Here is a 71470-nt window from a genome sequence, read left to right on the forward strand (position 1 = left end):
AAAAAATTAAGTATCAGTATTAAGTACTGATGTATGAAAATTGCATTCAATCTGCTTGAAGTATTTTTTCATAATGGATTAAACAGGTATATTTTTGTATTTTCCTGTAACTGTTTTCCTGTGAAAACAACATTTACTTCATTTGTAATGCTTATTTTGAGCTTCTAGAAGGCTTCAAGAGAATGTGACCTTATATAAGTTTATAGAAAAAAGTCATGAAAGATATATTAGGTTTTGCAGAAAATGGAGAGCTATTCAATATATTGTACAAATATAAGCAAAGACCTCTGAAATAAAATGGCGCAGTTTTTGAATTCCTGATTTTGTTTTTAATAGTTCAATTAATTACCCATAGTGTCTTCATGAAAATGACATCAAGCTACAGAATCTGTTGATAAATGATTAATTCAGATCCATTCTCTCTTTTAGCAGAAAGCAAAAGTGTGGTCCAGCATTAATGCAACACCTGTCAAAACAAAGCTGAATTTTGATTCCTGTTCATTATGGTAGTTTGAAAATGTCAAAGCAAGCTCCTAAAAATATTTGCTGACTCTTTGAATCAACTGCCTTGAGGTCAGATTGGTTGGAATTGAAACTGGAATAAATATTCTAGTGTTCTCTGCTTACATTGTGTCTGACTGTATTTTAATTGACCAAAATATTGTTACACCTGCTAAATGACACCTTACTGATGAGACTGCTAAAATGCAATGATAAGCTTTCGGAGCACTGACTGTGTTAAGCATTACCAGTGATCTGGGACAGACAGGAATCATTGTAAAAATTTCAGTGAGGATATTATACTCAAAACAGAATGAGCAAGTATTCTCAGAAGGGAACTTTCTCCATGCTAAGACAGTCAGGTAGTAGAACTAAAGATCACTGCAACCAGTGCTATCCTAAAGAAAAACAGAAAGCAATGCAAACATAAATCTGAAGAGAATCACTGCTGTGCATGTCATAACCACAAAGTTATTTAACCTGACAATTATCTTGCCCTAAACTTAAAGCCTCATTTAGTTTTCCATCTTTTAAAAGTCTAACGTTATTATTTTAAGTTACCTACATGTGATGGCATCCTGAATAGTATTCTGGAGAAGATCAGTGCCCACAAAAAGGCAGTGCAGTATAATTAAGTGCTTGGATTTCTAGGGGAGGAAGAACAAAACCCATCACTACTTACTTACTGACTGGACATGCTTATTATCTGTGCTTCCAAAGCAACAGATTACAGGAATAATGAATGCAAAGTAAACTAGATGCACCTGGAATACTTTGTATTCTCAGCTGACAGTGGAAAAATGTTTCATCTTAGAAAGGACTAACAGTATTTTGCCCGCAAAAACCATCTTTAGGAGGATCTCTGCAGACCTGAGTCAGGAATTAAAACGTCTTCTGAAAGTCTAAGCACTCTTTCTGGAGTAGGTAGAACAAAACACAGGTAATCAAGCAAAAACTGAGGCAGTGTCAAGTTGCTTGGGTTTTTTCGAGGCAACAAACAAGATGTTTGTGCTGTCAGAGTAACAGCTGCTTTTGAGTAAAGATCTACTCTTATTCTCTCAGAAGCATGACTGTTTTCAAAACTTTCAAAACTTTCAAAACTTTCACTACTGAGTGAAGTAGAAATCAAGTGCATACAACTGGACAACTGGAACAAAACCAAAATATTATTCAACTATAGCCCAACACAGTAGTTCTGATCTGACTAGAAATCTTTGAAGTATTCTCATTTCTTGTGAAAAGACTCAACTTATTTCTAGGAAAGTGCTTGAGGCAAACACCCACAGATGATGCTTCAATCAAATCTAAGTTTTAAAAAAAAGTATCTTTTTTTAATGCATGTATTAAAAAAAGCTGGAGGAAGAAATGGAGACAGAAAGGAAAAAACCAAACACATTCAGGGAGTAATGGTATAGCTTGCTAGGACACAATCCAAACACAGATCACTTATTCAGAACACGTGAGCCAGAAGCGACACTCTCCCTGTGAGAGAGGAGGGACTCCCTCTCCCTTTTAACAGGCTACAGCAAGAGATTGTCACTGCTTTGTGAGATCACACCAGCTAGCAAAAGGCAGCTTTTCTGTTGGATTAAGGCAAAAAGATCTAGTAGAGCAGCTTCCCTGCAGAATCTTGCTCTTGAGCCCCCTTCTTCAACTCTTCTCACTTCTGGTCATGGGAAGAAAAAGCACATCCTGTCCACATGAGCCCATGCTGCATCCACCTTGTCTACAGTGACAGCAGGCACCTGTGATTCCTCTCCAAAGACATTTACATATAGAAGCCAGCTGAGAGGTGTACTATGGAAGCATAAGCTACACTGAGAGGCATGGCATCATAACAAAACAGCAATTACTTACAAAAGTTATCCTAAAATAGTAGCTTGCAATATCTGTACACTTTTATATCACAGGAGAACAGATGGAGAAACAAGACTCCTGTTTACTCTAAAATAAGTGTTCCAAACTACTCAAGCAGCCACAGGCATCTCCCACTCTCAGTATACATGGCATCATTGAGTGGTGAAAGCAGAGTCACCACTGACACCAGTGAGAAGTTTTAACACCAGCCTTGGGGATTTTTAACCCCACAACATGAAGCTCGTCGAGTTTGTCTGTTCTCACTTGCCAAATATCATTGCAGGGCCTCTGCTGTAAGGAAGGATATCAGCTGACAAAATGGTCCACAAGAGCTGAACCTCAAGGCCAGCAGAACCAAAGGCTGCTGACAATGGCCACGTGTCCTTGGAAATGGGGAGTCCCATGTGCCAGGCTGGCCGGGATGTCACTGAGGAGCAGGACACGACACAGTGGGGACAGAGGGATTTCACAATGGGCACAGGTAGGGAATGCCCTGCCCTGTCCCATCACTGACTCGGCTCATTTCCAAGTGCAGAAAGGGGCACCCCACCAACCCCAGTAGCTGCAGCTGCGTAAAACAAGGCCTGAGGGAGCACTCTGGTTTTCCTTAAGTAACCATTTGGCATTCCTAGAAAAAAAGATATGGTGCTAAAGACAGCTACTGCCTTGAACCCTGCTGTGTTCCTCAATCCTTCTCTAAGGAATCAGCATCTCCAATCAAACAGGGACAGCTTTGGGAACATCAAGTTTCCTGCTAAAGTAGCAATAATGCACTGCAAAGCTCAACAGTTCACACAAGCCCAGGAGACTGATGAGCAGACAAAACTGCTGGAGAGAAGGCAGAACAAAGCATCTTGCTGGCAATTCTTTCCAAAGTTGGGAACCTTTCCAAATCACACACAGAACACCATGATAGAAACATTCCGCAAAATCCTTAAATGTCTAATTTGGTCCTGAAGGGTGGTAGGTATCATGAAATCAACAAGTTACAGTTCCTCAAGCAATAATGACACAAACTGGAGAAGACAAACATAAAGAAACCCATTGGGGTATTGAAGGTACAGTAGACAGTTTGCTAAGGCAGCTACTTAGTGTTAGGTTGACAGGGACTGTGACAACTGAAATTTAAAATCTGCTTACAGATCAATGCACAGTTTTACAAAAGACTGCCTTTTTGGATCCCAAACCAGGGATATTAGTACCAGATATTAATGACAAGGACATTTTTCTGAGTTAAGAAGAAGTAAATATAAATACTTATTGGGTTTAATGGACACATTTTCTGCATGGCCAGAGGCTTTTCCTTGTCACACCAACAAAGCTAGAGAAATACTTCCAGTTAAAAATAAAAAATACTACTAAGATTAAGGATTCCTTCTGGTATGCCAGCAGATAGTGATTCTCATTTCATAGCTGACACTGTACAAAATTTATTTAAAAAGTCCCAGTTAACTGAAACTTATTTAGCCCATGGAGATCTTACCCTAGCAGCAAGATTGAAAGAGCAAATCAGAGCCTACAAAGACAAATGAGTAACATTTTCCAGGAAACCTCACTAAAGTGGCCAAAAGTGCTTTCCCTGCCACTGTTGAGAATCAGAACTCCAGTGGCTTTTAAAGAAAAGTCATGCCACATGAAATGCTCTATGGAAGACAATACCAAATTATAATCCTTTCTAGAGAAAGTTATGTGATAGGAAATAAGCAATTAGGTCCCTTTTTACCTTCTTTGCAAAAAGTACTCTCATCTCTGCAGAAATTTTGGGTATGAGCATCCCTGAGAACTTTGGATGCTCAGGTATATTCCAATCAACCTGGGGACTGTGTCTTATGTCATAAAGCACAGTAACAAGCCACTTAAAGAAAAGTAGAAAGGACCATTTCAAGTACTCCTAAACACTTCCTTTCCAGAAGTAAAAGGGGATGGGACCAGTGCATTCATACATCTTCCCCAAAGGGCAGCCTGCCCCAACACACAAGAAACTGGAAGGGAAAATAGAGTCAGCCGGGAATATGAAGATTAGACTTGTAAAAGCATGGAAATATAACTTCTTTATGCAGTGTAAAATTAGTTAGAAGAAATTCCATAAAAAGCGAGATAGGTCATGAAGGGGTAACTATGAAAAATCCTCACTCTCAGCCCACCCTCACCACCAGCATTCCTGCATGCTCTGTCAACCAGCAGCAGCCACCAGGCCAAGGGGAGGCTCCCCAGCACAATTCACCCCATGTCCCCACAGCAGCGTTCCTGGGGCTGCTGCACTGCAGAGCTGCAGCAGCAACCCCTGACCCAGGCAAAAATGGACCCAAATTTCAGGGCTTAAGAGGTGACATTTTAATGAACTTCCCTTGAAGGAGAACAGAAGGGCAACGATGGCTCAGGTGTTCAATCAGAAAACACTCGAAAATCTCTCACGTAGGGAATTAACATCATTGCATGGAGACAATTGAGAATTTGTAGAATCCTCTCTAAGGAAGAAAGGGGCATTCAAAGCCCCCGGTGACTGTTCCCAAACATTTTCCTGCCTCAGACAATTTCATATTCTTCCCCAAAAGAAGGTTCAGGTTTTTCTGGTAACAAGTCTACCGTTTAAGCTAATAAAGAAATGGCAGAAAACTTAGGAAAAGGTCTTTATTCCAAGTTCCCAGAGATCTGTAAAAGAATCAAGATCTGTGTCTCTCTAGAAAGGCTGGTTGAGACAGACTGGTTTAAATATGCAAAGAAATGGACAGCATTTCCATAGGGCCACTTGAACGCAATTTCTCTTTAAAACCCATTGAAGTACCTTGACTCCAACACCACTCTACGTATTTTACAAAACTCTTGCAAAGATCTGGATATTCCTTGGCTCACTGACAAGGGAAGGCCATGACTTAAAATCTGTTTTGAGAGCTGCTTCAGATGACAGCTGAGAGCAGCTCATGTGCACTCCTCTGTAACCCTCCAAAACAAAGGGATTTGCTGACAGACTTGTCCAAACTTCAATGTCTTTCACCACTTAGGCAAAGATTTTGCATAAACAAGAAAAAGGTCAAAAAAAACACCCCAAAACTTATAAAGAATTTCCATCAGCCAAAATCGATTCTTAAAATGTGCATAACTTCGTAGTACAGGTAGTGGGCTTCCACCCTCTACTGATAAATTTATCTCAGTGGACAAACTTAAGACTTGAAGAACACAATTGACAGAAGAAATCCACTCCAGATATCATAGAAGCAACAATGAGAGAAGGACTTATAAACAGTGAGAGTTCTTTATTGTTAACATTCAACACTATCATCTTTCAACTTCTTAAACTTACTAAACTTCTTTGAACTAATCCAAGATTGTAAGAAATATTCTACGGCTCAGTGCTAACATAACCTACTGTTCAATACTAACTTAAAAAATCCTAAAACTTAATCTTCTAGTTGAAATAAAAAATCTGGGGTCTGCAGATGTCACGAGGCTGAAGCAGATGTCTGGTGCCAGGACTCCACTCACTGCTGGTCATATTCAGAAATGCGCCTCTGAATATGGGCCAGCTTTTTGTGGAGGTACTGGCACCTGCTCTTCATTTCAGAGTAGCTGGGGCTACCCTGTGAAGGAGAAAGCAAGATTAGGGCATGCAAACTCTTCTGCAGAGTCTACACTCTCATGTCCTTTGCTTTAAAAAAGCCTTGAGGCAGACTCAGCAGTTACCATGGCCCTGCAGCTCTGGTGTCTCACGTACCTGTTGTAGCTGCTGATAATCTGCTAGGATTTGATGATGCAGCCTCTACAAGAAAATAAACATGAGGAATGTTTCTTCACCAGCATAAAATGCAAACTTTGGTAAAACACTAAAAGTTCACTCAGTCTAACTCCAGACATTTTCTTCTCTGTCAGCCACCACTCTTCTGGGACATTTGCAAGAACAAAGCTCCCTCAACCAGCACCACCCAAGATCTGCAATTAAGCCTCTCAATAGCCAACAGAAGGAGCCCATGCTCTAAGACTCTGCTTGGGGCGCCTCTTCCCTTTCTGTTTCATCATAGACAGCTCAAACGGGGGCTTTTGGGCAGGGCCTTGCAAAAATCAGACCCAGCCCAAGCAGTGTCTGAGCATATATGCCAATTCTGCAGGTTCCCATTGTTTCACTGAGCAGTTCCAGGGAATCAAAAACACTGCCGTGATGATGAACCAGTCTTCATGGTTTTATCCTTCTTTACCTGATAGGCTTCAGAGCCTGGAGTCAGAGACTTCCATTGCTCCTGAAACTGTCTGAATTTCTTTGTGGTCTTGTCAATCACAGAGTGTAAATTCCGGTATTCCTCATGCTCTGCATTGAAGTCATCCTTGTAGCGCTGGCGTTGCTCCAAGGAGACAATGGCTACGTATTTTCTAATGGGAAAAAATGAGACCATTTTTCTATGAGTGAACTCTAACAGAACATTCCAGTATGTTTCTAGTCCAAAAAATACATGTGTAATATTACACCAAGCACAGGGTAATGCCAAACACAGACACCCAAGCTTTGAGTCTGATGCTCTGGGACTGACAGTTTCTACTTTCAAGCTCATGTGCTTCAAGGGAATGCAGTCAGGTAACTCTAGGAATCAGTCACATTTCTATGACACTTAGTTACTAATAGTTTACATTGTGGAGGTTTTCTTCATTAGTAAGTGAAGCACACTTAGAAAACATTTCCTTTAATTTCAAATGTCAAAGGACAAACAAACCCAGCAGCCTCAGGAAGAGGAGATACATTACTAAATTATTATCTCTTCCTCTGTAGGAAAAGCTTAAATTAATTACATTTACTTGTGACAATACATCTCTAAAACATATTTGTCAGGGAATGCATTTATGGAGTTGAGTGCACAGAGTTGGACTTTTGAGCTACATTCTTTACTGTCTAACACCAAAGCAGTGTTAATGATAATATTTGATTCTTCTAGTCGACAGCAGTTGCATCACTGACCATGGAACTGAGGCATTTGTAACACAGCCACAAAAACAATCTCTATATCAGTCTGAAACTACAGCTACTACCCAAACAGCATCTGCTCCTAAAGAGGGCAAATTCATTAATGCCTAAAGACACTGATGGGAGTCAAATATTCTTCAATCCCTTCTCCCTCAAATCAACAGGCGTGACGTTTATCAAACTCAAGATACAAATCCAATTGAAATGGCAATGAGAAGAATTGATCCCACTTCCCAACACTCTCACACCAATACTTCTTCTCCTCTGGGCCTGAAGATCTTGTTCTTTTTGGAGCACAAAAACACCTTTCACATGGGAATAAATAATTCAAACCATCCTGAGATTAATATTTACAAGCAGTAAATCCTCAACAAGGTGAAGTTCATTCCCAGGACAGACAACAGTTTGTGCCAAGCATGCATCCCAGATACACCTGACTAGTGTGCAGGATGGGTTTGAAAAGAAAACTCCAGATGCCTTGCTACATTTTCGGAGGCACTGGAGCAATGTGAGCCAGGGCCCCGCCGCGCCCGCTCCAAAGGCCGCAGCTGCCCCAGAGCCCCAGAGCTGCAGGAGGCCTGACTGCCCTTGACAACATCCCTGCTCTCACACAAGCTGGCAGCAATTTCCAGTGTTTCACCACACACACACTTCTCCCTCCCCTCCTGCACTGCAAATTCAATGGGGGGATGCAGCACCACTGCTGCAGCTGAGCCTGTGCAACTGCACTGCAGGAAGGGAGGGCCCGTCCGGGCCTAACCCACCTCCGTGTTCATCTCTGCTCTGAGCTTTCCAGGCCCAAATAAATCTGCTCAAACTCATCCTTTTAGCACAGGAAAGAGCTGGACACTGCACCCCACTGAAAGTTGCAAGAGTTAATGGCTACTTTGCTCACCTCAAGTAGTCTGGTTGGTCGCTTATTGCAGAGCATGTGGAGGCAATGGAAGTCTCTTTTCTTGCTCCTGCAGAGAAGCAGAATTTTGACATCCGTCATCAGGAGGTCTTCAAAAGTTCAAAAGAACCCCATTGGATAGTCTTGAAAAAGTCCTTCAGTGTTCTTCTCATAGCAAATTACTCAGAAGCATTAACAACTTTTAACAATAGGGCACATAAGACCTTCTCCAAAGTAGCCCTGCCTGGGAGGTAGATAGAAGGAATGGCCACTGTATTCTACAGGTTGTGCATTCCCACAGTGTTAGCCCCAGCTCAGCTTTTCCTATTTGAAGGCATGAGGCGGCATCTGCACAGCCATCTGCACAGCCATGCAGAAAATTATGCAGCTTCAAAAGACAACAGCTTGAGAGAAATCAACGTCGAGGTTCCAACAAAAAAGAAAGAAGAGAGCTGAAGTTCTTTTACTGCCATGTTTCTATCCCCACTTCCCTGCTGATTCCAGAGGCCCACAGTCCCGATGAGAGCCTGCACTCTTGTCAGCAGGAAAGCCAATTCCATTCTATAGGGCTTACTGGCACTAAGACTCCAATATCCTGCAGTCAAAACTCAGTGCTTCTCATTAATGTGGCAGGTTGGGGCAGGAAACAGCTCTGCATTTGTGACTTGCCCTTTGCCTCTTGGGAAGCATTGCACACATAACCTTGAAGCCCTCTTTCCAAAGAAATGTTCAAGAATTACCATGATAATAAAGAGAACTGCCATAAGGAAAAGTCAGCTGAAACAGGAAGGAATACTCAGGAGCTTGGAAATCTCTCTCTGCTTTCTATTTCAGGTTTTGTGTCAAGCATAAAAATCCCACATATTCCTTTCCATTCCTTGTCAGCTTCCACTGCCGTTGTTTACATAAAGTAGTTTTGTTAAAACTCAGCCATTCTTGACAATTTCTAAGCTACCTGAGCTTCAGTTCTTGAGGAAAGAGCTGTTGTGTGATCGTCCACTTGCTTTGGTTGATTTCCTTTGTATAGCAGAAGTATAAAAAGAAGTGTAAAAGTGGTCATACAACTGGACAGAAATACCAATAGTCATAGTATGTTCAATACAACTTGGAAGAACAGCTTTGCTGTGAGCATTTCATTTCCAAAAGTGCATTTCCTCTCATATGGCTCAGTCCATATGAAAGCTTCCTAAGCCCCCACTTGAAACACAGCACATATTTTTCCTTCATAGCTGGGCAGAATTTGGGAACTGGTTCTTCAAGAAAGCTGCTCATGTGTTTATAGATTCAAGCAGAAATCCTTCCAAAGGCATTCCAAGGTTTGCAGGCACCGTGTGTATGTCCAGAAGAAATGTGGAAAGGCCATCTCAAAGCACCTGTTTCTACAAGCACACCACCCCTTGCAAGAGGCATCTGCACACTCCAAACCTGCCTCCAGGCTGAACCCAACTTGGAATTTGCAAGGTCAAACTCCAAAGGAGGCAATCCCCAGATTTAACAAAGCAACCAAACTCTGCCCTGCTGGGTGTGTCCCTGTCATCAGAAATCAAGCATTCTTTATGTGTTTCTGTTTAGCTTTTCAATGTTGTTTTCAGTCTGTACCACTTCCACAGCTTTTGGAAAAATAAATTCTGCAGCTAGGATGGAGAGGAAACTCCCAGCCCAGTTCAAAGTAGAACTCCAGGAAACCACAGCCTGCGTTTTGTAGCTTTTGAAGTTTCCATGAAAAGGCTGAGTTCAACAAACAACCATGGAATCCCTGAGATTTGATTGACAGGTTTCAGTCAACCAGTTTGCAATACATGTGTGAGAGATTTCTGCCTTCGTCATGCAGTCTTGAAAATCTGCTGATTGAAAAAGTGCAGTCTCAGTCAACACTTGTCATTTTACTAGAAATCAGATGGAAAGAAAAATAATCCATTTCCTCTGGCTTCTAGTGTCTGGCTCTTCCTTTTAACCGGCTTCTCCCCAAAGAAATCTATTTCAAATTCATTTGTTCTTGATTGGTTTTGCACTACTTTGAGAGAAAATTTCTAAAAATCTATGCACTTTTAGAGAAGGTTCCAGCAGCACAAGTTCTGGGCTTTGCTGTTTTTACCTTTTAAACCAAGAGTTACAATGTAATATAATGGGGAAAAAAATAAAAAAGTCTTGATTTTTCATGACCATCCAGCAGAGAGAATGGTATAGCAGTAATGTAGAGCAGTGCCTTCGTGTATCCAGTGCTGGCTTTCAAATCTCCCTTTCCACAAGGTGCAAGAGCACAATTAACTAATTCAGAATGCCTTCAAAGAAGGATGTTCCCATAAGATAAGCCACCACAACAGGAATTTGAGAGAAGCACAATTGGCAAGAATAAAAGCACAAAGCCTTTGCCTAACAGAGGTGAGGGTTTAAAATTAAGACACCAGACAAAAACCTCCACTGTAGAGACTGTGGGCAAGGAAAATCAGTGCTTGCATGGCTTCTAGCCCAAGATGTGGGGACAAGCTGTGACCACCCTGTGAATCCTCGAATCTTGGACAGTATAAAGGTGGTACCTCCAGAGAGACCTGGGGACCCCCACCACTGAGAAGACCAAGGGTGAAGAAGGACAGGTTGGACAACAGAGAGTCCATGTGGTGATGATATCTCCCCACTTGATGTCTCTCTCTTCCCCTTACCCTGCCTCTCTTCTCTCATTCCTATCTCCCTAGCTTGCATTTCCTGTTCAATAACATTTTTACTATTGCCTGTGGAAAAGGGTCATGCTTGCACCTTAATTTAGGCAGAAGCTTCTCTGAATTACCAAATCTTTACACCACACTTATCCACACAGGAGTCAGGAAAACCAGCACATCAATACCTTCATCGAAATCCAGGCGGTGCCACTGCTTCAGCCTCCCCAGTTCATTTTTCTCCCCGCTTGAGTTGGGGATCTCCTTCTGCTCCCTGGCACTTTTTGGGATGCTGGAGCTCCGAAATTTCTCTGTTTGCTGCACCACATGGGTGCACGGGGAAACAGAGCCGGCACTTGGAGACATGTCCGAAGAGAACAGAGATGTGGAAGGCAGCAGGAAGGAAGGAAAGTGGCCACCAGCTGCTGGCTGGACAGGACTGGGCTGGTGGCCAATTCTCCTCTTCTTGCTCGTCACAGGACTGGTACAGTCAGAAGCCAGAGGCCGTTTCTGCATCAATAACAAAATAATTCATTCATTAACTTATGATCAGGATCAGACTTTGCTCCCAGTCTGGAAAAGCAGCATTTCTGAACTGGGCCAATTTGAACACACATCTTTCCACACTAAAAAGAGCATTCAAACCAGAAGTTCTGCAGGTAAATTAAAGGCTCTGTCTCATTCCTACATTCCCATCTTAGCACTCAGCATGTCCTACTTCAAGACTGTAGCTAAAATTCTTTGGAAGAAAGACACTCCCTTCAGGAGCTCCATCAAAGGCTTCCCCAAATGAGAAGGTCCTGCACATCATTCAGATGACAATTTTGCACCACCAGCAAGTCTGCTAAAATTTACCATACAGTCCAGAATGTTAAAAATGCACAAAATACCTGAGCAGGTCTTACTGCAGCATCTCTCTCAGAAGGCCCTGGAGATAACGCTTGACTGGTGTTGGTGGTGTTCTGAGATGGAGCTGATTTTCTGTATGGATGGGCCAATATTTCATGTTACAAAGCCTAAATATCAACTGTCAAAATTTGCTCCTTGCAGGGAAAACAGAGTCCTTCAGTGTCAGGACTGAAGGAAACAGCATGAAGCTGAGTTGAGGGAGGTTTAGGCAGGATATCAGGAAAACATTCATGGCCCAGAGGGTCCTTGAGTCCTGCAACAGGCTCCCCAGGCCAATGGTCACTGCAGGAGGCATCAAGAAGTCTTTGGACAACACTCTTGGGCACCTGCTGTGCTTCTCATGGTGTCCTGTGCAGGGCCAGGCACCATATTCTCACAGTCTAAGCTTCATTAACCAGGGATTTCTCTTTTTTCCTTTCTCTGAGAGACTGAACTTACCGAGAAAGTATTAACTTCAGCTTCTGTCTGTCTATTTCTGTGTAGCCAGGCCAATCAGTCTGAAGGGTTTGAAATAGATGTTCCTTCAGACTGAAGGAATTATCCTTTGCATTCCACTTGGCTACCTACAGGCAGATTTGTGTAGGAAAACAAATCTTTATTATGCTTGCTGCATGCAAACTAGAGAAATGTGATTGGTCCTGAACAGCTGCTTGTGAGCACCCTGTCTCAATTAATCAATGCGCACATGCCTAGCTGTAAATGAATTGAGGATCATACCTTCCTCAAGACAAATACAAAGTCACCTCCAAAAAGTAAATTGAGGTAGTAAAACCTGAAGACCACTGATATCAAAAGTGCAGGTTTAGACTTCATCCCCTGACACCTGCTCAGAGTTCCACAGAAAAGCCCATTGGGAAAGTCTCCATCAATTTGAACCCTGAAACACACTGAATAACTCATCTAAGACACCACTAACATCTGTCACAACTTTGACTTTTCTTCTTGAAAATATGATAAACATTCATAATTTGGGTCTGTGTTGATGCCTGTCTGCCCACAGCGGAAAAAGAAATGTAAAAGTAACAAAGATACCCAGAATCAGGGATTCACTTCTTCAAAGCTGAACTCAGGTTGTGTTGGAAGGGAAGCAAGGGTGTGTGTACCACATCTCAGCAAGCTCACACTGCCCATTTCAGATCTATACAAAATAAAGCCCCACTTACTCTGATGTCCACAAAAGCCTGAGCAAGGCATCTCAGGCTGCAGGGCTGCTCACACAGAACTTTCAGAATGCAAACCTGGACCCTGAGGCAGTTCACACCTCCTACAGCACACTGACACCACAGAAATCTCGTCAAACTTTGCAATGGAACAGGAAAAATGTTTCCATCCATTGCCTTCTTAGGAGCTGAGCTTTGAAAATGTATAATCAACTTGAAATCTAAATGGGCTACTTCAGCTGGGAGGGCAGAACATGGCCCTCGTTACATTGTGAATATTTTCAGGAAGAAAAAGCCTGCCACTGCCCTGGGCAAACCTAGCAACAAACTTCCCAGGTTCAGGGAATGAGTTCTTAAAAGTCACTGTGGGATCAACCGAAACTGTATTGAATTTTCCTCCCTTGACTAAGTTCCAAGACACTGTTTGCCTAGCTAAAGAGGAAATGTTCCCACTTGATATATTAATGCCAGCATAATTCAGCAACACTCTAGGGGAAAAGGGAATTTTGAAAAGGGAATGAGAGAAATATTGCATCTTTCAATGCATGTGCATCCTATTGCTGGCTGTGAAAATCAAATACCAGTGGAATTCAAAGGAGCACTGGAGAAGTTATTGAATAATTGAGTTCCAAGAAGAGGGAATATTTAAACCACGTGACAGCAAAGAAACCCTCTGCTCAAAGTTTGGCTACCATCTTTATCATGGAGGATGTGCCTGGAACACCCCTGGAAGAAAATCCCCACAGATCCCAGAGAAGCCAAGTACTATAGAGAGGCCACTAACTGTGTTCAAATGAAATACTGGCCTCTGCAGTTCCTGAACTCCTCTGCCCTGGAACTTCTTCCAGGAAATTTTATGTGCAGTCATAAACCATTTCACACAATCAAGGAACCCCTGTGAAATTACTCCATGAAGCAGTTAAACAGTGCACAGGAAAGAAAGAGAATGGAATAAGGCATGAGGAGCAACAACATTACAAAGTGTTACTCATTGCCAGCTATTCTAGGAAAAACAACAATGCCCCAAAATTTTCAAGTTTTCTTTCTTTTTGTCACATGCACCTGCAGCTTGAGACCTCTGGATGAAGTTGATGGAAAAACTTTAACAGGGAGCCTTTCCAAACTTATTTGTCCAGATGCAATTTAAAGAGTAGAGGAACAAGTGACAATTAGGAAGAAAAGAAGAGTGTGGTGGTAATAATGATGGCACAAACTCCACAATCTCACCTGCTGAAGGATCTTGGCAAGGGTGCCCTTGTCCTTTTGCATGACTCCATCTCTCTGCAAGCGAGCAAGTAACTCTGGCTTCTTGTAAGTCCTCAGAGCAAGTAAATGAATCACCCTGTCCCTGTAGGGTCGCCGATAAACAGCACTGCAAGGCTTCTGTTCATTCTCTGCAGGCTTCGTGGGCTTTGTTCTCTTCTCCTCAGGGGCGGGACATGAAGTGTGTGATTTGGCTCTTCTCACATCTGCTTGTTTTCCCAAAGGAAAGGAAAGCAGAAAAAGAAGTGTCAAATGGGAAGTTGGCAGAACGCAAAAGAGTTGATTAAAATGATGATGGATATTCTTGGGGACAGAGCTGATTTTGAATATCCTTGTGGAATTCCTTTGAACTCACATATTCTCTGATTCTGTGAAAAAACCTAGTCCCTAACTGGTCCTGTATGGAGCATGTTGCAAAGGTACCCTGGACTCTACCAGCAACCAGACCTGTCTCACCTGAGATTTTTTGTGCCAGCCTAAAGTAGATGTGGTAAAAATTCTCCAGTTGACTCTCTAATGCCAGTTCTCACACCCCAGTAACTCAATGTTAAATATTCCCTTAGGATCTATGTAGATCACCACCAAGAATCACACAAATCACTGAAATGTAAAACAGCACATCCCCAATGAGAAATTCAGAAGTCAACTTTTGTCTCTCCAAAAAGCCACCACCATGCTGCCCAAAAATGCTCTGCACTAGGCTAAGGCAGAGCAAGAGCTGCACTTGCAGGGGCAGGGATGTCCCTGCAGGCAGGTGACTGCAGCCACAGCCAGGTCAGAGCCTGTTTTGCTCAGGGCAGCTGGCTGGGCCTGGCTCAGCTCACTGCTGCAGGCAGTGCCACTGAGTGCCTGGAAGGGGAATGTGCACCTGGTGTCTGCCTGGAGCCAGGCTCCTTGGCGAAACAGCACTCAGAACAGATCAATACAAATGGCACCTCCTAAGCACATTGTGCTTTGTGGGAAATGTTGGAATCCGTGGGCAAGATGACATCAATATATTCCTTTCAATTTCCTTGAGAAGAGCCCAAGGTAGTATTGGGGCAACATTCACTTATTAATGACCAAGACAAATAATTCAATCAAGTATGGTTTCGGTCTTGAACTTAGGAAATTCTCTATGCAACTTCCTCAATGTAATTTTCTTTCCATTTCCCAATTAAATTTCAATGGTTAAAGACAGTTGATAGGTCTTCCAAAACCTTAACTTCCAAGTCTGTGAATTTAAGTGCATAAGACGGTAAAAATCTTGACCTCCATGCTCCAAATTCCAACCCATCAGGCAGTACGGGAACAACATACAGGCAGGCTTTCTCAGGGGAAAACAAACCAGTGGCTGAATGCAGTGACAAGTGACTGCAAGACTGACCTGAGGCCAAACCACCTCCAGGTTGAGATCTCTGAACACAAGAGATCCCCTTTTCAATGAATATGCTGCAAAAATGAATTACCAAGTGGAAAATCTTACGGACATTGAGCAAAATATGAAAGCCAACCATACCTCCAAGTGGGTTATACAATTTGACAACCTGTGCACTTCCACTGTGCGACGCCTCGCTGGTATTTGGCTAAAATGGGAAAGAAATTTTCTGTAAAATCTTCAGCCTAATCTTCATTACTGCTGATTAACTAGGCCCTCCATTTTTAACAAGAGCTGTATTTGCAAAGGTTTGCTGTCACATCATCAAAAAGGGCTGCTTTGACACAGCTCTCCCTCTGAAAGCAGACAGCTACAAAAGTGCCCTGAGAGATCCACCCTCACTTGGCCTCTAATGCAGCCAAGCCCTCCAGTAGCAAGTCATCCTTTCCCAATTGCTGGAATTTATAGGCACAAGCTTCCCTTGAAATCAAGTGCCTGAGTACAAGTGAACTGGTCAGTGCTAAGCTAAAAATCCAGAGAGGGGCACAAAGGATTTGAAAGTCAGGGCAGCACCTGACACTGGGATTTATTTGGCATTAAGGAAGTACATCCTGCAGTCAGCTCCAAGAATAACTTCAACTGCAAAAAGATGAATTTCAACTGTAACAGGCACCAAAACCCTTTCTCTTTTCCTCAGCTCTGGATGCAATTATTTCCATAGATGTAAAATATTTCATTCTAAGTTATAGGAAATAGTTCATCCTAAGTTAGTCAGAGATTACAAAATTTGGGTGCCTGGCTGAACTCATCATTTACTACAGATTATGACATGTCCCATTGGAACTCAAAATCACTCAAATGTCTATTGACACAAGCATATTTTTTACAAAAACAATTACTGCCATCCATCTGCCTAATTTGGAAGGCAAAATTGGCTGAAATAAAATCTTAAAAGCCATGATAAATGGACTGAAACTTGTGGACTAACTACCATGAGCAGGGAGACATCACTACACAATAGAAGATAAAATATTACTCTATGGAAGGAATTCCGTAATTAAGAAGAAATGAAAATAAATTTCTATGCTTACAAAAAGTGTATCAATAATTAGAAAAGCTTTGAGATGAGGTGCATGTGGCTGCAGTTCTCCACTATGCATGACAGCTAGGAATAAATAATGGCTATTCCTAATACTTGAAAAAAATTTAGACAGTTTCCTTTACCCTTACGTGTTCAGTGATTTCCATACAAACTGGGAACCATGAGAAATCCATGCATTTTGGCCATGAGCCATGTCCAGAGCATGAATTTCCTGAGTGTCACAGCATGGAGAATATCTGACTTTCACTGGTACCTCCTCTGTATCATCCCTGAGTGCCACTTGCAACCGTGAAATCAACCTCCCACTTCCACTGGCACCTTCTCCCTATCATTACCTGAGAGCCACTTCCTGCAGACAACCTCCCACTTCCACAGACACCTCCTCTGTGTCATTGCTGTGAGTCGCTTCCCCCCGGGCAGCTGCCTCAAAGGGGCCCTTGGAGCACCAGTGGGGCCCCAGCCCTGCCCAACAGCTCCCGCGGGCTCAGCAGCACCTGACACCAACACCATGGCCAAGCCCCCACCCGCTGCCAACCCACAGAGCCCCACACCTGCCCCTCACCTCTTGCTCCTGGCACCTCTGGCTCGCCCTGACGGGCATGGCAGTGCTGGTGGGGACCCTGTGGGACGCAGTGCGGATTGGGGCCCTGCGGAACTCACTGGATCCTGCCCAGGCCCGCAGCTCCGCCATCCCCCTCTGCCTCGGCTGCTCCAGCTCCCACACAGACACTGATCCTGCTGAATAATCTGCAAATGCAGAATACTACTTAGGAAAATGTGTTCCTGGATGCTTGTCCTTTGTGGCTTCCAAGGCTCATCAACAAGAAGGGAGATGATTGCCATGAGCAAGAAGTAGCCAACAAGCTGGAAGCAATGGCCAGGCCTGGGAAAGGCAGGCGACTTCTTGGCTGAATTGCCTTGTTGAGGTGCAAGGCTTGACGGGCTTCAGTGACCTCAGACACAGGGCAGGTTAGCAAGGCCTGGGAAGAGGGATGCACCACTCATGGTGGACACAAAGAAAGTAGAATTTATGGACATAAGGACATTTGGCAGAACCCCTGAAAAAAGGAATAAACTGATAAAGGCAATGCAGCAACTGTGCTGAATCAGCTCCGTCAGGGAAAAAAGGCCGTTCCAGCTTTTTACACAAGAAACCTCACTGTGAATAAGGGGAGATTGGGCATGCAGACTAATGAGCATAAGAAATGAGAGGATCATTACCAAACAGCAGAAAGTATACTCATTTTGGAGAGAATTAGGGAAACTTAGAGTCAATGAACACTAATTCCTTTCTTTGCTCAAATGTATAAACACTGAAATGTTCTGGTTGTTGCGCTCTTGCCTTTGTGAATTTGTCCCTGAGCCACCCTTTCTGCACAGAACTGTAAATCATTACCTCCACTCCGTGGGTGGATTGGGCTCTTGAACAACGGGTGCTGCAACCAGCCAAGTTGGAACAACACTCGCTGTGGCTCTGACACCCCCGCTCTCGCTGCAGCCGCCAAAGGCTCTGAGCGGTCCTGCCCTGTGCCGGTGACAATGGCCACGTGTCCTTGGAAACGGGGGGTTCCATGTGCCAGGCTGGCCGGGATGTCACTGAGGAGCAGGACACGACACAGTGGGGACAGAGGGATTTCACAATGGGCACAGGTAGGGAATGCCCTGCCCTGTCCCATCACTGACTCTGCTCATTTCCAAGTGAGGAAAGGGGCACCCCACCAACCCCAGTAGCGGCAGCTGTGCAAAGCAGGGCTAATGAAGGGTTTCTGAACAAAAGTGCTGCACTTGGCTCTCTCTGAGGCAAAGGAGCAGCTCAACACCTCTAACCAGGTCACCAAGGCGCAGCCCTGACAGCTCTGGGCCATCCTGTCGTGGGCCCGTCAGTCTGTGAGGCTTCCAGCACTTACACGATCACTCAAATATCATCTCTTTGACACAACCCCCCGGCCTTTCCTCATCCCAGTCTCCTCAAAGGAAACAAGCCAGCACCATGCCCAGGCCCCCAGGTGCTCTGCAGGAGGAGCTGACATGGAAAGGCCAGGGAGGAGCATGAACACAATTCCAGGCTGACAGTTGTGCTGACTGCAGGTGGCCATTGAAGTTACTGACACATTTAGAAAAATATTTTATACTCAGTTTATTATGGGTTTATTGTCACTTTCCCCATACCCAAGAGTATTCCACATTGCAGTCAAGGGGCACCAAAAATAAGTGTTTTCCTATCTTTACGTGGAGAGGTAATATAGTATGTCATAAAAATGTTTTGAATAGTACCATCCAAAGCTCATTTTCAATGACATCTTATATTTGTTTTCAAGACTGTGTTCATATCTGCCATGTCTGATCTCCTGGCTGCCACACTCAAAAGGACAGTGTAATTTGGTGACACAAAGTGAGGAAGCAGAGCGCAGATCTGTAACAGGACTGTGTGCCTTTTTGGGAATGACTAGACTGTGTTGATTATGGATCCCCACTTATGAGCTATTGGAAAAGCCTTTGTATGAATCATGAAAGGAATCCGTAGGGGTGTTACACTGCATTCTGGAATGACAGACAGCCTTTCCATATCTGAAAAAGACATTGATGACAGCCTCTGCTCTGGAGTTACCAGATTCGATGGAAACCTTTGCACTGTTCATACCATGAATGCCTTTGCCTTGTACAGTAACTCGATATTTAGCTCAAAGAATGGGAAGGAAGGAAGGAACCCTGTGGTATTTTGAGCATATTTCTCAAAAAACAACTAAACATTGTACTCGAGGGATGGCCAATGCACCTCAGAGCAGGAGCCACCATGGTCCTGATTGATAGAATATACTTGAAAATAAAAGGGAAAAAAAGTGACTGTTTATGTTTGCATGTGGTTATGCCTGGTGTACAGCAAAAAGGAGGTCACTGGTTATCCCTGAGTGGAATCCTAAAGTGACAGGTGGTACTCCTGGAACAAAAGACATGGTGCTAAAGACAGCTACTGCTTTGAACCCTGCTGGATTTGTTACAAGAATCCTGACTGATTTGATATCCAGCAAGTTGGAATATCATCAATCAAAAAAGGAAATGTAAGAATGGGAGAAGACTAAAAGTCCCCACTCTTGGTGGGACTGGCTTTCCTCATGGCTACCAGACCTTTAAAGGCTTAAAGAATTATTTATAACCAGTGTTGGAACTGTTGCTGTTTACATTTTTTTCTGTGTGATAATTCATTGTATTTCAGCTTTCATGAGATGTTTTGCAAATATTTGTAATAACAAACACTATTATCATAGAAAGGGAGACTTCCAAAACAAATCTTGCAAGTATCTACGTGGGAGCGTGGTGCAAATAGCTTGGGAGGAAGTGGTGGGTAGTGGAACACTGAAAGCTCTGAAACCATCTATGTCCCAAGCCAAGCCAGAGCAATACAGTTTGCTCAAGAACATATTCTGCAGCTCAGATAAGCAAGATGAAAATTACTACTGTATGAAAGACCACAATAAAAGGTCAACCGAAGTCCAGAAGCTCAGCGAACACCCAGGGGTCTCTAAAGATCCCCAACTAGACCCTCAGAGACTATCTGTACAGACTCGAGCAATTTATGCACATTTAATGATTTCTGAGAAACAGAATGCATATGTACTGCATACTCCGTTGTGACCTCACGGCTGGTGTTGGCTCTGTCGCCGTGCGCTCCGCGCCAGCACCTGTATAAAAAAGCAGGGCAGACACACATGCAGCACTCGTCCAAAACCAAAAACCACCATGTCCTGCCACGGTCGGAGAGGACACCAGAGCAGGAGCCGGAGCCGGAGCAGGAGCCGCAGGCGCTCCCGGCGCCAGGCCATGCGGTGGAGGCTCCGGGCCATGTCCCGCCGCCGCGGGTATCGCCGGCACCGCAGCCGGGGCCGCCGCCGCCGCTACCGCTGAGCCGAGCCCGGGGCTCGCCGCATTCAGCAAGAGCCTGGAGAGCGCCAGCCACGACTCGGCTTGGCTCTGCCAGTAAAGCACAGCAAGCTCACACCACAGCGTTCGGTGCCCATGTGCCAGCAGCAGGTGTCACTCGGTGTCTGCCCTGTGTCTACGCCTCTCTGCTCCACCAGGGCTTCCCTGGCTCAGGAGATTCCCCTGCTCTCCAGGCTTGACTGCTCCACTGTTGGTTGTGTCTCTCAGAAATTGCATGAATGAATGCTTTGAGACCCAGCCCCTTTAAAAACTTTCTTTGTCCTTGTCATGGTTTGACACAATGTCAGTGCCCCCATCAAGTTTCAAAATAACAGTCCCAGGGACGGCTCTCTCTCTTGGTCCGAGGAGTAGGGGGGAACTGCCTGGTACATGGTCTTGGTGCTTCTCTGTCTCTCCATCTCCCAAGGCCGGGGGGGAATACCTCTCAGTAGTTCTTCCATGGTTCCACCCTTCAACCCTCGGGGAGGCCAGGCCTACCTCTCCCAGGGCGTGTGGCTTTCCCCTCCCCCTGCCCAGCCAGCAGCTGGGCCGGGGGACCGATCAAACTCTTTCCCACCAAAAATCCACGGAGAGCTTTCCAGGGGAGCAGTTCTGCTTTTAACCCCTGTGTGTTCTCAGAGGCGTATCCAAATCTCAGTGGCCAAACCAGATGCCAATATTAAAATCCGAGCACCCATTGGTTTGATCACAACCTCCCAGAAAACCTGTTTCCTGCTAAACCACCACATTCCTTGCTGCACATGTGCCTAGAGTGACATGTGGGTCACCTTCCTGCCAGGTCAGTATGTGCAGAACTGTACTTAAGTGCTACTTCTGGTCAAACTTCTCTGGAGGCAAAAAGGGAGCTGGGGCGGGGGCAGAGGGGGTGATGTCAGTAAGTGAGAGGTTGTCCTGAAGTCCCTCTTGCCAGGACAGATGCCATGGGGGTCTCTCACCCAGAGCAAGAGCCAGGACCCGCGGGGCAGATCCTGTGTCCTGGATCCGACCAGAAGGGAAATCTTTGCAGCAGTCAGGAGCAGCACAGCCAGGGCCTTGGGGTAATTGGATACCACCTGCCACGTGGCAGGTGGAAACACAAGGGGTTTGTTCTTCCTCCACTCTCTTGTACACTCTCCTTTTAGTGTTGTTATTACTGTTTGTGTTCCTTTTTCACTCCTGTTTCAAGTAAATTGTTCTTATCTCAACACCTGATCTTTACCTATTTGTGGTCTTCTCTCCATCCTGCCACAGGGAAAGTGGTGGGAAAGTCAGTGAGTGGCACATGATCTGAGGTGTATCAGTATGAGCACTAAGCTAGGGAATGCCATTCCTACAGCGCAACAATGTGGAAAACTCAATCTCCTAAGTTACTTTCCTTGTCTAGTTCTACAGGAAAATCAGCCTGCTGAAAAGCAATTGCTGTAATTGAACTGAAAGCCTGCTAGGTAACACTTGTTTTAAAGTATATTTAATAAGATTTATTAAGTTACACAGAAGGCAAAAATTAAGTATTGCCAAAGAGTCTTTATAGTAACATTTTAAAGTATTTTAAAATTTATGATGGGAGAAATTCCTGTGATCTTTTTTTAGTCCCACAGTGACAAAGAATTCTGTAAAGCAAATTACAACTGAATATTTTCAGGCCCTAAAAAAAAGTTAAGCAAAATAGCAGAAAGAGTTACAGTTGAGCTGCATTTCCAAAGCAAATGGCTGACTTTAATGCTTCAGGCTAAAGGAGGAAAAAAGAGAGAATCCGTGTCTTGAATAAAAAAAAACCATAATGGAACTGTGCAAATGCATTCTGTTCCTCCCTGAAATGAAAATTCTCATATTCAAAATATCATTGAAAGTTGAGGCCAAAATTTCAAGTGGTTTGATGTCAATCAGCTGTGCTAAATCATTAAAGAGAGCATTATTGGTCTGACTTCACAGGCATCTGAATGAATGATGAACAGAAAATCTGTACATTACAAATTACACTTTCTTGGATAAGTCAGATTTTCGGAAGATTCAGAAAACAAGTTTGGGTTTGGTTTTTTCCTTCCTCTAAAAAAGCTGAAAGAGTTCCTGCATTCGCTTAATCAGAGGTTCTGAAGGGTACTCGGCTTGTATCAAGGTCACAGACAGCAGATTCCAAAAAGATGTCCTTGATTTTCAGACTTTTCATAGACAAAATACCATGAAAGAAAGAATTGAAATCGTTTAATTCAGACACCGCTTTGCTCTCCATTAAACCACAAACCCACACTCTACCTTTCTCATTAATCCCACCACAGACACACTGACAAGCCTTGGTTGGCAGAACTGTCATTTCCAGACAACTCACTGAGAGCAGTTAATGTAAAGTCCCTGCCCTGGGTTTCACAGCCACTCCCCCACTGTGCCCATCCCTGCAGGGCAGGACCAGCACCAGGATGACCTGTAGAAAGAGCTGGTGACAGTGGCAGGTCCCTCTGCCCAGGGCAGAAGGCACAGCACCTCTGCTCCTGGCTGGAACAGGGGCCACTTGCCCAGGTGGACCTGGTGTCCCAAAAAGAGGAGGGGCCCCAGCAAGAGGCCAATCCACCAGCAGCTCTAGCAGGGCTCTTGCAACTCTTTATTCAAGGAAAGGAAATAAATTGTTATTTTCCTCAAATAGTCCTTAGACACTGGTTTCTCTCCCTTCTAATGCGCTTTCCCATCCCCTTGTGTCCCTGTGGGTGACACCCCTGTGCTGGGGGCACAGCCATGGGCCCCTGGAGTCCAAGGGATATGTCAGCAGTGGTACCTGGTCCCACAGGAAATCCTGCTGCAGCTGCCACACCTGCAGCAGAGCAGATGCCAAAGGCAGAGCAGGCAGCAGGAGCAGCTGGTCTGTCACAGGACCATGCCCTTAACCTTCCTATCCAAATATCTGGATGCACAGTGACTCCACAACCCAAGGTAATCCAATCGGGGGCACTCCCCTCTGATGTTTCAGCCCGGAAAGTAGAACTCATTTCAGTCAACTGAGCTTTAGAATTGAGTAGAGGAAAATGAGTTTGAACTGATTCATAATACACCGTTGGAGTGGTATATGCACATGGGATTTCTGGAAAGAAAGGGACTTTTTGAGATCTCAAGGCACATTTATCAAAAATGGAAAACAAATCTTGGGTATACTTGAAAGTATCCAGAAACCAGAGGAAGTTGCCATCAGGCATTGCAGAACACACCATGTGGGTAAGATCAAACTAGAATTGGGGAAACATTTAGCCAACGAGACTGCAGAAAAAGACATGTTAGAAAACAAAGTTTTATCTTTAATACTCTTGCCAGAGATACCTCTCCCAGTAGAAAAACCAGAGTATAATGCTAGGGACTGTCAATTAATTGAAACTGTAGAAGCAAGATTTGACCCACAAGGCTAGGCAATTATCCCAGCTGGGCAAAGAGTAGTCCCAGAATCACCCTTGTGCAAAAAAGCAGATTGCAAACACAAAGCCACTCATTGGAGTACTGAAAAGCTTTTGAAACATGTGCAAAAATCTATAATTGGGTCTGAAATGGTTCAGATTGTACAATCAAGACTGCAAAAATGAGTAGTTTGTAAAAGAGACAACCCTAACACAGCTCACAATGTAGTGCTAAGAGGCATAAAATCTGGAGGTGTTCCATGGGAATAGTGGCAGATGGATTTTACTGAATTTCTCAGAAAATGTGGGGATAAATCCTTCCTAGTTTCGGGTGGGTACCTTTTTCGGGTGACCAGAAGACTTCCCTTGTCATACCAACCAGTCTAGGGAAGTGGCTAAAATGCTGTTGAATCAAACAATGCCTAAATTTGCGGTACCTTTGGGAATGCCATCAGATAGATGTTCCCACTTTATTGCAGAAGGGGTACAAGAGGTTAGGAAAGCCTTGGGAATAGCTTGGGATCTTCATACTCCTTATAATCCCCAAGCTAGTGGCAAAGTAGAGAGAATGAATTATGCAATCAAATTGGGTAAAATATGTTAGGAAACCTCCTTGACATGGGTCCAAGCCTTACCTCTTGCTCTGCTTTGAATTAGAATTCAGCTACGGGACATCAGTAAAATCTGGCCCTATAAGCTGCTGTATGGCTGACCCTACCAAGTACCACACATTTCAGGAAACATGCACATATAAGGAGAGGTTGATTTGAATAATTGCCTCATTTTTCTTGAGCAAAACTTTACAGGCACACACAGCAAGCAGTGGCCATCTCTAGACTAACAGGACTGGACATACCAGGGAACAAGTTCCAAACAAGAGCTTGTGTGCTTGGGTGTACTTGAAAGACTGGGGAAACTGCTCTGCTACAGCCAAAGTAGGACTTTTGCAAGTTCTGTCGACAATTTTACTGCATTGAAACTGACAGAGTAAAATCTTGCATACATTATTCCAGAATCAATAGAGCCAAGGCCACTTAGCTCAAGACAACATCTCCTTGGGGATTTGAAGAAATCTGGACCAAACTTAGTTCATGGTTACCCAGCTGGACTGGTTAAAACATCAGTCTATAGCTGTTGTAATGGCTTATGCTGTAAAATGAAATTATAGGTATTAAGAAATGAACTCCCATAAGGAACTTTGTCTCAAGAAAAGGGGGCACTTGATAAGAACTATAGAACAGAGCAGCACAGCCTTGAAGAAGTGGATGAAGGATGTAACTTGGGCAGACAGAAGTCATGCAAAACACAAGCAGGATGCCAGCTCAGTTCTGCAAGGCTGACAAAGCAGCAGAAGTTATTGTGCAAAAAAGGATATTGTGCTTACTCCAAAGCAGGGGGTAAGATACAGCCACCTAAAAAGGACACTGGACATTGAATATAGACCCCCAAAGAATCATATGAGGACTTCCAATAAGGGGTGCAGATTTGAAAATAAAGTAATAGATATATATCAAGTAGGCAGGGATAGCTAATGAATGGATAATCAGTGTGTATGATAAGAGCTCTTTTCACCTGACACTCAGGGCAGTGAGTTAGAAGAGTGATCCTCTGAGTGACCAGCATGGTGTAATGAAGACTGCCTGCTCTTTAATACTCAAAACTGTGTTAGGAAGTTTCTATTTGGCCAATTTCAATAACAACCTCTCCTGGCAGAGCTTTGTGCCCTCTCACTGTATGCCAGAGAGAGCTTTAAAAGCATGATGAGACACATGGCCACAGACACATGATGCAGGTGACCAAGGAAGAGCAACATGGGAATGTAGAAGTTGGAAACAAGAAATTATATTTCTTTTTTTTCTACAACACCATGTATGTACAGGGATGGAAGGCCCACGGTGACAACACCAGGTGGAGGAGACTGATGTTGCCAGCCTGTGGACTGTGACATCCCTTAGCAATGAGTTGTGACCTTACTTCCCTCCCTACTTATCTTGGGTTGACCAGAGGGTGAACCTGTGGAGAGCTTTAATATGGAGAGCTTTATTAATAGTTGGTTAGCTGAGAAAGGCCATGCTGACATATTGCCACTGGTCAAGCTGAGAAATCAGCAGTCAGCAAGCTGAAAGGAGATGTCAGCAGCTTGCAATCAGTGGCCTTGCTGCAACATGGAGAAAGGGAGTAGAGATTAGTCCTGAATATCTCCTAAGAATATGTAGAAAGTATCAAAAGTAGGACCATAGGAATGTAAAAGTAGGTGTAACTGCTGATATGTAACTAACCAATCCTGAGCTCAACTTTTGCAATATGCATGAAGTTAATTACGAACTGTATTTAACCCGCTGTGCTGATCAATAAAATCGGGCCTGTGATGATCAACTGGATGTCCTGGTCTCCTTCCGTCGACATGAACCCATCAGGTGAATGCCTGATTTGCTGTCACTGGTGAGTGAAGGCTGATGTCACTGAGCAGTGGACTGTGACATCACAGAAGGAAGGGATGATGACATTGTGTCCCTCACTGCTTATATTCAGTTGGCAGAGCCTGGGCCAGTCTGGCTCCAGCCTGAGGTCCATCCAAGCAACATTGTGGAGTGGAGGATCAAGGCAGGCTGCTCTAGCGCTGGGTGGTGGCTGTTACTGCCAGATCTTGGTGCCAGTCTCAGAGCCATCACTCCTGTTTCACTGCCTTGCCTGCTTCAGGCAGCCAAGCACTGCAGATGCAGCACTGAGGGTGAGCTGTGAAGGAAAATGTCCCTCTGGGGTGGCCGTGGGGTAGGTGATGGAACTCAGGGAGCTGGGAGGGTGGCCTTCTCCAGGGGCCAGGCCACTTCTTCCTCCCTGCCCCAGGACAGCCAGTGCCCATGGCCTCTCCCTCCTGCAAGAGGTTCGCACAGTGAGAGCAAACAGCCCCTGATCCTTATCTCTCCATGACTGTGCTGCAGAGCACAAAAATGTCCACAGAGAGCAACAGCAACTGCGCCATCTGCCAGGACACTTGTGAGGACATGGCTTCTACTCTGCCCTGTCACCACCAGTTTTGCCTGGGCTGTATCCTGCGATGGACACAGAGAAATCCAGTGTGCCCGCTCTGCAGAAGAACAATAGTGACTGTCCGATTTTCTGATTATGGAGACGACGACTATCTGGAGACATCCATCACAGTCCCTGAGGAGCTGCTGGATGGCAGCAGCCAGGGAGGGAGAGCTCATGGCAGCCTGGATGAGAACAGCTCCCATCCTCCTGTGGTGTCCCCTTCCCCTCCTCCACAGGAAATAGTGTCTCCAGCAGCCCAGGAAGGATCAAGGCTGGAGTCTGTGGGCAGTGTCCCGCCTGAGGTCTGGGCAGAAATTTTCCGTCAACAACAGCATCTCCTGGACTCCGTGCGGCCCTGGCTGCATGAGAGGCTGGAGGGAATATACCCGGGCTGGTGGTGGGTGGTAGATGCCATAGAGAGCAGCATCTTGCATGGCCTTTGCATCTACGGGCCAAATGCTGAGATGCTGGTCCAGGTGCTGCAGCCTCTCCTCGAGGAGCACACGGCACCACTGGTCCATGATGTCATCAGCATCATCATGGGCCAGTGCCTTGAGGAGGTCCAGAGGCTTCTGCCCTCTGATGCTGTCAGGGATGACAATGACAGCCCTGTGGCCAGCTCCAGCTCCAGCTCCAGCTCCAGCTCCAGCTCCACTTCCACCAGCTCCAGCTCTAGCTCTACTTCCACCAGCTCCAGATCAAGCTCCAGCAATTCCAGGACCTCCAACTTTGGCACATCCAGCACATCCAGCTCCAGCAACTTCAGGAGCTCCAGCAGCTTCAGGAGCTCCAGCTTCAGCAGCAACAGCTGCAGCTGCAACTGCAGTTGTAGTTGCAGCTGCAGCTGTAGCTCCAACAGCTGCAGCCGCTCCCACAGCAGCTGCAGCTCCAGCAGTTCCCAGCAAGGGACTCCCAACAGCAGCCCCACAGGCTCTGATGAGGAGGAGGAGGCTGGTACATCAGAGGCTTTCCCCTGCCCAGGGCAGCAGTAGCAGCCCCTCTGCTCCCAGGGCAGGGACTGATTGTCCCCTGGGCCCCGGCATATCTGACAAAAGAGGGGGCCCAGCCCTAGCTCTCCCCAGGCCTGCCAGAGGCTGCCCCACAGGCAGCTCTAGCAAGGCTCTTTCAACCCTTTATTCAAGGAAAAGGAAATAAATTATTTCCCTCACAACATCTCTGTGTGCTGCTTCTCTCCCTTCTAATGCCCTTCCCCATAAGCCCCACCGTGGGTGGCACTCAGGTGCTGGGGGCACAGCCATGGGGTCCCAGAGCCATTGGGCCATGGCAGCAGCACCTCTTCCCACAGCTTCCTGCTGCAGCTGCACACCCACAGAGCAGCAGATGCCATAGGCAGAGTGGGCAGCAGGGGCAGCTGGTCCTGTCACAGCACCATGCCCTCAGCCTGCCTCCATATTTTTTCTTACCTGCCCCCTTGGGAGAGGGGAATGTTGCACTTTCTTTGGTGAGGGTCCATCCAGGGTCAATCCACTAGATTTTTAACATCTTGTCCTCTCCTGACTGCCCAAAGGGCTACTGCATAAACAGTTTAATTTGTTCAGGACCCCACTTAAAATTATTCCTCCATGTCACATCTGATCTGTACTGTGGAATACACATTCTTCAAAAACTCACAGGGCCTAGGAAAGTTTGTGTTTTCTTTCCTGCTGGTTGGTGGGGACAGATGTGCTATTTTGTTGACTGAATTAATTGGAATCAGAGGATATCCATCTTGACATTTTATTCCTAAAAGATGAATTTCCTGTGAAATTCCCTTGACCTTACTTTGTTTTATGACAAAAGCAGCTTTTGGGAGGATCTGGATTATCTTCACTCATTCCCAAACATTTCCTCTGCTGTGCTGTCTTATACAATGGTATGATGAATGTAATGCAGAAGTTCTGGAGCCTCACCCTTTTCCAATGCCATGGTAAATAGTGGGGGGCTGTGTTTCCAGCCCGGGGCTACACTGGATTCCTCTGCAGGTGAAAGCAAACTGTGCCTGCACTATCCTGATCAAGGAATGGAGAAAAATGCATGAGTTCTTCCTATGGTAGTATCACTTTGTTGCCATGGACTCCAGTTCACTCTGAAGATTGAGCTTGCCCAGAATGGCAGCACTTGGTGATGTGACTTCATTCAGGCCATGATACTCCACTGTAAGTCTCCACTCTCCCTTAGACTTATGCACAGGCCATACAGGACTGTGTGAGTCTTGCTGAGCACTCCTGTGCTCTCCAGTTCATGAACCACCTCATGGATGGGAGTCACGCAGTGCCCTCGGGCTGTATTTCTGACAATGCACTGGTGTGGTAGCCTTTGTTCTATGACCCTCAGCAGTCCCACACCAGAAGCATCCCCTGAGGCACCAGGGACCAGCTCTCTAATTTCCTCTGTCTCCACAGCAGCTATCCCAAAAGCCCAATGATGCCCTTTTGTGTCCTTGAAACATCCTCTGCTGAGGTAATCTATGCCAAGGACACAGAGGGCCTCTGGTCCATGGCTGTTTTTGCCATTTGTGGCCAGCTCAGCTGAAGGCTCACTCCAGCTTCCAGAACAGTCAGCTATTGGGAGTCCCCCTGTCACCCCAAGAACAAAGATGGATCCTGCCCCTACACAGCTCAATGGCATCAGGGTACATTTTGCACTGGTGTCAATGAAAGCCACCTGCTCTTGTGGGTCTGATGGGCCAGGCCATCAGTCCACACAGTCCTGGAGAGTTGACTGTCTCTTTCCTCCCCTCAGCTGGGGTTAGAACCCCTCTAGTCCTGGTCATAGTACTCATTGCTCACTTCCAATAAATATGAACTGGAGGTCCCTACAAGAGGATCAAAGTAACATCAGTCCTTCTATTTTGTTTGAGAACTTGCCCACCTGAAACTAGAGCAGGTTTATCCTTGCAGAATTTCCTGTGGTGGTGTCAGACAGTGGAAAGATCGATGTTTTGAGAGCTTTTGGGACACTTTTGTGTGGAGGAGGAAAGGTCAGGCCTTCCCCAGGCAAGGCAGTGAACTGCCTCACACCCCCCAAAGGGCCTGTATCCCCACCTGACTGAGCAGCCAGCCATTGGCACACTGGAGGAAACACCCCACCCTCCAGCCATGGAGGCCCTGGCCCAGCTTCTGAATGGCCAAATGACCAAAAGTGGCACTCAGGGGGTTGGGCCCAAGGAGTATGTAAGGCTCAGCATGAGGCCACATGCTACCTGATGCTACCTTCATCTTGAAGCATCTATTTGAACACTGCTGGAACTCAAGAGTTTGTATCTATGTATATGCTTTTCTGTATATCTTCTCTCTTTCTCTTCTTCTTCTTTTAACTGCCTCTTCTTGGAATATTTTGAGTACCTTAACATCAAATGGGTTTAAAGTTTGCTGAGTGGAATGAGTCAAGTTAATGCTTTGAGGAGAGTTTTATGTTGATTGAGTCTTGTCCCAAACCTTTTCTCAAAGCTCACTGATTTTCTCAAGTTTCCCAGTAAAGCTGTTTGTACTCCTGAGAATATCTTTTTGGTTTTTCTCCCATGCATTTAACCCAGAGTACAAGAAACATGTTAACACCTTTAAAAAGCCCTTTCAGCAAATTTACTGGGGCATTGGTTGTTCTTCCTCTCAATTCTCTCAAAACACCTTCCTTTGCTTTGGAATTCCAGCATTCAGTCCTCATTTGGTTACCATGTTTCTAAGGACAGATTTCAGCATTAAATGCCAGCCTTGCTGGGAAGATGAGTATATCCCTTCAAATCAGCTCCAGCCAAGATCCACAACTCAAATGGGCAGTTACATTTCCCTAGAAACAACATCTCAAAAATCAAGGGGCTGTCCACTTTTTTTCATCTAGATTAGGATATACAACAGATGTAAATGTTAATTTCTTAAGATGAATTCAGTTATCAGACATGAATTTAATCAACGTAGCCACCACCAACAAAAAAAACCCTGTATTCAGAAAGGAAAATGTAACTGGTTTAGAAGCACATACTGTAAAGGCAAACAACATCATACATTAACATTTCTATGTATTTACCACTAAGTATTAAGGTGTTGGTTTGTTGAGTTTAACCTGTAATCCCATTAATTATTATGTACTTTAGAGGGCCAGAAATAGGATATTCAGGTATATATGAACTTGTGGAGACAGACGGGTGTGCCAGCCCTCTCCCTTGGAGAGGTATCCCTTGAATGGGCTATGACAAGATCTTCTGAAACTCTCATGGATTGAGAAATCCTCCTTGGTCATGGTGAGTTCCCACCATGCTTTGGAACCCCGTGTAGATTTGCTGGGACCGATTGATTTTTCCCCTTTGTACCACCCCACTTTTCCCCACAAAACCCCCAGCTTCTGCCCCGTTCCAGAGGGAGCTGCCATCGCTGGCATCCTTCACAGGGCGCTGGAATAAAGGCACCTCTGCGGAACAGCCACAAGGTGCTCCTGTCTCTTTGACCCTCTCTTGGCCAGGGTACACCTCACAAGGCACAGCTGAAATCACTGCTAAGAGCTGAGCTGCCTACCCCTTGCTGAGGTTACCCTGTGGCTGAAGGACTGCCTATGGCTCCTACAAAGTTGTCTCTTGCGGGACCTCTCTCTGGGAAGGTTCTGGCAGTGTCCAGGTCAAGCCATCAGATCCCCAACCAGCCACCTCCACATGAACTAAGAAGTGTAGTGGTTTTCTTCTTGCTACTGACTTTACTGACAGTAGGGCAGAATAATCAGGGTTTACAGTGACAGTGCAGATCCTACTGCATAAGGGGCAGTGACATGGAAAATTAATTGTTTGCAGCCAGACCAGTTAGAGACTGTTTCTTAAAAAGTTTGTTTCAAGTGCCACAGAATGAAGTTCTAACTTACAACGGAATGTGAAACAATGCAAAGATTTTGGGCAAAACCCCCATCTGCCATACCTTACCCTCAATATAGAACCTTGTTCTATCCATAGGGATATTTTAATGTGACACAGGAAAAAGTGCTACAAAATGCCAATAATTAAATGAGCATTGCATCTGAGGCAGATGTGGATCCAGCAAGGTCACACCATACTAATGGTCTGTAAAGGATGCCTGTGATTCACCAGCAGATCGCCATTCACCCAGTTCCCAAAAACCTCTACAGATCTTGTCAAAGTACAGACTACAAATCTCTTGTTTAGGAGCATCTCTTGAAAGACGTCTCAAATTTGTTTTTCACAGGATTCATCTGTAAGCCAGCACTATATAATACCAGGGTTGTTAGGAAATGGCATTTGCATAGAATCACATCAACTATTTAAGTATGGGACTTAGAACATCAAACAATGCAGCTGTGTGTCAGAGACTGCCCTTAAGCATTTTCACACCACCATTCACAAGAACAATTCAATCCTGATGGCAGTGACTCAGATCTGCATAAAACATAAAGACAAGATCATTGCAGAGAGATTTTACTCAAATGTTGAGATTAAAAAAAAAAAACCAACCTAATAAAAAAGCAACTCCAAACTGGAAACAATACAAATTGGAAGTGAAGAATAAATAGAGATCCTTGATGCACCAACTTCCAGATACTGAAAATCTTATTATGAATAGATTACCTATACACCTAGAATATTTCTTAATGCTATATTAATTGAATATTTATATGCAGAAGTGACTGACTACATCACTAAACGAATTTTTTCACTACTACAAGAAAAACTCCAGCTGCCATAATTTAATGGAATCCTTCCTATTTTAAAGTACAACAGTGGGCAGTCTCCTATTCAAATCTCTATGCTAGCTATTCATAAACCATTGGAAAGAAAAACCCCAAAACAAAAAAAATTAAACCCCAAAGCATAGAATTATTAGCCCTAACAGCATTTTGGAAAGCCACTACTATTCATGAAAAAAGATGCTCAACCTCTTAGTTGAGTATTTTCTTCTAGCATGTTACTCAAGTTGATTCATATCCAGCAACTACTCTGATTCTCTCCAACAGTGAGCCCAGAGTCACCTCAGTGATTGAATCAGTGAGGAGGGTATTTGCTTTATTCAGCACCAAGTATGTGGGGGATTGCTCCTCCTAACACATACATTCAGCACTTTACACAGCACAATTTATGGTTAGATATCATGCATATTCATTACAGTCCTTGGGATAGGCGTGGTTATACAAATTATTTCTCTTAAGTCTTTAATATCATTAGCATAGCTGATGAGCAAGCATGATGAACTCTGGTGGTCACACTGAGGAAGGCTGCAAGTCTTTCTCAGGGGTCATTGCGATGAAGGCCAGGAGTCTTCCTCACTTGGCACTTTTCACCATTCTTTCTGAAGCACAGGCAGTCCTTCATCAGTGGTTTCTGCATCAGTTTCAACAGGCTCTGTTCCTCTCATCTTTACAGGGTGCATTCTGTTTCTCTTGTCTTGACAAGGCTGAGGCACATCCTCCCTCTTAGGCTTGTCCTTATACTTGCTGACTCTTAATAGTTAACTAACTCATGCTTACATGAGGCAATTATTGATCAAATCCTTTCAACTCCAGCAGCAAATAAACCCATAAGTCCATCAGAGATGAATCAAAATACAATAGAACCTCCACTGAAAATGTAGCTTTGTTTTCTAGGAACTGCATAGAAAAATGTCTCCAAGTTTTCTCCATTTAAAAGCCTAGGTAAATCCAGGCTCATAATCATGACACCCAAGAATTTTACTGCCAGGGAGAGCACATGAAGCTCCTGTTATAGATGGATAATGAGATGATTTGGTCTTGCAATTAAAAGATAACTATTGTGTGAATATTAAGAAAAGCTTCAGTCATGTGTAGTTATGTTATTGCAGTTTAGATGTCCTCTGTTTTCCCCCTGTATTGTTGCCATCAGACAGCCTGGATTGTCTAGGACAAGTCCCTTGTATGGGGCAGGTGGGAATGGAAAAGCTTGTTGCTGAGGGGGTGTGGCATGGCAACACCTGACCTCTGATCCAGGTACAAGAAAGCATTTTCCATCAATAAATGGCAAAGAAGAGCTGACTGACACTCTGAGAGGGGCCAGGGCTGGCTGATGGAACCCCCAGGGGTATAAAAGACTGAGCATCCATCTTGAAGAAGAACCAGCCACGTGGTCTGCAAGAGGGGCAGTTGCCAGCGCTGTAGCTTTTTCCTTATGTAGTCCTTTGTCGTATTTTTGTTAAGATTTAATGAACCTTATAAAATTATCAAAGTGAGCAGTGGTTTTTCACATCCCCAACAAGACTAAAAGACTAAGGGACAAAGCTTCTCTCTTCAGCTCCCCACAGCAGCTCTAGGGAGTCTCTCTCCACTGCAAGATCTTCTTTGTCAGTCTACAGTGACAAGAGTTGGCTGCAAGAGACATTTGCATGGGAACTCTCCCCAGATGGGGAGAAGAAAAAGAAGAGGTGATTCCTGAAGAAAGGAAAAGGCAACCCTGTTTGGGAAGACACCAGCATGAGTTTGCTACAATTCTAGGCAAAAAATCCCTTGAAGAAAGCAACATCCATCCACGGGGCAGCACTTTAGCTTTGATATCCATGCTGACAAAATTGCTGCCCATTCCTTCTGCTGTAGCTGACTCCAAATCATGAGAAATGTGCCAACTCTGCAAAAGACAGGCAGACATGCTGAGATAAAACCAGCTAGTCTGCTGAAAAGGAGTCCAAATGAATGTTTTCTAACTCCCTGTTTTCATCCTTTCCCCAGCCAAGCCAGAGCAATGTCCTTCCTCTCTGCCACTGATGGTGACCCAGGCAGGGGATGCAGAATGGGGACAGAGCCTGTCACTGATGCCAGTGCCCTGCTCTGCCCTTCCCTACCTACCTTGCCCTTCCCTGTCCTGCTGCAACGTGCTGTGCTGTGCCGTGCCGAGCCAAGCCTGGCCAGCAGTTGTCACGCATTTAGGGAATGACCCTCCCCTGTGCCGGCCGCCAGCATAATAAACATACCACTTTCTAACTTTGACTAGTTAGAGAGGCTTTGTCCTCTTTCAGTTTTTCAGTTTTTCAGTTTTAACAGTTCTGGGAGCTTTTGTTTTCCCTGACAGAAGTACAATTGCTGCCAAGGGAAACACACCCAAAGACCAGTAGTGACCCAGCCTTCCCTTTGCTTCCCTTTTCCTTCCCTCACTGCTACACAGCACTCTCATACCAGGACCTCAGTGCTGCCTCACCTGAGGATTTAGAGCTGCCTCCAGGCCTTTCAGGCTAAGTGCAGGTTCTCAGGACTCAGGTTTTCCTAGCTTCTTGGGAAAAGGTGTTTGCTTCATCTGGACTTCTTGGGGTTTCATCAGAGGAACCAGAAACAGGCAAATTTCATCTCCACTGTGAGTTCTTCATTCCGCTGGTTCCCATGGAGATAAAATGCCAACCTGAGCTCATCGTTCCTCTGGTACCCACAGACCATCACAACCCTTCCATGGCCTCTCCAGAGAGGAGCAGCTGCACATCTTCAGAGAAGCAGTTGCCAGCCTGCAGCCCATCAGGGAGGGAAAGAGCTTCTACCCTTGCTTTGCAAGCAGGTCCTGGTTAATGACTCTTTAAAGTGTTTCCCTGCAGTGCTCTATCATGGGTAGATCTCAAGTGAGAATCAGGTAGAAAGTGTCAAGTCACCTAGGAAGGGAGACCTTGAAACCAGAAAGATTCTCTGCCTGCTATTCCTGTCCTCACTGCGGATTTGGAGGGTGTTCTGGGCATTTTGCAGACAGCCTCTCTGTAGGGGTACAAGGGCAAGGTGAAAGATATTGCCTATCAAGTGGTCAGTGTTAGGTGCACTCTCCTCTTTCTGTGAATGAAGCCAAACTAGGACTCTGATAGGACATTGCAGATGTTCAAGACTGTCTGCCCTGCAAATCAAGCCATGCCACTGAAATGAGCTCTGTGTGCCCCACAACAGCTGCAGCTGCAGAATATGGCCTCATCCTCAAGGCTGTTTACAGGATAAACTCACAGTACAAGTTTAGCATGCATGTCTGCAGGTCGTGGCACTTTCTGGGTGAATCCATTTTCTGTGGTTTTTGTGATGAGAAACCAAATGTAGCCAAATCCCAAAGCTGCTGAGAAGATGCAAAAAGCTGTGATTATAAGGGGTTTGTTTGTGTGTGTGTGTGTCTCTGTGTGTGTCTACATCAGATTTTCAGTCCATACTTTAATCTATGTACATGTCAATTAGGATAAATATTTTTAAGAGGAAGAACTCACTCCTCCAATCCCCTGGGAAGTCTGAATACATTTCTGGTACTGAAGTTGCTGTGTGCTTCCTGTGATGTTTGATCCAAGGCAGCACTAGAGCTCTGCATCCCAAAGACACATTGTGGAGCCTGACCAATATGTTTGGATTCTTGCAGCCACCCCAGACACTTCAGCCCCCAGTGCTCCAGCTGGCAGTGCAGATTCTGCAGCATGGACAGCCCCCTGCTGGCTGTGGAATACTTCTGGGGAAGAGGAATTGCCACCCCTGGATCTGGACATGGTGCTTGAGACCTTGAGACACTGGAGGAGATGTTTTCTCCCTCTGCTTGGGCAACTGCATTGGACAGGGAAGGAAGGGGCTGAACTGAGAGCTTGTGAATGTTGCTACATGGCTGAGAAGGAAAAGCTTCTTGAGTTCAGCTGTGAATGGACAAGGAAGGCTTTGCTTGGTAAAGTAAGATTTCCTAAAGAAGAGGGAATGAAAATGTCATCCCTGAGTAAGGATGAAAATGTGTGAGCCTGTGTTGGCCAAGTTTGGCTGCTCCTTTTCCTGGGAAGAATCCCTGATGCAGGAGCATTTGTGGCAAGGAAGTGGAAGCTTTGTAGTTTCTTTGTAGGTTTGTTTGATGGGAAAGAAGAGAAGAAGTGGCACTGTAGGCCCAGTGTCCCGTGCAGGGAGGGGCATGCCAGAGGTGCCTCTGTTGCAGCAGCAGATGTGGGCTGTGCCTCTTTTGGGTGAAAAGGCCAAGGCAAAGCAAGGGCTGGGCTGCAGCTGCTGCTGCTGTGTGAGCCCTGCCGTGCGTGTGGGCACTCCCAGAGCCGTGGCTGGGGCTGGGCTGCAGCTGCAGCTTTCTTGTCCTCTCAGAAAGCTGCTGCCTGCAGTCCAGTTTCCATCTGGGAAATCCTCAGCTGGGCAAACTGGCCAGTCTATGCTGTCCACGTTGCAGATCTCAGTCCCCTTGCTCTTGGGCATCTCTGTGGGAAGAGATGTGTGTTCCCATGCTGTCCCTGCCAAGCTGCAGCCTGGATGAGACTGGTGTGCTCAGGGCTGTGGAGGGAAGAGCACATCCCTGTGCCAGGAGCTGGCAGGACTCCTCCTTAGCAGCCATTCCATGCGTTCAGTGTCACCCCCATGTTCAACACTGTCACTGTCAGCTTTGACAGCTCTTGGACTGTGTTTCAGAAGTCAAATTTTTCTGACTGTCAAAGGGCTTTGGGGCCCAGAGTTCTTGTTAGGAACAAGGGATTAAGCATGTGAGCCATGGAGGTGTTGGACCAGGTGTTTTGTGTAAGTGGTGAGAAGGGTTTCTTCCTTTCTGTTTCTCTTTCAAGGGGAATATTAATGTTGCCCCTGAGTCCTCAGGAGGGGAGCCTGCGGACAGAGCTGCAGCAGAGGGAGCTTTGCCTGGCACCGAGAGCTGTGGGAACAATTCCCAGGAGCCCGAGGAGCTTGGTAAGGACAGAGCCACCACTGGTTTAGAGAGGGGTGAGATGGCTGCTCTGAGCCTGCCTCTGGCAGGAAGGGAGATGAGAAGGGTTGAGTTCCTGTCTGCAGGCTTGGTGCTTCCTGGTGCCTTGAGTTCAACTCCTGCACGGGCACAACCTGCCTGAGCCCTGCCCTCCACGCTTCTCCAGAGGCTCGGACACTGAGTCCTCTGCTGGGGCAGAGAGCAGGGAATAAACCTGACCTTGTGGGAGTTGTGTCACCAAGCCAGTGTGTCCCAGTTTTGTGCTGATGTCCATGGATAAGTTTGCTGCAGGATGTCAGTGCTCTGAAGGCAACCCTGAGTGAGTCTTGAAGCAAGAGAGAAAAAGCCCACCAAAAGGTCAGTGTAGAAGTCTGAGATTTTTGTCTCCAAGCATTAAATCCATGTAGTGCCAGTCTGCTGATAGCTGTAGTGAGATACATTAAAAATACTAGCAGCAGAAGCTCTGAGGCCAAAGAAAATCATTACTCACAAATCCAGTAGCTCAAGGAAAAACTGAAATTACCCCTTTAAATTAGCAAGAACTAAAGGGGAGAGAGAGCACTTTGGGTCTACATTCTTGAGCAAAGCTGGTGCTGCCTGCAGTCCTGTTAGGGAGCTCTTTCCCTCTGGGGTGACCGAGAGCTGGTGGTTGTTTTGGAGGAGCTGTTGCTCACTGCAGAGGGCAGGTTGTAGACGGCAGGGAACGGTGCTAGTTCATAACTCAGCTCCCAGCACCTTCAGCTTCAGCCATTTCAGTGAGGACTGAGGTCTCTCTGTCAGCACAGAGAAAGAACCAGGCTGGGCTTCTTTGTGGCAGCTGGCACTGTCTGTGTTTCAAGCTCTCATGGGGGCCCTTTGCACTGCAAGGGCTTTGACTTTATTGGGATACTTCAAAACTTCTGAAGTTTTAAACACTTGGAAGGAGTCTGGCTCTCTAAAAAGCAGGCTTCAAATTGCCAAGTGAGATTTTGCCTTTCCGGCCATCTTTTACAGACTTTGATAGAAGGACAATTACTTCCAAAGGGAGAAATGATGCGCAGAGGCCAACATTGACCCAGTGTTCCCTTTGCTTCCCAGACTTCCAGCTGATCTGCCTTGCCAGGAGTGCTGCCCTGCATGGGAAGAAGGATCAGAGGCAGAGCCTGTGAGCATCAGACGGGTGGAATCCCTTCGTGTACACATAGATTTATAGATTTCTACAATTCTCTTTCTATATTCATATAGTTGCATTTATGGATTTACAGAGGTGTGTTTATATGTGCATATATATACATCTATATAGTTAAATTGATCTATATTGTTATAGATGGGATAGAATTAGTTACATTTCTAGATTTTGAGATTTACATTTATACATTAATAGAGTTACATTTAGACGTCTACATTTAGATACCTTAATTTAGATGCTTAGATATAAATCTAGAAATATGCATAGTTATTTAGTTAGAGGTATGTGGAAGTTTAGATGCATAGATTGAGCTGTGTAAGCCTAGGCTGCATTTTTACCTCTTTCCCCCCTCGGCTGCCATTTTCACCTCTTGCTTTTCCCCTGGTGCCCCCTGTGTCCCCTGTCCCTGTGCTGGGTCCGAGCTGGCGGCCGGGCCGGGTGGAGCAGCACTTCCAGCCCCGGCTGTCCCTGGAGCGGTGGGAGCTGCCGCTGGCCCCAGGCACTGTCCCCTGAGGAACTGCTGAAGGACGGTGAGACTGAGGGGGCTGAGGGGGCGGTGGCGCCGAAGGGACGGTGACCCTGAGCTGCTGCTGGGGCTGAGGGCTGTGGGGCAGCCGAGGGCCATGGTGGCACTGAGGTGACAGGGAAGTGGCACAGGCTGACGGGCTGGCACAGGGGACGGGATGGCTCAGAAGGGACTGAGGGGGTGAGAGGACTGTGAGGGGCTGAAGAAAATGAAGGGGGCTGGGGCTTCACCGAGAGCATGGCGGGGCTGAGGGGATGGAGGGGGCCAGCAGGGAGCGCAGAGGGCTCCGGGACTGCAGCTCTGCCAGGCCTTGGAAGCAATTCCAGAGCCTCCACTTTTGCCAGAGCTGCAAGGAAGACCTTGAGGGACAGCCGGAGACTGACGGGAGGCAGCAGGGAGGAGCTGAAGGCCAGCAGCAAGAGCAGGGGAGCTGCTGCTGCCAGCCTGGAGAGAGCCCGGCTGAGGCTGCAGGCCTGGGGAGGCAGGCTGGGGCTGAGGCTGCCGTGGGCTGCGGCCGTGGGCACTGCCCGGTGGGGCAGGAGCGGGCCCTGCCCGTGCCGGGGCTGCTCAGCACAGCTGCCCCGGCTGGCACAGGGGCTGTCCTTGGGCAAGGCAGCTGTGGCGGCAGGGCCCGGGAGCTGTGCCGCCTCTGCCGGGCTGCCGGGGCTGCGGGACAGTCCCGCCGCGGCTGCGCTCACCACAGCCGGGCTCGCTCAGCTGCTTTCTCTTTCCGACTCTCCTGGGGAGGCTCTGACATTTCCGCTTCCCTGATGGAAGTGTAGCTGCTGCCAAGGGAAGCGTCCCCATACTCACTCAGTGTTCCCTTTGCTTGCCAGATATCCCATCTGCTGTCGCTGACCAGGAGAGCTGCTCGGCAGGGGAGGAGGAGACCGAGAGAGAGGCTTTGAAGATGGAGCAGCTGGGATCCCTCTGCTTGGAGCTCTGTTTAAAGATACACGGACTTGCATGTGAACAGGGATAATTATATGGACTTGTACATATGTAGCCTGCTATTTGTACAGGCCTATTTCTATACATATTATATTATAACATAGTTATTAATATATATTATATTTATGAATGTTATATGTATATATGGACGCATATACATACATAGAGGTTTGCAGTTACATCTTTGTGTGTATATGTATCTAGTTCTTTATGTACGTTGTAATATCCGTGTTTAGATTTCCATAAGTATAATACAGTTGTATAGGTATCTATTTGTATTGATGTAGTTTTTGGTATATCTCTTTTTAAATAGCTATATTGGTATTTGTATCGGCATATATGTCTGGTTTTGTAGTTTTAGCTGTATATTGATCTATTTCTATATCTGCTATATTTACATATATATCCGGATGTATAGCTGTATATTTCTATTGATGCAGTTGTACAGTTATTTAGATTGGTAGAGTGTTGCCTTCTGATACAAGGCAGGCGGCCTGGTTTCAGGAAACAGCACGGCGACCCCCTTCCCCAGGGTCGCTCGGGCCTAAGAAACACGCGGACACCAATATGGTGGAGGATCAAAGGCCTTTATTCTCTCTTCTAGTGGGGTTTTATAGTCTAGGGGGCCTCTACGTCAGGTGAGGGTCTGTCCTTACCATCTATGGTTGGTAGGGAATGGAAAGTTACTGGGCAAGTGGAAAGTTACTGGCATCTGGTTCAGGGGGCTACATTCCTATGTTAATTTTCTTATCTAAGGGGACAGGGGCCGTGTCTTCCCGTAACATCACGAGATCTTCCGAACGCCAGGCCCTACCTGCTACATCTCCCCCCCCTTTTTCACAAATGAATGAGGTAGTCATATACTGAAATGAGGTATAAGGTTGTAGTTCGATAAGGAAAAGGGGGTTTGGTAAATCTGAATAAGTTTTCGCCAGTCAAGGTTAGGACTTGTGGCTGGCAGTGTTCCCTGGTTGGATTCGCCGGCCGATGAACAGGATGTTGGCCCGTTCCAGGCGGGCCTGAATGAATGAGACCAGCTTGTTCAGCAGGCAAGGTCCGAAGGTAACCGTTAGAAGCAGCAATGCCAATGGACCTATTAGGGTAGAAATCAGAGTGGTTAGCCATGGTGATTGATTGAACCAGGACTCGAACCAGCCCTGTTGGGCCTCCCTGTCCTTCTGCCTCTGAGCCAGTCTGTTTCAGAGTTCTGCCATGGAGTCTCTTATGACTCCTGTGTGGTCTGCATAGAAGCAGCACTCCTCTCTCAAGATAGCACACAGGCCTCCTTGCTGCATGAACAGCAGATGCAGACCTCGCCTGTTCTGCAAGACCACTTCCGAGAGAGAGGAGACTGACTTCTCCAGGAAGGAGATGGATTTCTCGATCCTTTGCAGGTCCTCATCGATGGTCATTTGCAGCTGGGACAGTCCTTGGTGCTGTGTCGCTAGGGCTGAGACACCCGTTGCCGTTCTTGCTGCTCCTAAACCGAGCAACATCGTGATAGTTACACCTGTTATTATTTCTCTTTTGTGGAGCCGGCTGGGTTCCTCAAAAAGGTGGTACAGGACCCTAGGAACAATCAGATCTTGGACACAAAAGTCGTTAGAGTCATCAAATTTGGCAAGGGACACACAGGGACTCACTTCAGATCGCTGGCAAACCCACATCCCAGGTGTGAATGGGACTACCCACTTATTGTTTTTCCTGTTAGGCTTGACAACTTTGGTGCAGACGTTGCCTCTCCGCCTAGCTAGGGTTGCATTGCCAAAGCATCTGCCCTGGCCTGTGACTTGACTCAGGGTGATTCCTTTGCGAGGGGTTTCCCATCTGCACTGGTGAGGGGCATCGGCTGTGGAGTAACTGAAGGGAGTGTTTAAAGCGATTCCTTCATAACAGGGAGGTTTGACATCGTAGCAAAGCCAGCAGGATTCGGTTAGGTTAGGGTTGGATTCATGCTGGGATATAAAGGTAGCTTCTAACATACGAAGGATTGGGTCTGAGTCCGACCTGGCTGCGCGGTCTGTCTGAAAGACTTCCGCATGGCCGGTTGGGACTTTGCTAAATCTAGTGGGTAGGATTTTAGGGTAGGTTGCGTTTTTCCCTTTCGGCACGCTTTTAATCACTTTGTTTGGTCCGACCGCTCGGGGCGCCGACGGTTGGAGCCTGATAATTCGCACATTTACTCTCTCTTTTGACCCTTGAAGGACAACTGTCCACGTTCGGCCGATGGCCCAACTGGGGTGATGTGGCTGCAAGACTGTCATGTTATAGCTAGCGCATTTTCGAATTTTTGGGATTTTGTGGCAATTGCGATAAAAGCTTCCCTGGAGGAAGATGGGTGTTTTGCAGCCGCTGGGTGCCCAGGCAAACTGTAAGAATTTGTCGGGCTCTTGTGGATCCCACCCAGGCCCTGACGGTCTGGCATCTGTAACAATGGTTTCGCAGCCCCAGTGCCCACAAAATCCCCACCCTGGGTGATTGCAGTAGCTTTTTCCTGGGTTTGAAGCTGGGCACCAGTAGGATAGGTACATGTGTGTGGCGTGTGGGGAATTGGGGTCTACCTTTGGTTGTCCTGGGAACAGATCAGTGATGCGGAGCATGAAGGATGGGGCGTTTGGTGTGATGGTTTCCCTGAGCACTTTGTCACTACTGAGGTGTCGCATGACCCACCTGAAAGGCCGGTGGGGGTACTGATCTGGGCTGGCTTGTCCTCTGGCAACAAGCCCCAACAGCAAATATTATAGTAAGAGTACGAAATAAATGACAAGTAATGAATGACACGATCGGGAAGGTTTCTTTTTGGGTGCACAGAGAGGGGGAATTGTGGGAACCCTTAAAATTAGAGGGTTTTGGGAAAGCTGCAAAAGGCAGGCCTTAGATACAGCAGAATTGTGAGTAGAGCTAAAGCAACAGTCATGAGATAGGTCAGCAGAAAAATTATTTAAACTGTAGAAAAAGCAAGGGCAAATCGAACAATAGGCCTTGTGAAATAATGCTTGTCTGAATAGCTCTCTAAGCTGCAGAAGGTTTATCTAGCAAGATATTAGGAAGCTTAAAGCTTAAAAATGGAGCTCTTTGCCTTGTGTCTAACAATGAAGTATTGTATCCGAAATAAGCAAGTATTGTTTTAACCAACCATACGTGTGGTTATGGTGATTGGATAGAACTACTGTCAGTATGCTTTTGCTTTGTGTGATTGGTCAAGAAACTTATAAAGAAAGTTGTAACATTATGGTTTTTGGCCTGCTGCCTGGACTTTGAGCTGCTAGCATCATCGCATTAGCATAATCATGTAATGAATGAGACTGATGCTGAAAAATAAACAGCTCGAGGCACTTTCCATAGCAGCCCCGTCTCGTTCGCGTCTGTAAATAGCCCCCGGCCGGTGTCACCCTTCAGCATGTTCAGCATGACCTTGAACTCCATGGTGCTGGGCAACTGAAGCAGCAGGACAGGGACCTATGCAGCCTGAGCTGCCCTTGTTCCTCTCTGCCCGTGCACAGAACACAGTGTGGAAGAGAACGGCAGCAGGGCCCTGCGTGTCCCCGCGCTCAGGATTTGTGCCGCTTCAGCTCCATGGACACATGGGTAAAGTGACAAATGTAAACTGTTTATTAGGGAAGGCAAAGTAAAGGGTGAACTGGGAGGCAAAAAAGGGGATGGACAGGGCCTGGGGGCTGGAGGGAGGGAGGGGAGGGTGGGAGAGAGGGGGGGAGGGAATGGGGGAGGAAGGGGTAGGAGGGAGGGAAGGAGGGAGGGAAATGACAACTGCGCTCCTGGAGCTTCCCACTGGCTCAGCTGTGACCAACAAGAGCTGTGCCTGCAGTTCCAGCTGGTCCCCTGTGCTCTGCAGGTGGTCTCATCTTCACCGACAAATGGGGGTTGATGAAGGACACAGGTTCTTCTGGTACTGCAGACCAAGTTCAGCAGCTCTTGCCTCGAAGTTCAGCTGGATAAATTTGTTGATGAAGGAGGGGCATTCATATTCCGTCAGGGCTTGAAGGGCTGGAAAAAAGAAGCACAGGGCCACGGTTAGAGGCGGGAATCCAGGCAAACGCTCCTGCCAGGGCCATCCCAGCCGGCTCCTGCTATGGCCAGAAGGGAGGCGGAGACAAGGGCTCGGGCCGGAAGGTGCTGGCCTCGGCTCCCCCACGTGCGCCTGAAAGCTCTCCGGGTCTGCCCCCGCCGCCCTTCGTCGGTCCGCACAGGGAGCAGAGCCCTCGGCAGCCCGGGCAGGGATTGTAACTCCGGAGCCGGGATTTGTAGCCGCTTCTGACGGCCCCCACTGGCACCCGCGTGGCCGCCCCCACTCACCCTGACTGAGGACCTGGAGCTCCTCCTTCTGCCCCATCATGAGCACTCCAGCGATCCCTGGCAAGACAGAGCCCGTGGCGGCGCCAGGAGGCACAGCTGCCCGACACAGGGGCTGCCAGCCCTGCAGCCGCACTCCCTCCTGGCCCGGCAGGGCTCCTGCCGGGCCCCTGCCGCACGCCGCCGCCCGAGGGCACGGCTGCGGGAGGGCGGTGGCAGCGCCGAGGGCGGCCGGGGCTGCAGCGGCCGGGGCGCGGCTCCCGCTGCCGGGACAGCAGCCAGGCCGGGGGCAGGGAGGGGCGCGGGGCTGCTGGCTCACCGATTAACCTGACGGCCGCCTGTCGCAGGCGCCTCTGTGGGCTCTGCAGGAAGGGCAGGGCCCAGCGCAGGTGCTCGGCCGCTCGGCTCTCGTCGTCAAGCAGCTGCGGGGAGGACCGACGGGGAAGGCTTGATGCGGGCTCTGCCCCTCGGCCGGGCGCTCCCTGCGCCCAGCAGCGGCCGAGCCGGCCCGCACGAGCCAGGGCAAGGAGCGGCGTGTGGGGCGCAGACTGGTGGGCTCGGCTGCGGTGCTGGGCAGGGGCACAGCTGCCAGCCCCAGCAGGAGGGGCAGGATGCTTCCCCAGCCCGCAGCTGGGGCTCCCTGGCTGTCCTTACCAGGCGCTCAGCAAACTTCATCTGCTGCTGCTTCGTCAGCAGCTCCTCCAGGTCCCTCCTCCTCTGGAAGCGGGCTGCACAAAGCAGGGCTTGGAAAGAGGCCTGGAGAGCAGCAGAGAGCCGCAGGTGGCACCAGAGCCCAGGGCACAGGACCCGCATGCCTGTGCCAAGGCCAGGGAAGGCCGGAGCCTGCAAGCTGCCAGGGCAGGAGGCAGCCCAGCTCCTTGCCAGGGATGCAGCAGCGTCACACAAAACCTGACCTTTGCCACAGCCCGGTTGTCATCGTGCCAGAGCAAGGAGAGAGGGAGCAGGCTCTGGCTCACAATTCTCATGCAAGGCTTTTCCCCCTCTTCCTCTACCAGCTCCATCACTTTGCAGAAGAGCCGAATGGAGAGCAGCTGCACCTGGCTGTCCTGGAGGAAAGGAAAAGACCTCAGCACCAACTACTCCAGGCCCATCGGGGCAGAGGCCCAAATGTGCACAAGGCACAACATTTCTGGGCAGCGTCCAGTGGCCATGGCTGGGGGCACAGAGCCTTACATTCTCCAGGTATGGCAGGAGTTGCTCAGCCAGCTTCAGGGTGGTGGCGCTGGGTATCTTGAGGTCTTCCATGTGGAGGATGTGTGTGAGCACAGGGAGGATGATGGCGACCATTGCTACATCTGCATGTGCCAGCTGCTCCAGCAGGTGTTGACAGAGGCTGCCTATTCCTCCACCCTGTGTGCAAGGGCAGGCCATGCTGTGAAGCTGAGGACAGCCGCAGCACCAACAGCTGCTTGGGGCACTCGGGCAGCTGAAGTGAGAGGCAGGAGAGCTGGGAGCAGCTGCCTCTGCTGCCAAAGGCCAGCCAAGGCCAAAGATCTGTGTTGCCCAGCCCCACGCTGTCAGCGTGTCTTCAGCCACTGCCCCTTCTCACCAGTGAGTGCTCCTGGCTGAGCACCACGAGGCCTCTGAGCTCCGGGTGCAGCCTGTCCCTGCATTCGCTCGGCAGGTGCCTGGACACAGCCAACAGGGCACTGGCACTGTGCTTGGTCAAGTGCACACCCTGCAGGGCCGTGACAGCCTCCAGCCTTCCCTCAGCCACTGCCCTGACAGAGTCTGCTGCACGCTCCGGGGAGGCTGAGGTGACATCAGCCTCTGCCCGCAGCTCAGCCGTACCCTCGGTTGTTGCGGCGCTGGTGTTTCTGCGCCCAAGGCCCAGGAACCTCCGCAGTATCTGCAACGGAAGGGCGGGAAGAGAGGGACATTCTGTGGCCTGCTCCGAGCGCGGCGCTGGGCCGAGCAGTGCCAGCAGGCCCAGCCCAGCTGGGGATGGCCGCAGGTACCCGTGCTGCTCTGTGGAAGCGGCCGCGAGTGGGGTCCTGCTCTTGTGTCCCATCCTTGCCGACATCTGGCAAAGAGCAAATGCAGCCAGAGCTGAGGGGCTGCGGGAGAGGCCGGAGAACACGGCCCAGCCCTGCACGGCCCAGGCAGGGACAGGCCCTGGGTGCCCAGGGGATGGAGCACGGCCTGGGGGACAGCCCCAGCCCCTCTTATGTCCTGTCTGCGGGGACGTCCACAGCGGGCAGGGATGGGATGGGGCCAGGCCGGCCGCAGGCACCAGCCCTGCAGCCCGGCTCTGCCACTCACCGTTCTGCACTGGCTGCAACTTCTCTGGTTCTGCAGGCTGCTGCGCTGGGGAGGCTGCAGGGCCTTTCGTTTTCTTCCCCTTAAGCACCCGGAAGAGGCTGAGCACTCTGCCTGCCATCCTTCTTTCTGACCTGGGAAAAGCTCTGAGTCAGGGAGTCCTGCAGTCTGGCCGCAAGGCCAGCCGCAGGAGTAACGCCTTGGAAGAGCTGTGGTTCAGCGACGAAAGAGCCGGCTGTGTGGGGCTCCTCACAGCACAGCTCTGGCACGTCCTGTCCTGTGATGTGCACTGAGCACTGTGGCGTTGCTTTGTCACCACCAGCTCCCACTTCACCACGTGTCACAAAGGGTCCTGTTCCATGGTTCTACGGTTCCATGGTAACCGTGCGCCATGTCAGCAAGGGTCCTTGGACACGCTGCCAAGTGCTCTGGAGCCACCCCAACCCCGCCGCAAATGCTTCTATTTGGAAGAAATCCATTGCCCCAAGAGTCTAAGACAGCCCAGGACACACTAAGCCCAGCCAAGTGCTCAGGGGAGGACTCTCCACAGTGCCAGGCCAGCAGAGCCCAGCTCACTGCTGGCTCTGGAGCAGAGCAGCTTCCAGCAAGCACGGGGCAAATGCATCTTGCCAAGTGTTAAAACACACCAGATAGGGGAAGCGGCATGAATGTGTGCATCAAGGCCTTTGAATTCACAGCTCCCCAAGAGAGCTTTGGGGCACTCAGCTGGACAAACAGGATCCGGCTCAGACCTGTGCTCAAAGATGGGCAACAAAGCCTGCCGCAGGTGCTTGGCTTGGTCTCTGCAGGCCCAGGCAGATGCCAAAGCTGCTCTTCACATCCTTCCCCTGCGCCTCAGCCAAGTGCAAGGACTGAAGGAAACACAGGAAGTCAAATGGAGACACTTGCACCTGTCTCACTGGGGGCTCCTGGGGAAGCAGTTTCCTTGGGAATCAAGCCCCTCTCTTCCAAGGGCACTTCCCCAAATGTGTACAGTTCCTGGGACACACCAACCCACCCTTAAGTGCAGGGTGCAGAGGTTCATGGACATCACACCATAACCAATATGATCCAGTGAAGCTAAATTTATTATTCCTAAAAAGACTCTATTTACAATAAATCTCTACTGTCCACGCGTCTCTAGCTAATACATGATTAGTTAATCCTAGCTGTTCACACATCTAAAATAGAATGCTGATTGGATCATCTAATTTTTCACACATCTTGCTGGGGTTGTATGGCCCACCCATGGCTCACTTTCCCAAGCTTGCTGACAAACTTGCTGAGTCCTGATGACTCTTCTTCTTGCACCTTTTTCGAGGATATACCGACCCCATTTCTGAATATGTCCATAATTCATTCTTTGTGAACGTGTTCATTGTCCATGATTACAAGCAGGCTGGATTGTGCATCGGTTGAATATGGCCATTGTCTTGCAAAAACTCCTCCACCTGCAAAATATCTTCAACAGTTCCCCACTTTTGTTTTTGCACAAGCCAGACTGATTTAAAAGCACGGTCAATTACTTTTTGCACACAGCCTAGTAAGCAAGGCACTATTAGCAGAATTGAAAAAAGAATCAAATACAAAGCCAATAATATTTAAAATTACTTATTCATTACAGAGCCAAGAATACCTAACAACAAAGAGTACTAAGTCCTTGAGCCAGCCTGTTATTCCCCAGGATTTTAGCCACTCATCCAAAGAATTCTAAGCAACTGTCAGCTTTATCATGTTCTCCTTAAGCAATGACACTTTCTGGTCCATAGATTCAGAGTGCTCAGAGATTCATGCAACACATCCCTTCAAAATCTTCACACCCATCTCTCTGTGCTAGCAACAAAAACATTATTGCAGCCCTAGCCTGTAATACAGTGTGGCGTATGCTGCCTACATCAGTGGTAAGCTCATTCAGTATTGCAGATGTAATGTTAATTTGTTTGTCTGTCCAACAAGCCAATCGTTTGAATTGTGTAAGGGCCTGTGATGAAGCTACTCCTGGTGTAAAAAGTGATGCCAGTATAACCAAAGGCATATTCTACAATTCTACATTATCCTTACAGTCTGAGCCTAATAGATGCACAATACATTTTGGACATTGGAATTTGTGCCTGATGTCAAGCATCTGTTTAATGCTAGGGGCAAACAGTGTCAATTTCCCAAAATAGCACAGTCCTCCTCATGCTTTCTCAGGAATCGCAGGCTAAGCTTTATCTCCACAAATGAGAAAATCTCCAGGAGGTGACATCCTTGCAGATTTTGGTTTTAGGGATACAACCATGTCCAATTGGTGCAGTATGCCATGGTATTGTAATACCAGGAAGAAACAGGAGATATCCAAGTGCCATCATTGCTGGGTTTTTCTCATTTCTCCCTAATCAGCTTTTTACGCCTGTGGTACTCATAGAACAAACAGTAATTTCCTGGCACTGATCCCAAAATATCCAGTTTCTGTGGTTACTGACGTGTAGTATTTAAACCTTGACCGATTGTAAAGGCCTGAATTCCTAACGGATTTCTAGGGATGCTTTGTTTTTCACACCAAATTTCTGTGATCATCCCATTTTGATTAGTGCACCAATTTGAACAGGCCTTACTTAAGTTGCCCTAAATTTGAGCTCTGGTCCAATTTCCTAATTATTCCATTGAGTCTAAAGGAATTCCAATTAAACAGGTGCCAAATGGATCCGGAGGTGGAGCTTGTGATAGGCAGAAAGATTCTTGCCTTGTTCTGTTAGCCTATGTAACCCTCATGTTAGCTCGCTGCTCTATCTTGTATACCCCCTGCGTTTCCTTAATCACTCCACTAAGCAACATTGTTAATGTTTGCCAGACTGGTGCCATTGTTGTCCTTGTTGTCCATTACGCCTGCGCTTTGCTCAAACTGCTTTAGCTCGTTCTCACTCCAAATCTCTCAAGTGATGTGTTTGTGGTATTGCTATTCTTACTCTACATTTTGTAGCTATTATCTTGCTCTCTAGCACAATTTGGTTTAGTACAGCAATTAAAGCAAGTTTAAACTGCAATCACATTAACAGTCTTTGCTTATCTATTTCTATCCAAGATACATCTTGGAGAAAACTCTGATATCTTCTTGAGTTACGCCTTAAAAGTTTAGCTAATGCCATTCTCCTGGTAAATACTGTTAAGTGTGCAAGAGGAGTTACTTTCCCAGATGGAGTAATGTATCTACAAGGCCTTATGTCATGCAAACTCCTGGCACTTTACTAGGTTTTCTTGGCAGGGATCTATTAGGCCAGTTTAAAACCACCATTGTTCCACAGCCTTTTTAGCAGTGGCCACTGGTAGGCAGCTGATCCTCAAACTCAGCTGGACCACTGATACACCTGTGTGGATTGATCAGTGGCCACTGTCAAAGGAAAAGCTGCCCATGATCCAAAAAATTAGTGCAAGAAGAGCTTGAGGAAGGGCACACAAAGGCATCCCCTAGCCCTTGGAACACTCCAATTTGTTCCATCCATCCGAAAAAGAGTGTGAAATGGAGATTGCTCCATGACTTGTGTGCTGTTAATGCAGTCACGACAAGTATGGCTGCCTTGCAACCTGGTTTTCCATCTCCTACTATGATACCTGAGCAATAGAGTCTATTGATCTCAAAGATTGTTTTTTCATCATTCCCTTGTATCCAGAGGACACTAGTCATTTTGCATTTTCTGTTCCGCCTATCAAGAAGGCAGAACCCTACAAAAGGTATGAATGGATTTCTTTGCCCCAAGGCATGCGAAATTCCCCTACGATCTGCCAAATGTATCTGGCTTGGGAATTGGAACCTGTTCGGCATCAATTCCCTGAGTATATCATCTATCACTGCATGGATGATATATTAGCGGCTGGAAAACAATTAGACTCTGTAACTGTTGTAAAAACCATGACAATTTTGCTAGAGGAAAGGGGTTTAAAAATTGCCTCTGATAAGCTGTAATCTTCTGCTCATTGGACATATCTCGGGTGGCAGATTGATCAGTCTGTAGTGGAGCCACAGAAACTCACCATTACAACTGAGATGAAAACTGTACATGATGTCCAGAAGTGAGTGGGGCATATTCAATGGACAAGACCTATTTGTGGCATAACTAACGAAGAACTTGGAGCATTTATACAGTTATTAGGCACTTCATCTTGGAGAGATGAACGCCAGAGCCTGGATAAGAGACAATATCAGGCCTTGGATCACATTGCCGCAAAGGTTGCTACATCGCATGCACGTCCTCTGATTGAGCATGTTCCATCTCAACTGATGATCATCAATCAGAGCAAGGAGGGTGACAATTATGCCAAGCATCCTTTTGCCTTGATTTTTCAGTGGGTTAAAAGTTGGGCGAGTCCTTTCATTCTTTTGCAATGGGTATTTTTACCTGTAAAACAATTAGAACTATTGCCACGCTAATGGAGCTTTTTGCTCATTTGATTATGAAGGGCAGAGGAGAATATTGGAAATCTGGGGACCTGAACCATATTCAATGGCTCACCGGTATCTTGAATGGGGAATTAGACATTCTGTTTCATTGTCGATAGCTTGGGCTGGATATGATGGTAAAGTTCACAATGCTTATCCACGGCACCGGGTGTTATCTTTAGTGGACCATCAGCGTGTGGAGGACAGACCCTGGAGATCTGACTGTTCAGTATCAAAGCAGACAGTATTTACAGATGCAGGTAAAAGGTCCAAAGGGGCTGCCTGCACTTGGCAGCAAGACAAAGTTGTGGAAAAAGCATGTTGTTTTCAGAGAGGTAAAGGATATGTTGCAGACAATAGAATTGAGAGTTGTGATTTGGGCTTTTGAGCATTGGAATAATGAGGCCATTAACAGTGTTTCTCATTCACTTTATGTAGCTGGCTGTGTCCAACACCTTGAAAGAACAGTACTTAAGGAGGTGACTAGGAGTTTTTGCACGACAATGGCCATATTCAGCCGATGCACAATCCAGCCTGCTTGTAATCATGAACAATGAACACGTTCACAAAGAATGAATTATGGACATATTCAGAAATGGGGTCGGTATATCCTTGAAGAAGATGCAAGAAGAGTCATCAGGACTCGGCAAGTTTGTCAGCAAGCTTGAGAAAGTGAGCCATGGGGGGGCCATACAACCCCAGCAAGACACATGAAAAATTAGATAATCCAATCAGCATTCTATTTTAGAGGTGTGAACAGCTAGGATTTACCAATCATATATTAGCTCAGAGACCCGTGGACAGTAGAGATTTATTATAAATAGAGTCTTTTTAGGAATAATAAATTTAGCTTCACTGGATCGCATTGGTTATGGTGTGATGCCCATGAACCTCCGCACCCCGCACTTAAGGGTGGGTTGGGGTTGCCCAGGAAATGTACACATTTGGGGAAGTGCCCTTGGAAGAGAGGGGCTTGATTGCCAAGGAAACTGCTTCCCCAGGAGCCCCCAATGAGACGGGTGCAAGTGTCTCCATTTGACTTCCTGTGTTTCTTTCAGTCCTCGCACTTGGCTGAGGGGCAGGGGAAGGATGTGAAGAGCAGCTTTGGCATCTTCCTGGGCCTGCAGAGACCAAGCCAAGCACCTGCGGCAGGGTTTGTTGCCCACCTTTGAGCACAGGTCTGAGCCGCATTCTGTTTGTCCAGCCGAGTGCCCCAAAGCTCTCTTGGGGAGCTGTGAATTCAAAGGCCTTGATGCACACATTCATGCCACCTCCCCTATCTGGTGTGTTTTAACACTTGGCAAGATGCATTTGCCCCGTGCTTGCTGGAAGCTGCTCTGCTCCAGAGCCAGCAGTGAGCTGGGCTCTGCTGGCCTGGCACCGGGAGAGTCCTCCCTGAGCACTTGGCTGGGCTTAGTGTGTCCTGGGCTGTCTTAGACACTTGGGGCAATGGATTTCTTCCAAATAGAAGCATTTGCGGCGGGGTTGGGGTGGCTCCAGAGCACTTGGCAGCGTGTCCAAGGGCCCTTGCTGACACGGCGCACGGTTACCATGGAACCGTGGAACCATGGAACAGGACCCTTTGTGACACGTGGTGAAGTGGGTGCTGGTGGTGACGAAGCAACGCCACAGTGCTCAGTGCACATCACAGGACAGGACGTGCCAGAGCTGTGCTGTGAGGAGCCCCACACAGCCGGCTCTTTCGTCGCTGAACCACAGCTCTTCCAAGGCATTACTCCTGCAGCTGGCCTTGCGGCCAGACTGCAGGACTCCCTGACTCAGAGCTTTTCCCAGGTCAGAAAGAAGGATGGCAGGCAGAGTGCTCAGCCTCTTCCAGGTGCTTAAGGGGAAGAAAATGAAAGGCCCTGCAGCCTCCCCAGCGCAGCAGCCTGCAGAGCCAGAGAAGTTGCAGCCAGTGCAGGACGGTGAGTGGCAGAGCCGGGCCGCAGGGCTGGTGCCTGTGGCCGGCCTGGCCCCATCCCATCCCTGCCCGCTGTGGACGTCCCCGCAGACAGGACATAAGAGGGGCTGGGGCTGTCCCCCAGGCCGTGCTCCATCCCCTGGGCACCCAGGGCCTGTCCCTGCCTGGGCCGTGCAGGGCTGGGCCGTGTTCTCCGGCCTCTCCCGCAGCCCCTCAGCTCTGGCTGCATTTGCTCTTTGCCAGATGTCGGCAAGGATGGGACACAAGAGCAGGACCCCACTCGCGGCCGCTTCCACACAGCAGCGCAGGTACGTGCGGCCATCCCCACCTGGCCTGGGCCTGCTGGCACTGCTCGACCCAGCGCTGCGCTTGCAGTGGGCCATGGAACGTCCCTCTCTTCCCACCCTTCCTTCCTTCTGTTGCAGATACTGTGGAGGTTCCTGGGCCTTCGGCGCAGAAACACCAGCGCCGCAACAACCGAGGGCACGGCCGAGCTGCGTGCAGAGCCTGATGTCACCTCGGCCTCCCCGGAGCGTGCAGCAGACTCTGTCAGGGCAGTGGCTGAGGGAAGGCTGGAGGCTGTCACGGCCCTGCAGGGTGTGCACTTGACCAAGCACAGTGCCAGTGCCCTGTTGGCTGTGTCCAGGCACCTGCCGAGCGAATGCAGGGACAGGCTGCACCCGGAGCTCAGAGGCCTCGTGGTGCTCAGCAAGGAGCCCTCGCTGGTGAGAAGGGGCAGTGGCTGAAGCCGTGTTGACAGCATGGGGCTGGGCAACGCAGACCTTTGGCTTTGGCTGGCCTTTTGCAGCCAAGGCAGCTGCTCCCAGCTCTCCTGCCTCTCACTTCAACTGCCCGAGTGCCCCAAGCAGCTGTTGGTGCTGCGGCTCTCCTCGGCTTCACAGCACGGCCTGCTCTTGCGCACAGGGTGGAGGAATACGCGGCCTCTGTCAACAGCTGCTGGAGCAGCTGGCACATGCAGATGTAGCAATGGTCGCCATCATCCTCCCTGCGCTCGTACACATGCTCCAGATGGAAAACCTCAAGATACCCAGCGCCACCACCCTGAAGCTGGCTGAGCAACTCCTGCCATACCTGGAGAATGTAAGGCTCTGTGCCCCCAGCCATGGCCACTGGACGCTGCCCAGAAATGTTGTGCCTTGTGCACATTTGGGCCTCTGCCCCGATGGGCCTGGAGTAGTTGGTGCTGAGGTCTTTTCCTTTCCTCCAGGACGACAGCCAGGCGCAGCTGCTCTCCATTCGGCTCTTCACCAAAGTGATGGAGCTGGTAGATGAAGAGGGGGGAAAGCCTCTCATGAGAATTGTGAGCCAGAGCCTGCTCCCTCTCTTCTTGCACTGGCACAATGACAACTGGCGCGTGGCAAAGGTCAGGTTTTGTGTGAGGCTGCTGCATCCCTGGCAAGGAGCTGGGCTGCCTCCTGCCCTGGCAGCTTGCAGGCTCCGGCCTTCCCTGGCCTTGGCACAGGCATGCGGGTCCTGTGCCCTGGGCTCTGGTGCCACCTGCGGCTCTCTGCTGCTCTCCAGGCCTCTTTCCAAGCCCTGCTTTGTGCAGCCCGCTTCCAGAGGAGGAGGGACCTGGAGGAGCTGCTGACGAAGCAGCAGCGTATGAAGTTTGCTGAGCGCCTGGTAAGGACAGCCAGGGAGCCCCAGCTGCGGGCTGGGGAAGCCTCCTGCCCCTCCTGCTGGGGCTGGCAGCTGTGCCCCTGCCCAGCACCGCAGCCGAGCCCACCAGTCTGCGCCCCACACGCCGCTCCTTGCCCTGGCTCGTGCGGGCCGGCTCGGCCGCTGCTGGGCGCAGGGAGCGCCCGGCCGAGGGGCAGAGCCCGCATCAAGCCTTCCCCGTCGGTCCTCCCCGCAGCTGCTTGACGACGAGAGCCGAGCGGCCGAGCACCTGCGCTGGGCCCTGCCCTTCCTGCAGAGCCCACAGAGGCGCCTGCGACAGGCGGCCGTCAGGTTAATCGGTGAGCCAGCAGCCCCGCGCCCCTCCCTGCCCCCGGCCTGGCTGCTGTCCCGGCAGCGGGAGCCGCGCCCCGGCCGCTGCAGCCCCGGCCGCCCTCGGCGCTGCCACCGCCCTCCCGCAGCCGTGCCCTCGGGCGGCGGCGTGCGGCAGGGGCCCGGCAGGAGCCCTGCCGGGCCAGGAGGGAGTGCGGCTGCAGGGCTGGCAGCCCCTGTGTCGGGCAGCTGTGCCTCCTGGCGCCGCCACGGGATCTGTCTTGCCAGGGATCGCTGGAGTGCTCATGATGGGGCAGAAGGAGGAGCTCCAGGTCCTCAGTCAGGGTGAGTGGGGGCGGCCACGCGGGTGCCAGTGGGGGCCGTCAGAAGCGGCTACAAATCCCGGCTCCGGAGTTACAATCCCTGCCCGGGCTGCCGAGGGCTCTGCTCCCTGTGCGGACCGACGAAGGGCGGCGGGGGCAGACCCGGAGAGCTTTCAGGCGCACGTGGGGAGCCGAGGCCAGCACCTTCCGGCCCGAGCCCTTGTCTCCGCCTCCCTTCTGGCCATAGCAGGAGCCGGCTGGGATGGCCCTGGCAGGAGCGTTTGCCTGGATTCCCGCCTCTAACCGTGGCCCTGTGCTTCTTTTTTCCAGCCCTTCAAGCCCTGACGGAATATGAATGCCCCTCCTTCATCAACAAATTTATCCAGCTGAACTTCGAGGCAAGAGCTGCTGAACTTGGTCTGCAGTACCAGAAGAACCTGTGTCCTTCATCAACCCCCATTTGTCGGTGAAGATGAGACCACCTGCAGAGCACAGGGGACCAGCTGGAACTGCAGGCACAGCTCTTGTTGGTCGCAGCTGAGCCAGTGGGAAGCTCCAGGAGCGCGTTGTCATTTCCCTCCCCCATTCCCTCCCTCCCTCTCTCCCCCCCTCCCTCCTTCCCGTTCCTCCCCCCTTCCCTCCCTCCCTCCTTCCCCTTTTCTCCCCCCTTCCCTCCCCCCCTCTCTCTCCACCCTCCCCTCCCTCCCTCCAGCCCCCAGGCCCTGTCCATCCCCTTTTTTGCCTCCCAGTTCACCCTTTACTTTGCCTTCCCTAATAAACAGTTTACATTTGTCACTTTACCCATGTGTCCATGGAGCTGAAGCGGCACAAATCCTGAGCGCGGGGACACGCAGGGCCCTGCTGCCGTTCTCTTCCACGCTGTGTTCTGTGCACGGGCAGAGAGGAACAAGGGCAGCTCAGGCTGCATAGGTCCCTGTCCTGCTGCTTCAGTTGCACAGCACCATGGAGTTCAAGGTCATGCTGAACATGCTGAAGGGTGACACCGGCCGGGGGCTATTTACAGACGCGAACGAGACGGGGCTGCTATGGAAAGTGCCTCGAGCTGTTTATTTTTCAGCATCAGTCTCATTCATTACATGATTATGCTAATGGGAAGACGCTAGCAGCTCAAAATCCAGGCAGCAGGCCAAAAACCATAATGTTACAACTTTCTTTATAAGTTTCTTGACCAATCACACAAAGCAAAAGCATACTGACAGTAGTTCTATCCAATCACCATAACCACACGTATGGTTGGTTAAAACAATGCTTGCTTATTTCGGATACAATACTTCATTGTAAGACACAAGGCAAAAAGCTCCATTTTTAAGCTTTAAGCTTCCTAATATCTTGCTAGATAAACCTTCTGCAGCTTAGAGAGCTATTCAGACAAGCATTATTTCACAAGGCCTATTGTTCGATTTGCCCTTGCTTTTTCTACAGTTTAAATAATTTTTCTGCTGACCCATCTCATGACTGTTGCTTTAGCACTACTCGCAATTCTGCTGTATCTAAGGGCCTGCCTTTTGCAGCTTTCCCAAAACCCTCTAATTTTAAGGGTTCCCACAATTCCCCCTCTCTGTGCACCCAAAAAGAAACCTTCCCGATCGTGTCATTCATTACTTGTCATTTATTTCATACTCTTACTATAATATATTTGCTTATTCTCTGCTTAAAGCATGTTCTTGCTGGAACTAAGCGTTGCTATATTACAACACAGCAATCTAATGCTGTGAAGGTCCAGTCAGTGGAAAGGGCATAAATTACGCCTGACAATAGTTACAAGTCATTGTTGCAAAAAAGTCTCGTCTGTTCCAGGGTCTTAACTCAAAACCTTCCTCCATTTCTATACCTTCATCCACCATCTCCGTGAGAGTTCAAGAACTCTCTGTGAATCCATTTCCTACCTCTCTCTCTTGTATGATAAAAATTTCTTGGACAGTTTTGTTCATCATTCGTCACACACACCGAAATATGCAAGGTATTACTAATAATATCACTACCAAAACACCCAATACATAGACACCTATCTTGCAACGTTCCCTTAGCCAAGGGTGCAAAGCTCCATCCTTGGAACAAATCATCTATCCAGGACCCACCATCTTCTTTAATTTGGGCTGTCAAATCTTTCAGGTCTTGTATGCTTTTGTGGGTGGATTCAGAATGATCTGACAGGTTCATACAACACAATCCTTCAAATTCCTCACAACCGTGGCCTTGTGCCAGTAAACGAAAATCAATTGCTCCTCTGTTTTGAAGGGTAGCATGTCTAACACTATTAACATCGGTCAACATGTTTGCAGTGGATGTGGCATTAGTTTGTTTACTCAGCCAACATCCAACCTGATCTAATAGTTTCAATGCATTGCTGAAGTCAGTTGGGGTAAAAACAAACCCTGTTCGCAGCCTTCCAAGGCATGAAATCACTTCTACAGTTCTCATCATAATGCCGAGCAGATCTTGTTCCCCTTTGTTTCTTTTTAATGACCGCTTTGGCAGTAGGCGCAATTACAGTGAGCATCCCAATGCTACATGGGCCACCTTCAAGGTGGGATGGAATGCCCTGCCAAGCCCTATCTCCACAAATGAACCAATATCCCTTGGGCAACTGTCATGGACATTGATCAGCCTCAGAAAGCACATCCCAACTGTTAGAATAGTTACACAAAACTTAAGTTTCTGTAAGCAAAAAAATGGGGAGTAACATGGTACTTTGGAGGATCACCTTCTCATCAATCATTAGCTACATTTTGTAGCTATTATCTTGCTCTCTAGCACAATTTGGTTTAGTACAGCAATTAAAGCAAGTTTAAACTGCAATCACAGTAACAGTCTTTGCTTATCTATTTCTATCAAAGATACATCTTGGAGAAAACTCTGATATCTTCTTGAGTTACGCCTTAAAAGTTTAGCTAACGCCATTCTCCTGGTAAATACTGTTAAGCGTTCTAGAGCAGGTGTTTGCATATTAGTTTAATAGGTCTAAATTGTTCCTTTTTCCCTCGGACCTCTTCTAAATTATGCTCTTGACAAACTTGTCGCCAAGTTTTTTAGTTACACTTGATACAATGAACCTTAAGCCATGGCTTACATGCACAACTATGCAGATATCAAGCATTTTCTATCTGATTTACAACTTGTGATGGGGAAGTGAAGGTCCACGTGGCTGGAATCCAACAAATGCCTTTATCTGTAAGTAAGCACACAGAACTTCTTCCTCTTCATTTGGCTGTAGCTGGTCCTTGCCACACCCCTGTTCCTGGACTTTTGAACATGACCTGAATGCCGTCAGGCAATTCCTCCCTTGGATTATGTGTGAGGGCATGATGCACAAGAATAGGTGCATCTTCCCTATCTCCCGTTGTTCTGAGCTAATTAGGCACAAAATTGGCTTTAGCTGTTTTTTCCTCAGGGATAACCCTGGAGTTCCCCCTTTTTGTTTTTGCAGCATGCCCTTGAACTTTTGATGGGCACGCTCAATAATTTCCTGTCCAGTAGGATTGTGGGGAATACCAGTGTCACATCAAATACCCCATAAATTACAGAAACCTTTCAAGCTTAAGGAAGAGGAAGTAGGACTATTGTCAGTCTTGATTGCTAACGGGATACCTAATATGGCAAAGCAATTGTACAAATGTTTCTCAACATGACGTCTCACCTGTTAAGGGAGTAGTCCATAAAACACAAGCATAGGTATCAATGCAAATACGTACAAATTCTTTCTGACCAAATTCTTCTGCATAAGTTACATCCATTTGCCATAATTGCAAGGGTTGGGTACCCCTAGGGTTAACACCATGCCTAAACCAATGCCATCTCGTTGACAGATCAGGACAGGATCACACCATACTAGAAGCATCAGTAAGGGGAATAGCCAATTGTTTACCTAACATTTTTGCAGATTGATGAAGAAATGCATGGGAAGTTTCGGCTTGCTGAAATTTATCAGAGTTTGGCATTGGCCAGACAGTGGCTACTAACCGATCAGCTCGAGCGTTACCTTCAGACAGACCAGGGAGAGCTTGATGACTACGAACATAAAGTATTCCTGCCGTCATTGATTTAGGGTTTTAAGCAATCAGCCTAAAAGGGAATACAAACTCTTACTAGTCACCTCCTTAAGTACTGCTCTTTCAAGGTGTTGGACACAGCCAGCTACATAAAGTGAATGAGAAACACTGTTAATGGCCTCATTATTCCAATGCTCAAAAGCCCAAATCACAGCTCTCAGTTCTATTGTCTGCAACATATCCTTTACCTCTCTGAAAATAACATGCTTTTTCCACAACTTTGTCTTGCTGCCAAGTGCAGGCAGCCCCTTTGGACCTTTTACCTGCATCTGTAAATACTGTCTGCTTTGATACTGAACAGTCAGATCTCCAGGGTCTGTCCTCCACACGCTGATGCTCCACTAAAGATAACACCCGGTGCCGTGGAAAAGCATTGTGAATTTTACCATCATATCCAGCCCAAGCTATCCATAATGAAACAGAATGTCTAATTCCCCATTCAAGATACTGGTGAGCCATTGAATATGGTTCAGGTCCCCAGATTTCCAATATTCTCCTCTGCCTTTCATAATCAAATGAGCAAAAAGCTCCATTAGCGTGGCAATAGTTCTAATTGTTTTACAGGTAAAAATACCCATTGCAAAAGAATGAAAGGACTCACCCAACTATTAACCCACTGAAAAATCAAGGCAAAAGGATGCTTGGCATAATTGTCACCCTCCTTGCTCTGATTGATGATCATCAGTTGAGATGGAACATGCTCAATCAGAGGACGTGCATGCGATGCAGCAACCTTTGCGGCAATGTGATCCAAGGCCTGATGTTGTCTCTTATCCAGGCTCCGGCGTTCATCTCTCCAAGATGAAGTGCCTAATAACTGTATAAATGCTCCAAGTTCTTCGTTAGTTATCCCACAAATAGGTCTAGTCCATTGAATATGCCCCACTCACTTCTGGACATCATGTACAGTTTTCATCTCAGTTGTAATGGTGAGTTTCTGTGGCTCCACTACAGACTGATCAATCTGCCACCCGAGATATGTCCAATGAGCAGAAGAATACAGCTTATCAGAGGCAATTTTTAAACCCCTTTCCTCTAGCAAAATTGTCATGGTTTTTACAACAGTTACAGAGTCTAATTGTTTTCCAGCCACTAATATATCATCCATGCAGTGATAGATGATATACTCAGGGAATTGATGCCGAACAGGTTCCAATTCCCAAGCCAGATACATTTGGCAGATCGTAGGGGAATTTCGCATGCCTTGGGGCAAAGAAATCCATTCATACCTTTTGTAGGGTTCTGCCTTCTTGATAGGCGGAACAGAAAATGCAAAATGACTAGTGTCTTCTGGATACAAGGGAATGATGAAAAAACAATCTTTGAGATCAATAGACTCTATTGCTCAGGTATCATAGTAGGAGATGGAAAACCAGGTTGCAAGGCAGCCATACTTGTCGTGACTGCATTAACAGCACACAAGTCATGGAGCAATCTCCATTTCACACTCTTTTTCGGATGGATGGAACAAATTGGAGTGTTCCAAGGGCTAGGGGATGCCTTTGTGTGCCCTTCCTCAAGCTCTTCTTGCACTAATTTTTTGGATCATGGGCAGCTTTTCCTTTGACAGTGGCCACTGATCAATCCACACAGGTGTATCAGTGGTCCAGCTGAGTTTGAGGATCAGCTGCCTACCAGTGGCCACTGCTAAAAAGGCTGTGGAACAATGGTGGTTTTAAACTGGCCTAATAGATCCCTGCCAAGAAAACCTAGTAAAGTGCCAGGAGTTTGCATGACATAAGGCCTTGTAGATACATTACTCCATCTGGGAAAGTAACTCCTCTTGCACACTTAACAGTATTTACCAGGAGAATGGCGTTAGCTAAACTTTTAAGGCGTAACTCAAGAAGATATCAGAGTTTTCTCCAAGATGTATCTTGGATAGAAATAGATAAGCAAAGACTGTTACTGTGATTGCAGTTTAAACTTGCTTTAATTGCTGTACTAAACCAAATTGTGCTAGAGAGCAAGATAATAGCTACAAAATGTAGAGTAAGAATAGCAATACCACAAACACATCACTTGAGAGATTTGGAGTGAGAACGAGCTAAAGCAGTTTGAGCAAAGCGCAGGCGTAATGGACAACAAGGACAACAATGGCACCAGTCTGGCAAACATTAACAATGTTGCTTAGTGGAGTGATTAAGGAAGCACAGGGGGTATACAATATAGAGCAGCGAGCTAACATGAGGGTTACCATAGGCTAACAGAACAAGGCAAGAATCTTTCTGCCTATCACTAGCTCCGCCTTTGGATCCATTTGGCACCTGTTTAATTGGAATTCCTTTAGACTCAATGGAAGAATTTGGAAATTGGACCAGAGCTCAAATTTATGGCAACTTGAATAAGGCCTGTTCAAACTGGTGTACTAATCAAAATGGGATGATCACAGAAATTTGGTGTGAAAAACAAAGCAACTCTAGAAATCCTTTAGGAGTTCAAGCATTTACAATTGCTCAAGGTTTAAATACTACAAGTCAGTGGCCACAGGAATTGGATATTTTGGGATCAGCGCCCAGGAAATTTTTGTTTGTTCTATGAGTACCACAGGGGTGAAGAGCTGATTAGGGAGAAATCAGGAAAACCCGGCCATGATATTACTTGGATATCTCCTGTTTCTTCCTGGTATTACAATACCACGGCATACGGTGCCAATTGGACATGGTCTATATCCCTAAGACCAAAATCTGCAAGGATGTCACCTCCTGGAGTTTTTCTCATTTGTGGAGATAAAGCTTAGCGTGCGATTCCTCAGGAAGCATGAGGAGTACTGTGCTATTTTGGGAAATTGACACTGTTTGCCCCTAGCATTCAACAGATGCTTGACATCAGGCACAAATTCCAACGTCCAAAACGTAGTGTGCATCTATTAGGCTCAGACTGTAAGGATAATGTAGAATTGTAGAATATGCCTGTGGTTATACTGGCATCACCTTTTACACCAGGAGTAGCTTCATCACAGGCCCTTACACAATTCAAACGATTGGCTTGTTGGACAGACAAAGAAATTAACTTACATCTGAAGTACTGAATGAGCTTACCACTGATGTAGGCAGCATATGCCACACTGTGTTACAGGATAGGGCTGCTATGGAGTTTTTGTTGCTAGCACAGGGAGATGGGTGTGAAGATTTTGAAGGGATGAATCTCTCTGAGCACTCTGAATCCATTGACAAGAAAGTGTCATTGCTTAAGGAGAACATGATAAAGTTGACAGTTGTTTAGAATTCTTTTGATGAGTGGCTAAAATCCTGGGGAATAACAGGCTGGCTCAAGGACTTAGTATGCTTTGGCATTAGGTATTCTTGGCTGTGTAATTAATAAATAATTTTAAATATTATTGGCTTTGTATTTGATTCTTTTTTCAATTCTGCTAATAGTGCCTTGCTTACTAGGCTGTGTGCAAAAAGTAATTGACCGTGCTTTTAAATCAGTCTGGCTTGTGCAAAAACAAAAGTGGGGAACTGTTGAAGATATTTTGCAGGTGGAGGAGTTTTTGCAAGACAATGGCCATATTCAACCGATGCACAATCCAGCCTGCTTGTAATCATGGACAATGAACACGTTCACAAAGAATGAATTATGGACATATTCAGAAATGGGGTCGGTATATCCTCGAAAAAGATGCAAGAAGAAGAGTCATCAGGACTCAGCAAGTTTGTCAGCAAGCTTGGGAAAGTGAGCCATGGGTGGGCCATACAACCCCAGCAAGATGTGTGAAAAATTAGATGATCCAATCAGCATTCTATTTTAGATGTGTGAACAGCTAGGATTAACTAATCATGTATTAGCTAGAGACGCGTGGACAGTAGAGATTTATTATAAATAGAGTCTTTTTAGGAATAATAAATTTAGCTTCACTGGATCATATTGGTTATGGTGTGATGTCCATGAACCTCTGCACCCTGCACTTAAGGGTGGGTTGGTGTGTCCCAGGAACTGTACACATTTGGGGAAGTGCCCTTGGAAGAGAGGGGCTTGATTCCCAAGGAAACTGCTTCCCCAGGAGCCCCAGTGAGACAGGTGCAAGTGTCTCCATTTGACTTCCTGTGTTTCCTTCAGTCCTTGCACTTGGCTGAGGCGCAGGGGAAGGATGTGAAGAGCAGCTTTGGCATCTGCCTGGGCCTGCAGAGACCAAGCCAAGCACCTGCGGCAGGCTTTGTTGCCCATCTTTGAGCACAGGTCTGAGCCGGATCCTGTTTGTCCAGCTGAGTGCCCCAAAGCTCTCTTGGGGAGCTGTGAATTCAAAGGCCTTGATGCACACATTCATGCCGCTTCCCCTATCTGGTGTGTTTTAACACTTGGCAAGATGCATTTGCCCCGTGCTTGCTGGAAGCTGCTCTGCTCCAGAGCCAGCAGTGAGCTGGGCTCTGCTGGCCTGGCACCGGGGAGAGTCCTCCCCTGAGCACTTGGCTGGGCTTAGTGTGTCCTGGGCTGTCTTAGACACTTGGGGCAATGGATTTCTTCCAAATAGAAGCATTTGCGGCGGGGTTGGGGTGGCTCCAGAGCACTTGGCAGCGTGTCCAAGGGCCCTTGCTGACACGGCGCACGGTTACCATGGAACCGTGGAACCATGGAACAGGACCCTTTGTGACACGTGGTGAAGTGGGTGCTGGTGGTGACGAAGCAACGCCACAGTGCTCAGTGCACATCACAGGACAGGACGTGCCAGAGCTGTGCTGTGAGGAGCCCCACACAGCCGGCTCTTTCGTCGCTGAACCACAGCTCTTCCAAGGCATTACTCCTGCAGCTGGCCTTGCGGCCAGACTGCAGGACTCCCTGACTCAGAGCTTTTCCCAGGTCAGAAAGAAGGATGGCAGGCAGAGTGCTCAGCCTCTTCCAGGTGCTTAAGGGGAAGAAAATGAAAGGCCCTGCAGCCTCCCCAGCGCAGCAGCCTGCAGAGCCAGAGAAGTTGCAGCCAGTGCAGGACGGTGAGTGGCAGAGCCGGGCCGCAGGGCTGGTGCCTGTGGCCGGCCTGGCCCCATCCCATCCCTGCCCGCTGTGGACGTCCCCGCAGACAGGACATAAGAGGGGCTGGGGCTGTCCCCCAGGCCGTGCTCCATCCCCTGGGCACCCAGGGCCTGTCCCTGCCTGGGCCGTGCAGGGCTGGGCCGTGTTCTCCGGCCTCTCCTGCAGCCCCTCAGCTCTGGCTGCACTGGCTCTTTGCCAGATGCGGGCAAGGATGGGACACAAGAGCAGGACCCCACTCGCGGCCGCTTCCACAGAGCAGCACGGGTACCTGCGGCCATCCCCAGCTGGGCTGGGCCTGCTGGCACTGCTCGGCCCAGCGCCGCGCTCGGAGCAGGCCACAGAATGTCCCTCTCTTCCCGCCCTTCCGTTGCAGATACTGCGGAGGTTCCTGGGCCTTGGGCGCAGAAACACCAGCGCCGCAACAACCGAGGGTACGGCTGAGCTGCGGGCAGAGGCTGATGTCACCTCAGCCTCCCCGGAGCGTGCAGCAGACTCTGTCAGGGCAGTGGCTGAGGGCAGGCCGGAGGCTGTCACTGCCCTGCAGGGTCTGCACTTGCACAAGCACAGTGCCAGTGCCCCGTCGGTTGTGTCCAGGCACCTGCGGAGCGAGTGCAGGGACAGGCTGCACCCAGAGCTCAGAGGCCACGTGGAGCTCAGCAAGGAGCCCTCGCTGGTGAGAAGGGGCAGTGGCTGAAGCCGTGTTGACAGCATGGGGCTGGGCAACGCAGACCTTTGGCCTTGGCTGGCCCTTTGCAGCCGAGGCAGCTGCTCCCAGCTCTCCTGCCTCTCACTTCAACTGCCCGAGTGCCCCAAGCAGCTGTTGGTGCTGCGGCTCTCCTCGGCTTCACAGCACGGCCTGCTCTTGCGCACAGGGTGGAAGAATACGCGGCCTCTGTCAACAGCTGCTGGAGCAGATGGCACATGCAGATGTAGCAATGGTCGCCATCATCCTCCCTGTGCTCACACACATCCTCCACATGGAAGACCTCAAGATACCCAGCGCCACCACCCTGAAGCTGGCTGAGCAACTCCTGCCATACCTGGAGAATGTAAGGCTCTGTGCCCCCAGCCATGGCCACTGGACGCTGCCCAGAAATGTTGTGCCTTGTGCACATTTGGGCCTCTGCCCCGATGGGCCTGGAGTAGTTGGTGCTGAGGTCTTTTCCTTTCCTCCAGGACAGCCAGGTGCAGCTGCTCTCCATTCGGCTCTTCTGCAAAGTGATGGAGCTGGTAGAGGAAGAGGGGGAAAAGCCTTGCATGAGAATTGTGAGCCAGAGCCTGCTCCCTCTCTCCTTGCTCTGGCACGATGACAACCGGGCTGTGGCAAAGGTCAGGTTTTGTGTGACGCTGCTGCATCCCTGGCAAGGAGCTGGGCTGCCTCCTGCCCTGGCAGTTTGCAGGCTCCGGCCTTCCCTGGCCTTGGCACAGGCATGCGGGTCGTGTGCCCTGGGCTGTGGTGCCACCTGCGGCTCTCTGCTGCTCTCCAGGCCTCTTTCCAAGCCCTGCTTTGTGCAGCCCGCTTCCAGAGGAAGAGGGACCTGGAGGAGCTGCTGACGAAGCAGCAGCGGATGAAGTTCGCGGAGCGCCTAGTAAGGACAGCCCAGGAGGCCCAGCTGCGGGCTGGGGAAGCATCCTGCCCCTCCTGCTGGGGCTGGCAGCTGTGCCCCTGCCCAGCACCGCAGCCGAGCCCACCAGTCTGCGCCCCACACGCCGCTCCTTGCCCTGGCTCGTGCGGGCCGGCTCGGCCGCTGCTGGGCGCAGGGAGCGCCCGGCCGAGGGGCAGAGCCCGCATCAAGCCTTCCCCGTCGGTCCTCCCCGCAGCTGCTTGACGACGAGAGCCGAGCGGCCGAGCACCTGCGCTGGGCCCTGCCCTTCCTGCAGAGCCCACAGAGGCGCCTGCGACAGGCGGCCGTCAGGTTAATCGGTGAGCCAGCAGCCCCGCGCCCCTCCCTGCCCCCGGCCTGGCTGCTGTCCCGGCAGCGGGAGCCGCGCCCCGGCCGCTGCAGCCCCGGCCGCCCTCGGCGCTGCCACCGCCCTCCCGCAGCCGTGCCCTCGGGCGGCGGCGTGCGGCAGGGGCCCGGCAGGAGCCCTGCCGGGCCAGGAGGGAGTGCGGCTGCAGGGCTGGCAGCCCCTGTGTCGGGCAGCTGTGCCTCCTGGCGCCGCCACGGGCTCTGTCTTGCCAGGGATCGCTGGAGTGCTCATGATGGGGCAGAAGGAGGAGCTCCAGGTCCTCAGTCAGGGTGAGTGGGGGCGGCCACGCGGGTGCCAGTGGGGGCCGTCAGAAGCGGCTACAAATCCCGGCTCCGGAGTTACAATCCCTGCCCGGGCTGCCGAGGGCTCTGCTCCCTGTGCGGACCGACGAAGGGCGGCGGGGGCAGACCCGGAGAGCTTTCAGGCGCACGTGGGGGAGCCGAGGCCAGCACCTTCCGGCCCGAGCCCTTGTCTCCGCCTCCCTTCTGGCCATAGCAGGAGCCGGCTGGGATGGCCCTGGCAGGAGCGTTTGCCTGGATTCCCGCCTCTAACCGTGGCCCTGTGCTTCTTTTTTCCAGCCCTTCAAGCCCTGACGGAATATGAATGCCCCTCCTTCATCAACAAATTTATCCAGCTGAACTTCGAGGCAAGAGCTGCTGAACTTGGTCTGCAGTACCAGAAGAACCTGTGTCCTTCATCAACCCCCATTTGTCGGTGAAGATGAGACCACCTGCAGAGCACAGGGGACCAGCTGGAACTGCAGGCACAGCTCTTGTTGGTCGCAGCTGAGCCAGTGGGAAGCTCCAGGAGCGCGTTGTCATTTCCCTCCCCCATTCCCTCCCTCCCTCTCCCCCCCTCCCTCCTTCCCGTTCCTCCCCCTTCCCTCCCTCCCTCCTTCCCCTTTTCTCCCCCCTTCCCTCCCCCCCCTCTCTCCCCCCCTCCCCTCCCTCCCTCCAGCCCCCAGGCCCTGCCCATCCCCTTTTTTGCCTCCCAGTTCACCCTTTACTTTGCCTTCCCTAATAAACAGTTTACATTTGTCACTTTACCCATGTGTCCATGGAGCTGAAGCGGCACAAATCCTGAGCGCGGGGACACGCAGGGCCCTGCTGCCGTTCTCTTCCACGCTGTGTTCTGTGCACGGGCAGAGAGGAACAAGGGCAGCTCAGGCTGCATAGGTCCCTGTCCTGCTGCTTCAGTTGCCCAGCACCATGGAGTTCAAGGTCATGCTGAACATGCTGAAGGGTGACACCGGCCGGGGGCTATTTACAGACGCGAACGAGACGGGGCTGCTATGGAAAGTGCCTCGAGCTGTTTATTTTTCAGCATCAGTCTCATTCATTACATGATTATGCTAATGGGAAGACGCTAGCAGCTCAAAATCCAGGCAGCAGGCCAAAAACCATAATGTTACAACTTTCTTTATAAGTTTCTTGACCAATCACACAAAGCAAAAGCATACTGACAGTAGTTCTATCCAATCACCATAACCACACGTATGGTTGGTTAAAACAATGCTTGCTTATTTCGGATACAATACTTCATTGTAAGACACAAGGCAAAAAGCTCCATTTTTAAGCTTTAAGCTTCCTAATATCTTGCTAGATAAACCTTCTGCAGCTTAGAGAGCTATTCAGACAAGCATTATTTCACAAGGCCTATTGTTCGATTTGCCCTTGCTTTTTCTACAGTTTAAATAATTTTTCTGCTGACCCATCTCATGACTGTTGCTTTAGCACTACTCGCAATTCTGCTGTATCTAAGGGCCTGCCTTTTGCAGCTTTCCCAAAACCCTCTAATTTTAAGGGTTCCCACAATTCCCCCTCTCTGTGCACCCAAAAAGAAACCTTCCCGATCGTGTCATTCATTACTTGTCATTTATTTCATACTCTTACTATAATATATTTGCTTATTCTCTGCTTAAAGCATGTTCTTGCTGGAACTAAGCGTTGCTATATTACAACACAGCAATCTAATGCTGTGAAGGTCCAGTCAGTGGAAAGGGCATAAATTACGCCTGACAATAGTTACAAGTCATTGTTGCAAAAAAGTCTCGTCTGTTCCAGGGTCTTAACTCAAAACCTTCCTCCATTTCTATACCTTCATCCACCATCTCCGTGAGAGTTCAAGAACTCTCTGTGAATCCATTTCCTACCTCTCTCTCTTGTATGATAAAAATTTCTTGGACAGTTTTGTTCATCATTCGTCACACACACCGAAATATGCAAGGTATTACTAATAATATCACTACCAAAACACCCAATACATAGACACCTATCTTGCAACGTTCCCTTAGCCAAGGGTGCAAAGCTCCATCCTTGGAACAAATCATCTATCCAGGACCCACCATCTTCTTTAATTTGGGCTGTCAAATCTTTCAGGTCTTGTATGCTTTTGTGGGTGGATTCAGAATGATCTGACAGGTTCATACAACACAATCCTTCAAATTCCTCACAACCGTGGCCTTGTGCCAGTAAACGAAAATCAATTGCTCCTCTGTTTTGAAGGGTAGCATGTCTAACACTATTAACATCGGTCAACATGTTTGCAGTGGATGTGGCATTAGTTTGTTTACTCAGCCAACATCCAACCTGATCTAATAGTTTCAATGCATTGCTGAAGTCAGTTGGGGTAAAAACAAACCCTGTTCGCAGCCTTCCAAGGCATGAAATCACTTCTACAGTTCTCATCATAATGCCGAGCAGATCTTGTTCCCCTTTGTTTCTTTTTAATGACCGCTTTGGCAGTAGGCGCAATTACAGTGAGCATCCCAATGCTACATGGGCCACCTTCAAGGTGGGATGGAATGCCCTGCCAAGCCCTATCTCCACAAATGAACCAATATCCCTTGGGCAACTGTCATGGACATTGATCAGCCTCAGAAAGCACATCCCAACTGTTAGAATAGTTACACAAAACTTAAGTTTCTGTAGGCAAAAAAATGGGGAGTAACATGGTACTTTGGAGGATCACCTTCTCATCAATCATTAGCTACATTTTGTAGCTATTATCTTGCTCTCTAGCACAATTTGGTTTAGTACAGCAATTAAAGCAAGTTTAAACTGCAATCACAGTAACAGTCTTTGCTTATCTATTTCTATCAAAGATACATCTTGGAGAAAACTCTGATATCTTCTTGAGTTACGCCTTAAAAGTTTAGCTAACGCCATTCTCCTGGTAAATACTGTTAAGCGTTCTAGAGCAGGTGTTTGCATATTAGTTTAATAGGTCTAAATTGTTCCTTTTTCCCTCGGACCTCTTCTAAATTATGCTCTTGACAAACTTGTCGCCAAGTTTTTTAGTGACACTTGATACAATGAACCTTAAGCCATGGCTTACATGCACAACTATGCAGATATGAAGCATTTTCTATGTGATTTACAACTTGTGAAGGTGAAGTGAAGGTCCACGTGGCTGGAATCCAACGAATGCCTTTATCGTAAGTAAGCACATAGAACTTCTTCCTCTTAATTTGGCTGTAGCTGGTCCTTGCCACACCCCTGTTCCTGGACTTTTGAACATGACCTGAATGCTGTCAGGCAATTCCTCCCTTGGATTATGTGTGAGGGCATGATGCACAAGAACAGGTGGATCTTCCCTATCTCCTGTTGTTCCGAGGTAATTAGGCACAAAAATGGCTTCAGCTGTTTTTTCCTCAGGGATAACCCTGGAGTTCCCCCTTTTTGTTTTTGCAGCATGCCCTTGAACTTTTGATGGGCACGCTCAATAATTTCCTGTCCAGTAGGATTGTGGGGAATACCAGTGTCACATCAAATACCCCATAAATTACAGAAACCTTTCAAGCTTAAGGAAGAGGAAGTAGGACTATTGTCAGTCTTGATTGCTAACGGGATACCTAATATGGCAAAGCAATTGTACAAATGTTTCTCAACATGACGTCTCACCTGTTAAGGGAGTAGTCCATAAAACACAAGCATAGGTATCAATGCAAATACGTACAAATTCTTTCTGACCAAATTCTTCTGCATAAGTTACATCCATTTGCCATAATTGCAAGGGTTGGGTACCCCTAGGGTTAACACCATGCCTAAACCAATGCCATCTCGTTGACAGATCAGGACAGGATCACACCATACTAGAAGCATCAGTAAGGGGAATAGCCAATTGTTTACCTAACATTTTTGCAGATTGATGAAGAAATGCATGGGAAGTTTCGGCTTGCTGAAATTTATCAGAGTTTGGCATTGGCCAGACAGTGGCTACTAACCGATCAGCTCGAGCGTTACCTTCAGACAGACCAGGGAGAGCTTGATGACTACGAACATAAAGTATTCCTGCCGTCATTGATTTAGGGTTTTAAGCAATCAGCCTAAAAGGGAATACAAACTCTTACTAGTCACCTCCTTAAGTACTGCTCTTTCAAGGTGTTGGACACAGCCAGCTACATAAAGTGAATGAGAAACACTGTTAATGGCCTCATTATTCCAATGCTCAAAAGCCCAAATCACAGCTCTCAGTTCTATTGTCTGCAACATATCCTTTACCTCTCTGAAAATAACATGCTTTTTCCACAACTTTGTCTTGCTGCCAAGTGCAGGCAGCCCCTTTGGACCTTTTACCTGCATCTGTAAATACTGTCTGCTTTGATACTGAACAGTCAGATCTCCAGGGTCTGTCCTCCACACGCTGATGCTCCACTAAAGATAACACCCGGTGCCGTGGAAAAGCATTGTGAATTTTACCATCATATCCAGCCCAAGCTATCCATAATGAAACAGAATGTCTAATTCCCCATTCAAGATACTGGTGAGCCATTGAATATGGTTCAGGTCCCCAGATTTCCAATATTCTCCTCTGCCTTTCATAATCAAATGAGCAAAAAGCTCCATTAGCGTGGCAATAGTTCTAATTGTTTTACAGGTAAAAATACCCATTGCAAAAGAATGAAAGGACTCACCCAACTTTTAACCCACTGAAAAATCAAGGCAAAAGGATGCTTGGCATAATTGTCACCCTCCTTGCTCTGATTGATGATCATCAGTTGAGATGGAACATGCTCAATCA

General features: G+C 48.0%; 1 protein-coding gene across 1 annotated transcript; it reads right to left on the minus strand.

The window, feature by feature from the left end:
- Window positions 1–5732: 5732 nt before the first annotated feature.
- LOC135460715 (RNA polymerase II elongation factor ELL2-like) lies at window positions 5733–17334 on the minus strand. The gene is made up of 10 exons (XM_064737632.1): window positions 17206–17334; window positions 15683–15749; window positions 14149–14390; window positions 12200–12324; window positions 11743–11833; window positions 11041–11362; window positions 8202–8268; window positions 6549–6720; window positions 6071–6115; window positions 5733–5936 (listed from the first exon to the last, which is right to left on the minus strand). Exons 1-10 carry the CDS (start codon window positions 17332–17334, stop codon window positions 5838–5840), a joined length of 1359 nt encoding a protein of 452 aa, XP_064593702.1. The 3' UTR covers window positions 5733–5837.
- Window positions 17335–71470: the final 54136 nt, after the last annotated feature.

The sequence above is a fragment of the Zonotrichia leucophrys genome, unplaced genomic scaffold (genome assembly GCF_028769735.1).
Source record: "Zonotrichia leucophrys gambelii isolate GWCS_2022_RI unplaced genomic scaffold, RI_Zleu_2.0 Scaffold_94_176072, whole genome shotgun sequence".
NCBI classification, from domain to species: domain Eukaryota; kingdom Metazoa; phylum Chordata; class Aves; order Passeriformes; family Passerellidae; genus Zonotrichia; species Zonotrichia leucophrys.

What these genes read in the sequence shown, in the direction of transcription:
- LOC135460715 (XM_064737632.1), bottom strand. Translation starts at nt 17,334, where the DNA reads ATGGCGGAGCTGCGGGCCTGGGCAGGATCCAGTGAGTTCCGCAGGGCC. An exon ending in CCGCCTGGATTTCGATGAAG is followed by an intron (nt 8,269 to 11,040) that starts GTATTGATGTGC and finishes GCTTCTCTGCAG; the next exon opens with GAGCAAGAAAAGAGACTTCC. An exon ending in ATTATCAGCAGCTACAACAG is followed by an intron (nt 5,937 to 6,070) that starts GTACGTGAGACA and finishes TCTCCTTCACAG; the next exon opens with GGTAGCCCCAGCTACTCTGA.